Source organism: Cupressus sempervirens, chromosome 11, assembly GCF_028749045.1.
Source record: "Cupressus sempervirens isolate cs-2001-9-10 chromosome 11, ASM2874904v1, whole genome shotgun sequence".
Classification (NCBI taxonomy): Eukaryota; Viridiplantae; Streptophyta; class Pinopsida; order Cupressales; family Cupressaceae; genus Cupressus; species Cupressus sempervirens.
The window spans coordinates 153,819,149-153,891,237 of NC_143128.1; the positions used below are offsets into that span (position 1 = coordinate 153,819,149).

The following is a 72,089-nucleotide window of genomic DNA, read 5'->3' on the forward strand; positions in this document are numbered from 1 at the left end:
TCAGCTTGTTGTAAGTACCGGCTGGAAATCTTTCTTTTCTTAAGTGTACCATGACTAGACCCCGTACTTGGAACTCCTTATGTCTTCTCCTTTGATCAGCCCTAGCTTTATATTGTCCGTTCATCTTGGTAATGTGTGCCTGGACCTCCTCATGTAGACGCTTGATATGTTCAAAAAATTCTTCAGCTTCAGCACTTGTCCTCCACCCTTGCTCTATCTTCCTCAATTCTGGTGCAGTCCTTGGGCTACTTCCATATACAATTTGGAATGGTGATCTACCAGTACCCCTATTTATAGATTTATTGTAAGAAAACTCTGCTTGTGGTAGAATCAAATCCACCCCTTGGGCTTATCCCCAACTAAACATCTCAGTAAATTACCCATACTTCTATTTACCACTTCAGTCTGTCCATCAATCTGCAGGTGATGTGTAGAACTAAACTTCAAGTCTGTTCTCAACTTCTTCCACAATGTTCTCTAGAAATACCCCACAAATTTAGTATCTCTGTCAAAAACTATACTCCCTAGGAGACCATGTAGTCTTACCACCTCTCTGAAAAACAAGTCTACAATATGGACAGCATCATGAGTTTTGTGGCATGGAATGAAATGTGCCATTTTGGAGAACCTATCAACCACCACAAATACTGAGTCATTACCCCTTTGTGTCCTCGGCAATCCAAGAACAAAATCCATACTTATGTCCTCCCATGGATTTGATGGAACAGGCAATGGTTGATATAGTCTAGTATTGTGACTAAATCCCTTGACCACTTGACAAACCTGGCAATTCTGTACAAACTTCTTCACATCCTATGACATTTGAGGCCAAAAATAATGCTCTTTGAGAATGGCAATGGTCTTATCTCAACCAAAATGTCTTGCCATTCCACCATTGTGTTTCTCCTTAATCAGATTTTCCCTCATGGAACTCCTTGGAATGCACAATTGATTGCCCTTGAACAACATACCCTCCTGAATCAAATAGTCTAGCCACTTGGTTCTGTCTATAGCAACAGGCTCTTTACAAGTTTTCCATGCTTCAACAAAATCAGGATCCTTAGGTTACAGATTCTTGAGTTCATCAAACCCAACTACTTCAACCTGCATTACTATAAGGAACAACTGTCTCCTACTTAGTGCATCTACAACCCTGTTAGATTTTCCACTTCTATGTTTCAACACAAATGTATAGCTCTGCAAGAACTCTACCCACTTTATATGCCTTTGATTCAATTTACCTTGGTTATTTAGGTACTGTAATGCCTGATGATCAGTATAAAAAAAAAAATTCCTTTGGCAATAAATAATGCCTCCATTTCTTTAAGGCCTAAACTATTGCATAGAACTCTTGATCATAAACAGAATACTTCTTTTTTGCATCATTCAATTTTTCACTAAAATATGCAATAGGCTTACCTTCTTGGCTTAATACAACCCCAATAGCACTGCCACTAGCATCACAATCCACCTGGAACACCTTTCTAAAATCTGGAAGTGCCAACATAGGTTGTTCTGTCACCTTCTTCTTCAGCAATTCAAAACTTCTCGCAGCTGCCGCAGTCCATTTGAACTCTTTTCTATCCCCTCTTATTGTGTCAGTCAGGGGTGCACATATGCCACTGAAATTCTTAATGAACTTCCTGTAAAAGCTAACTAGACCATGAAATGATCTTACCTCAATAGCAGACCTTAGAGTAGGCCATTCCAAGATGGCTTTTACCTTCTCTGGATCCATTTTCAGACCTTTAGATGATATAACAAACTCCAAGTAGACTAACTCCCTTTTTGCAAAGATACACTTCTTCAAATTAATTAACAGTTTCTCTTCCCTTAACCTTTCAAGAACACTATGAATATGCAATAAATGTTCTTCCAAAGTCTTGCTAAAAATTAAAATATCATCCAAATAGACAATAACAATTTTTCCCAAGAACTTCTTAAGTACATCATTCATCAGCCGCATGAAGGTGCTTGGGGTGTTCGTCAATCCAAAGGGCATGACTAACCACTCATAAAGACCCTCCTTGGTCTTGAAGGTTGTTTTCCACTCATCTCCTTCTTGTATCCATATCTAATGATAGCCACTCTTAAGATCTATCTTTGTGAAGTACTGAGCTCCACTCAAGCAATCCATAAGATCATCCATTCTTGGCAAAGGAAACTGATACTTGATGGTTATCCTATTTATAGCTTGAGAGTTAGAACACATCCTCCACTCTCCATCCTTCTTTGGTGCCAGTACTGTAGGTACTGCACATGGACTTAGGCTCTCCCAAATCAAGCCCTTCCTCAAATAGCTCATGAACCTGTCTATTTATCTCCTCAGTTTCAGTAGGAGTCATCTTGTGAGCAGCCTTGTTAGGCAAGCTAGCTCCTAGAATTAAATCTATCTGATGACTGATTTGCCTTATCGGTGGAAATCCTTCTAGAACATTATCAGAGATGATATCTCCAAACTCACCTAGTAAATCTGAAACTTCAAGTGGTATTTCACTACTACCTTTTTTATCTTTCCTAGGGATCAAAGCATAGCACATACGTTGATGTTTCATGCCATCTAAAAACTTCCTTCCATCAACAAGACAAATCCTAGCAGTGCTACATACCATTTCGCCTTCCTTTTTCATGGGCTTCAATTTGTGACGAACTTCATCCTTTGTTAGAGAGTATGTGTTTGCATGACCATCATGTACTACATGCCTATCAAACTACCATGGTCTTCCCAACAATAGATGGAAAACATCCATTGGAATAACATCACAGAGAACTTCATTATGGTAACTCCCAATTTTGAATTTCACTAAACATTGTTCACTTACTAGGACTTTATGATCATCTTTCACCCAAGCAATTCGATAGGGCTGGGGGTGTTTCTCCCTCTTGAGCTTCAGCTTAGAGACCATCTCCTCTGATACCAAGTTATTAGTGCTACCACCATCAATGATCACATCACAATATTTATCCTCACACTTGCACCTGGTACGAAATAAACTCCTCCTTTGTTTGGGTTCAATCTCACCACTTAGTAGGATCCTTTCATTTACTAAAGTCTCTCATCTTTCTACATCCTCTAAATGTGATGATTGTGCATCCTCATCCACATGAGTAACCCTAGCTTGACTCTTAGCTCTCCTCTCTATCCTTCCTTGTCATTGAGGGCATTCAAAGGCAGGATGACCTTCTTCATTGCAATGGAAATAGGTACCATGGACGCCTCCTCTTCCTTGTCTACATCCTCTACCTCTTCATCTCTAATTTCCAAAGTCTTGATCTTAGGAGCGATTGAAACCCTCATTCCTCTGGTTCCTGCTAGTACCCACATCTTCATTTTTCTTTTGGGTTTCATTTTGACCTCCAGATGACCTACCACTACCCCTTCCTCCTTGACCATGCCCTCTTTGTCTCCCTCCAAACCTCTTATTTAGATTCTCTTCAACTTGTAGGGAAAACTAGAATGCCTCTTCAATGATGGTCATTCTTACTAGACTTAATTCCTCCTGGATGCTAGGTCGCAACCCACTGATATAACGAGCAACCTTCTCCTTATTTGCTTCTGCATGCCCTGCTCTAATCAGAAGTTGATAAAACTCCTCTGTATATTCTTGGATTGATTTTCCTGCTTGCTTTAACCCATGCATCTTCTTAAACAAATCAAGCTCGTAGTCAATAGGAATGAACTGCTTCTTTAGTTTGTCCACCATGCGATCCCACCTTGTGATCTTATCCTTTCCTCTTCTATTCATTTCCAATTGAAACTCTTGCCACCAGATTTTGGCATGCCCTTTAAGTTTGGCCTTTGCAAACTTAACCCTATCTGGGTCCCCGATATCCTCATACTCAAAGTATTCTTCCAGTTCATTGATCCAATTGATCAACTCATCTGGTTTCAAATTTCTTGAAAATACACCCACATCAATTGTAGGTCTTTTCCCAAACTTAGTAATGGACCTAAAAAGCCTTTCCTCTGCTTGATTCAAAACTTCCCCATCAACTTCCCCTTCAGGTCCAATTTCTTCTTCTTCATTATCGTCCTCACTTTCGTCACCTGTAGCAACATTTGTTCCTCTATAGAGCCCGTCCTACAATGCTTGTACTTGCCTTTGGAGGGCTCTAACCTCCTCAAGATTAATAGCTCTGGCCCTTCCACCATGCTCTCTTTGTGGAGGCATCTTCTTAACTCAAACCCACAACCACACAGTCCTGGTGCAAACTGCCTCACAGTCAGCGCTCTATCTACACACTCAAGAAAACCTTGCTCTGATACGACTTGATGGGGACACAACCCAAGCATAGAATGGACACAACAGGAAAGGAAATTTTTTATTAACTTTATAAATAAGCTAATACATTTAGTATAAAGAAAATAGACTTCAAAACATGCCCTATGGGCTTACAATAGTATAAATCTAGAGATAATTTCTCCTTTCAGTACCTCCTCTCAAACTTCACTCTGAACTGCCTTTTACAATGCCAGAAATGTTCTTAAATAGACCTCAGAGGTTTAAGGATTAGGGATATATTCTAGAAAGTGCTAGTTGGCATCCATCGACCAAATAGAAGGCTCTATAAGTCGCATTAGAAGTCAGCACAAAATTAGAAGAATCTAGAAATGGTAACCGAACTTTCAGGAGGCATAACTTTTGAACCATAGCTCCGATTGACGAACCGTTTACATTTTTGGAAAGCTCTCAAAGCACTTTATAGCCCTAGGGATAGCTTTGCTCATCCCCCATTTTTTTCCTTGTTCAAGGTCATTTAATTCCCCTAACCTGACTTTGAAGCATTCTTAGGATGTCTCCAGAAATCGAAAAACTGTGATAACTTTCAAACCATGGGGCCTTTTGACCTAATTCTTTTTTTGGAATGCTGGAAATTACAATGAAAATCATTTGACCAATTTAAACCTTCTATTTCACCAAAATGATGGCTCGATTACATACTCCTATTTTTTTGGCATTTACACGTATCCCAAGGCAATTAAAAACTCTAACCCAGAACACTAATAGTGGAACTATGAGAGTTGGAACCTTTATTTGAACCAAATGGGTATCCAGAAATGAAAACACATGAAACAAAAACTAAGTCTAAGTACATTTTTTGGATGACACAGGATTGCCCTTATACCTCTGGATGCTCCTGCATCATTAGATCAGATTATGTGGTGGTGGTTTAGTTGATGAATTAAAGTATAAGTTTTATTAGTTCCTGATTAACCCCCCCACCCCCCTCTCAGTCACCAAGTCTATACTACATTTCCAATAATTGGTATTAGACCTATGGTTCTTACATTAGAAGTTTAACAACTTGAGAAAAGATTAGAAACAATCGAAGTCTATACACTAGAGAAAGCTATTGAAAATGAAAAGTTGGATCTACAATTAGTCATGGACCAATTCAAGAAAATGAAGGAGCAGCTCTCTGAATCCCTGAAAAGAAGAAAATATCTTGCAACACAGATGAATGACAATCTCTACATTGAAGAAAGAATTGAAGACATTTGTCAAGAAAGAAGTTCCGATGAAGCTAATGCAACAATCATAGATCTACTTGAAAAATATCTTACTCTTCATGAAGAAGTCAAAAATTTGGAAAGAGAACAAGAAATTCAGTTAGTTAGAATGTGTGAAGTAATGGAACAAAAGGACAATGAAATTCATCAACTATTTCTTCAACAAATAGATCTGATTGATCAACTCAATGATGAAAATCAAGAGCTTATTAAGTTGAGACAAAGAATGAAAGATTGCATAATGACCTTTGCATAGAGAAGAAAACCAATGAGGGGATGATGAAATATCATGAAAGCATGAATCAATTGAAAGATCAAACTCAATTTAGACACAAAGGAAAAGTTGCATTAGGATACACAGAAGAAGGGAAATTGTCTCAGCAAGGAGCTCAAACGAAAAAAAAAGGCCTGCTTGTAATCATTGTGGAAAGATAGGACATACATCAAACAAGTGTTGGAGTAATGGTAAATCAAAGTTCAATGGAAAGTGTTATAGTTTCAACAAACCAAGACACAGAGCAAGTGAATGCATAGAGAAACCTAAGTTTGAAGGAAGGTGCCATGATTGCAAAAAACATAGACACAAATCTTCATAATGCAAGACCAAGAAATGGAACCCAACAAAACAAATTTTTAAAGCTATAATTGGTTGGGATTACAAAACATGGTGTAGATATCACTATTGTAGTGAGTTTGGGCACATTGGAAAAAATTTCATAAAAGATCACACAAGGAAGAGATATACTACAAAGAGATATTTTGTATGTATAAAACTTGGGCATCTTGCCAAGAACTATATGAGCCAAGGAAGAGTTGAAGATGAAAAGAAAGCAAAGGCTAACAATATTAGAAGTTAGATGAGGTAGAAATTGATAAGAAAATCTCCTAAGGATGCAAATCAGAGTAATTAAATTTTTGACACCCTAGTCAATGAGTCAAGTAACTCAACCATTTCAACCTAGTTCTTTATGGAGATTACTAGAACTATGATTCTAAGAAGATATCTCACATCAATTCCAATCAGCAAGCAAAAGATCCATATCAACACTCAAGATGCACAAGGATCACCAAGTAGATATGATAGCTAAAAACCTTACCAAGCAAGGTTGGGTCACAAGCCCATAGTGAGGAAGGTTGGGTTGCATAACCTTACCTAGTATTTGATATAGATGCCAAGTTGGTGACTCTACCAAACACTGAGTTCGAACCAAGTGGTGGTAACTTTATCGAGTCGAAATTATCTTTTGAGCAATAAAGAAAACCAAGTGGATGACAACCTATCAATGAGAAAATAATTGGACAATGCATCTATGGGGATTTTAAAGTGAATTTTGTTAAAAGGGAGAATTCAAATGATTTTTTCACTGCAAATTTCCTAAGCATAGAATGAAAGAGCATTCCAAAGCCCCATATGATTTGAAGCAATTTTTGTTGAATTTTACTCTTGTGTTTGAAGCTTTACTAAGCTTAATGGCATCCTTCAACAACAAGGTGAAGAAGGTTTTGGAAATGTTGGTTTGAAGAGTTGATTGTAAAGAAACTACATTTAAACTAGGTCTGGTAGTTGCAGGAACCACTTGATCCTGCTGGAGCACAATCACAAATTCCTCCCAAGGTACTTCTTATACATGATATCTAGTTATTTTATGACTATTCAATTCAAGAGTTGGGAACCCTAGAGATGAACCAAGCATAAAATGAGCTATGTGTGGATGGTGTTTCGAAACCCGAGCACAAGCATTTGGAGACAAAAGGTTTAACACATATCTTACATGTGCTGAGGGATTTCCAAGGGAAATGGATTAGGTTTATCTTAAGCTAAGCCCATGACATGCATTTTTGGTTGGACCATCCCATTCAAATTACAAACAATATGATACATAGAATAATAAGGCTATCAATGCTGAACAAGGCAAATACAAAAAAAACCCTAGGTTAGGTTGAACTGACAAAGAGGACTATTGTTGAGTGGGATGGTAGAGGCATGAAATTGAATGGAGTTACAAACATGGAGATTACATTTGATATCCATGTGATTTCACACAAGATTTACAACTCAAGCCATTTGAATAGCATTCCCTATGAAGATGTTGACCTAGCATACAAGGTGGTGAAGAATAACCTATCCTTTGACCTTTTCGAGCTGCTGTTGAACCAGTTTAGTAAAAATATGGACAATATCTGAGTCTCAAAGAACAATCCATGTAAGTTTGGATCTATGTTGGCTTGTTTATTCTTTTATGTGCAAAATTTTTTCCCTTCCAAAGGAACTATGGTGTGGAAGAAGGATACACTAGTTTTGTATTCGATAAATGAGTTTATAGAAAAATTGGGTGAAAATTTTCATAGTAATATGGATAAATAATTTGAGTCTTTTAAGGAGAAAATGAAAAGTAGATATAGAAGCCCCAAGAAATTCATGGAAGATTATGAACAAGACATCTATTTTCTTGTCGACTTTGATAAGGTCCATATCTAGACAATAAGGCCAAGAGTGGCATGGGTTAAGCCTCTAGGATATGAGATTAACATAGATGAGACAAAGGATATAATTAAAGCGCTCATTAACAAGCTAGTGGACCCCAAAGCACCATATTTTGGCACATATGAGGAAGTGAAGGCTAGAATTGCATTAGAAATCAAACTACCTCAATCCTTTAAAATAGGAAGAAAGAAAGTGGAGAAAATATTTAAGGATAAAAAATCATCCAGTTCTCCTCTTATGTTGACTAAAGGCAAAGGAGATGACCTTGAGAAAGAAGAACTTGAAGAAGAGGAACCTCCTAAGAAGAAAGGAAATGTCATAATCACTGAACCTATAAAGTCTTCCCCTATCGTGTTCACCAAAATAACAACAAAATCAAGGAAGAAATTGAAATTTGGTGATGATGATGATGATGATGATGAAACAAAGAAAACCATATTTCAAAATATTTCCCCTACCTTTGTAGAAAGATTGAAAAGACTAGAAGAAGGAGGAGGTATGGCATCTTTCAAGACTCTTAAGTATGACACTACAAGTACAGAGGAGAAGAAACAAATAGAAGATGCCCTAGTGGAAAAAATGGCAAAGTGGAAATACTCTCTTGATGAACTAACCAAGCAAGTTCTTGACAATATTTCTAAAGGTAGTTACACCTATATGGGGGAATGCACTCAATATTGCAAAAGACATGAGAGAATAGACTTTGAGGCAACTTATGCCTAATCTGTCAGATAAGGAAGTAAAGGAATCATTAAAGAAAAATAAGAAAAAGCTTACACAAAAATTCAATACATTACTAATCTCGTCAAAAGACATAGAATCTGTTGTGAAATCTAACACCATAGCATGGAAGAATATCTATGGGCTGCACAAACCTAGTGAACAAGTTGTGCAAATTGATGATGAAGAAGGTGTTGAGAAAGATGATGAAGAAATAAATGATCATGAAATTGATGAAATTGATAATTTAGAAGGAAATTATACAGAGGATCAAGAGGATCAACAAGTAGTAGGAGGTGATCTTCCTGAAATTTAGAGTATTGAAGACTCAGATCTTGAAAAGATAGTAGCAAAGGTAATGGCCTCCCTCCCTCTCTCTCTCCAAGAAAAGCCTTGGTGCAATCTAGGTCAGAGAAGGTTGCTACCGAGTTAGTTGAGGTAAAAATTGCTTCACCATGCACCCAACTAACCAATGGAGAAATATTACCCAGTGTAATGATGAGTGAAGTTTCCATCACTTCATCTACCAAGAAACAAGCTCAAATCATCTCAACATCAGTGTTACAAATAGCATTAGTTAGTTTTCATGTCATATCTATTGTTGATACTATACTATTGTTACTTCAGCTATTGTTTCTTTACTGAGTACAATGACAATGAGTGCAATGACAATTGAGGTTAAGCCTCAACCAAGCACTGAAGTTTTGAGCAAAGAAAAAGAAATTCTTCCTTTTGCTATTCAAAAGGAAGAGGGTAAAGAGGTAGAAGCCTTTAAGGAAGAGATTGATCTAGGGGAGGACATTAAGATACCAGATTGGGATCTTTCCAATCCAACTCCTAGTCAGATGGATGCCCTTGGTGAGCTATAGAAAAAGAGGGCAAAACAACAAAAATTAAGAGAGGAGAGGAAAAAGAAAAGCCAAGTGCTAAAAGATATCAAAGGCGTATTCATTGATGCACTGAACATTGAGGTTGATGAGAAACAACTAATTTTGGATCAACTTGTTGAAGTAGTTCACAAGTACAGTGAGGAACTAAGAGGTCAAGATAAACTTCTACAGAGGGCAGAAAGAAAAATTGAGAATAAATTTTTGGAGAAGGTGGCTCAAAAGATAGTCAGTGATCAAGTAGAATTGTCTAATTTTCTTGCAAATTTTGAAATTTCTATAAATAATGTTGTTACTTTGTTTGTAAAGTTAATTGACACAACAATTTTCACTAAGGAGATAAAGGATAAATTATCAAAGATAGATGTTGATTTGAAGGAAAGTGCAAATCAATTGTCACTTGATCCTAGCTACAATTTTGTACATTTTGTAAAGATTAGGTTTTTGATTGATCTTTAGGCTGAATTGCTAGTGAAGAAACCAAGATAAGGGCCACACTTGTAGAAATTCAAGGCACGATCCTTCCCAACGTGGATGCAATGCAAAAACATATTGCACATGCAAAAACAATGATCCATGATAACAATTTCTCCATAGACAAGTAGGAGATCAATGAGTGTAAAGTGTTCCATTTATTCTCATGAGAGATGGATTCATGTTGAATCACTACTCATGATACATGAGTCAATGAGTTTGACTCAAAATCACACAGTTAAATTCTGATAGCAATATCACAATTTCCCCATAGTTGATCATATGATGGAACATTTGGTAGAAGTGTAGATAGCCTTACATGCATCAAAAGTTTTGCAAGAGAATTGGGTTACCTTACATATCTGAGAAATTTTTGTAAATAGCCTTACATTTTGGTGTTACCTTGTAAATTTTGCATCTTTGGAATTTATGTCAATAAGGGGGAGTTACATATACATCATATATATGTATGAGGGAGTTGTAATAAGGAAGGAAACCCATGTATAGTATGTAAGAAAGGTGTATATACAAAGCAAAAAATGTCTTTACAAAAGCAATTTTTAAAATTAAAAAAAGTAAGAAGTTAATGAGCTACAACAACAGACATAGTTAAAACTAAATTGAAGACCTAGATTGTTAATAGAGGGAGTTTTGTGATATTGCTATCAGGATTTGACCATGTGATTTTTAGTCAAACTCACTGACCCATGTTTCATGAGTAGTGATTCAACCTGATTCCATCTCTCATGAGTATAAATGGAACACTTACCACTCATTGGATCTAGGTGATGCTCACAGGGGTGAAGCACTGGGACTTCCTGGGAGGTCACCCATCCTAGTACTACTTCAACTTGAGCGTGCTTAACTACGGAGTTTCCTCCATGGTTAACCCAAAGCTTGCAACCCCATTTGAAAAACCTTCACCAAGTTTTATTCCTTATGAACCATTCATTATAAAGCCTCTTAAGCTAATCAATTGAAAAGTAGGAGATAATTTCCACAACAAGTCAAATTGTGATATTGGTATCAAGATTTAATTGTGTGATTTTGAGTCAAACTCATTGACCCATGTTTCATGAGTCGTCATTCAACATGAATCCATCTCTCATGAGTATAAATGGAACACTTAGCTATCATTGGATATAGGTGATGCTCATAGGGGTGAAGCACTTGGACTTCCCAGGAGGTCACCCATCTTAGTACTACTCCAGCCCGAGTGCACTTAATTATGAAGTTTCCTCCATGGTTAAACCCAAAGCTTGCAACCCCATTTGCAAAACCTTCACCAAGTGTTGTGCCTTATGAACCATTCATTAGAAAGCCCCTTAAGCTCATCAATTGATAAGGAAGTCAACCTTATCCAGAGACTCAATCTTTAATTGCAAAGTCCCACACTTTTGAGATTATTTCCATGTTACACAAGGTTTCTTTAGGTAAAACTTTAGGCAAGGTTGCAAACTTTCATGTTAACAATCACCTTATTGCAAAGTGTAAACAAGATCTTACGTTTGAATCTGAAATGATAGATGTAGGTCTTATAATATTTTTTGGGATTATAAGTATGGTAGAAGGAAGACTATATCTTCCTAAACCAAGGGAAGTATACTATGGACATATTAATAAAATTTGGCATGATGGATTTTAAAGCATTGTCCACGCCTATGGAGACAAATCTTCATAAGCTAAAAACTAAAGCATTTGAATCTGAAGCCATAGATCCTACATACTACAGAAAGATAATTGGATATATAATGTACTTGGTGAATACCTGCTCTAATATTTGTTCTACTACAAATGCATTCAATGAATTTATGTCTGAACCTAAGAAGATCCATCTCATGGAAATCGAGCACATTTTGAGATTCTTACGAGACACTATTGGACTTGGTCTAAAATATGATCATGTTGATTTATAGCTTCAAGGGTATTCATATTCTGACTAGACCAATAGTTCTACTAATCAAAAATGCACTACAGGATGTTGTTTTAGTCTTGGGTCTACTATGGTATCTTGGTTTAGCAAGAAGCAATCTACAGTTTCTTAGAGTTCTACTGAAGTAGAATACATAGTAGCATCTATGGGAGCTCAAGAAGCAATGTAGTTATGGAAGTTATTAGTTAGACTATTTGGGAAGCTCCTAAATCCTACAGTTATACATTTGATAATCAAAGCTGCTTTAAACTCTATATAAATCTAGTCTTCCATAACAAGTCCAAGCACATATAAATTCCCTAGCACTACATGGACATAAACGTTATCAAGTTGGTATATATCAATACTAAAGAGATAACTATTGACATATTTACCAAAGCTCTTGTGAAATTGAAAGTGGAATATTTCAGAGGTAAACCTGGTATGATTAAGATGTAAATGTAACTCTTGAGATCAAGTCCCAGCTTATATATATATATATTGAATAAGAATTTTTTATGCAAACTTGAATATAAGATTATTGAGATTGAGAAATTGATCATATCATCCCTTGCATCAATATCTTCATCATCTTCACAAAACACTTCTTGATAAAAACAACTATTTTCTCCCTCTAGAATCAATAACATCTCGATCCTCGTTATTAGAATATTGATATTTCATGATGTGTTAGAGTATGAGAAATTGTTGGTTTCAAAACATGTATTCTTTATAACTTTCACTTCAAAGGGAACCCAAAATACAATGTTTTATAACCTCTATCATAGACAAGTATATTCAACTTACCTATTAAAGTAGTAATGTTGTTGTTTGAAATGCAGGCTTAGATTGGGTATGCTGTAAATTGCAAGTTTTAAATAGTGTGTTTTAAGGATTGTAATTACTCATACTATGCAACATATGTGTTATGAAGTATATTGTATGAAACTCAATGTATACCATTAGATTCTTGTTAAAAAAACACACGTTTCAAACCTCTTCTCTTTAATAAATTTATAAAAACACTTGTTTGTATTTGAAACATTATCAATACTTATGAAATTATGTATAACACATTACAAGTTTCATAAGACACAATATTTTGCCACCAACATTTCATTTGTCCATTTTTTTTTAAATCATTACATAGTTAAGAAACCAATTAAAATAATTTTTGGTTATATTTCACCTCAACCATTAGCTAAATATTACTTATTTACTTTATTCTCCCACTTGGAACACTTGACCACAAACTCCGGCATTTACCTTTAATAAATAAATAAATAATTGGGAACATTGTCATTTCATTTGTCCAATTTTATTTTAAAACCCCAGATAAATAAAAAATCAATAAAAGACAATTGATCTACATTTTTATTCACTCATCATGTAAATAACGAAATCTTTTTTTTTTCTCCCTTCTACAATTTGTCCTTTTACCTTTGAATGGTATAAAACAAATTTTTTTATGACATTTATCCTATGGGATGTATTACTTAACTAATTAGAGACGACATCCTAGATGTTAACCCTAATTGAAAAAAGTTTACTTTTGTATTTTGTGATACATGTGGAAGCATGGAGGTTGACATTACAAGATTATGAGATATTATGGTATAAAAGACAGTTTTGAAAATGCAAAGTTGTGTGATGTGATGTATGCTTATTGCGATATCTATGCTATTATTTTGTGATGTGAACTTTGTGATTAGAGTAGTAAGAAGTGTAGACACCTAAAAACCTTTAGAAAATAAAGTATTTTTATTTTCTGAAAAATTCCTGATGACATCATCATTTATTAATTAATTAATTTATTTATTTATTTTTATGCCATTAAATCCCTTTATCTTAATTAAAAATATTTAATTAAGGAATCCCTCCCAAAAATGTTTAAATCTTATTTAAATATTATTTTCTTATTTATTAATTATTTAATTAATAAATTGACCAAAAAACCCAAAATAAATAAATAAATTATTTTTTGCCCAAAACTTGGCCAATTTTCTTAAGACCACTAACCTCTTCTAAAATTTTCTAATTCTTCTTTAATTTTGATTAAAGGCTAATCCCATCATTTCCTACCCCTAATCCCAACTCAAAATATTTAATTAAGATTAAATATTAATCCTCATATTTATTAAAAAAAATTTAATAAATATCTCCTCAACCAAAACCCTTGAAATAAATAAAACTTTATTTATTTCCTAAAAATCTAATTTATCCTCATCCTAAGAAGTTCTAGACTCTTCTAGAAAGTCTTCATCCTCATCCTAGGAAGTTCTAGACTATTCTAGAAAGTCTCTATCCTCATCCAAAGTCTAGACTCTTCTAGAAGATGTCTTTAAACCTAATCCTAATCCCCTCCTAACCTTGTCACATTCTCTAAACATGGGTTAAGACTTACTAATCCAAGCCAAAGTTAACAAATATCTCCTCCTTCACCCACCCTCATTAAATGCCATCCACTTGCCTATCCCTAAGCTAATCCTAAACCATCCTAATCCATCCTCTAATCATTTGCACAATCCTAAGCAAGCTTAAAACCTTCATAATCAAGCCCAAGCCAAAATTCCTCTCATCTCCTTCAAAATATCCCAACCATAAAACTTTATGAAGCCCACTAGGCCATAAATGACTCTTCCAAGCCATTTTATTGCTCTTACAAGCCATTATGAGGGTCTTTATGAAGATTTTATCCCTTGAGCCTTCTTTGTTAACTCATCCTTCCCCTTTCTTCCATCCTCTCACCTTGTGACATGTGTCACTCTCTGATTGGCTGTAAGGAAGCACAATCCATGTGCTCTCCTCTCATGTAATATGAGCCCTCCATGAGCTTTTTCCCATCTTTGAATATTAGCCCTCAATCCCTCAACCCTCTTGCCTATAAATTGGATCCTTCCCCTTTGCAAAACAACACAATCCATGAAGTAAAGTCATAATGCCATTTTAAGAAGTCATTTTACATCAAAACCATACACTCACACCCAAATTCCAACTCCATTTGAAGCCATTTTTGAAGCATAAGCTTGAGCATACATCCTATCTATTTAGACAAAGCCACTCAACAAGAGAGCTTCTTATTGAGAGAGTCCATTAATGGCTCATATTCTCAATTGAGAGCTCATCTTAGTCTATCTTGAAGTTTATGATTTTTTTTTAGTTTGTAGAAGCTTTATTTAAATTTGGTTTCTATTAGCATACTAACATTGCTCATATACATTTTGGCACGCCTGGTGGGACCCCGCATGGGTCATCTTCATTAGCTTTTTTAGTCAAGTTTTGTATGTCATTTGCTAATTTTGGCTAATTTTTCTTGTTTTTGTGATTGGTAGGATTGTATAAATTGGTTTTTTAGGTCCACATGAGCATGAAGAAGACAAAGGAACTCATAGTCTATCTCATAGTATTTGCAGATTTTTCAAGCTTGTAGGTGGACAGAGCACTTGGAATTCTTCTTCCTCTTCTTGTCTATATTCTTCTTATTCCATCTACTTCTTCTTCTTCCTCTTGTGGAGATCTTGGCCATTTTTTTTTAAGGAAGCAAAATCATACACACTTCTTTTTAGTGCTTAAAATGAACCCCCAAATCATACTTAAATCCATTAAAAAATTTAAAATTTGCAAAAAAGAAAAAAAATTTTAACAAGTGAAACTAAACCAATCCAATCATTTGCATCCTTGCAACATCAAAGTTTTAGATGCATTCATGCAAAGTTAGGAACACTTCATTTTTGGGAATTTAAAAAGAACTTCAAGTTTCCATTTCAAAAGGTTCAAAATCAACACTAAGTGCACACTAAAATATAAATCAAACTCAAAGCATCAATCAAGGATAAAATGAACCTCATTTGCAAATATTTTAAAGTTCTTTTAAAAATCTCATGAAAACTAAGAGTCCTAAATGGTTGCCAAAAATTGTCCTAAAAGCTTTGTTATTTGTTCCAAACAAATGTCTTGTTGCAAAATCTTGAATGTTTCTTAGGTTTTTCATGCATCAAAACAATCTATGAATATCATTTTTGGGCTTAAAATATGCAAACTAGAACACAAAATCTTGAATGAAAACCAAAGTCCAAAGAGTCATTTTCACTTTTGAGTCCAAAACAATCTTGAATGATCTAAGGTTAAAACAAAGCACTTCAAAGTTCTTAAAACAACACACAAAATCTCAATCTTGAATGCTCAAAAGAAAAAACTTGAATGTTTAATCACTTGTCTTTGAATGCATGTTGCTAAACACACTCTTGAATGCCATGGATTAAAATCAAATTTTCCTTGAATGCATGATTAAAACAACAAATCCAATCTTGAATGCCAAGGATCAATTAACCATTGCAATATCAAACACTTCATTTGGAGCTTTTAAAATTGAACAAAACAAATCTCTTTTCCACATGCAATTTAGGCAAAGTTTGATTTTTGGACATTTAAGAAACTTCGTTAAGTTAAATACAAATTTGTAAAAATCAATTTGAGTAGTTCCTTGGACTCACCTCTTTTCTAATCACCCATCAATTCAACCATTGGTTGCAATCTTAGAGCCATATATGGGGATGGGTCTACTTGAAAAAGGTGTTAAATGTTTCACAATCTAACTCACTCACTTGGTCTTTGAACGTTTGCTTTAACTTTATCAAAAATTTTAAATGACCAAAACTCTAGACTAAATCGATCACACTTCAAGTTTGGGCACTAAAATTGAACAACTATTGACGTGGAGGGCCTCCGGGCGCGCGCTTGAAATCGAATCTCACACATCTTTGTTTTGGGCTTAAAAACAAAATCACACCAACTCTTGAATGCCTTAAAGAAAATTAATCAATACTTGACGTGGAGGGCCTCCAGGCACGTGGGTTTACTTTTTTGTTGACCCTAACTCTTCTTCTTGTATTCATTCTTTGCTCAATTTTTCTTTGTTGGCGCATTTCAAAGTTGAAATTGAACATTGTCTCTTAAACATGAGTGCTTGCAAAGTCTAGATCAGCACACATAAGAGTCAGTTGGTAAAAAGAACAAGCGTGTTTTTTAGCCCAAGGTCATCCAAGTCTTCTCTCCCCTTGTCGTCTTTTGAGGCCATCTTGGGTGCATAAGATTAGGATCCAAAACCTTGTTTCTTTTTAGGAGGCCTGCTTGGGGATTTCATCACCCCTTGGATGACCTCAATTCCAATGTTCCGGCGGAGTATAAGAACCGGGAGGTGAATCGAAAGACACCTCTCTTGGGATCAAGATTTTGTCACTCGGGCTAAGCCTCAAGGAACTTTATACCCTTGAGAAGTGAAAGAGGAGAAGTGGGTTACCACTCCTCTCGACTGTGTGACATCTTTTTGGTTTCATCTACGAATTTGGGCCTCATGTACCTTGGGTATATCAAGGACTCCCTAGCTAAACCAACTCTCAGCCTTGTAGACAACCATCTAAGATGTTAATGTGTTTGAAGTGACTGATCAAAACATTTGTAAAACATACACACTCCTTGGCATAAGTATCATATTCTAGGAATCAAAACTTCTATCTAGTTGTTTCTATCTATTGCTTGGTCTTTTACTTATTGAATGCATGTTTGCCAAACTTGGTCAATCCTAGCTTAGGGCACACTTAGCATAGTCACTGCCTATTCCAGAAGTTGAACAAGTTGAAGAAAAACAACCAAGATCTCTCAAAGCCAAGAAGATTTAGGAATTGATGTCAGAGCAACCCAAACCCAAATAGAAGTTTCACAAAGTCAAACTCAAGCCATCTCAGGCATACCAAGAACTTTCAGCCAAGAGAAAGGAACTAACACCAAGCCCTCGAATTGCCAAACTCCACAAAGCAGAGTACAAAGCTACTAACGAAGCCCTTCAAGATGCCTGGTTAGATCGCAACATCCAATTTAACCAACATCCAGGAGTTAACAATGCTTATGCCTTACCAACTAGGCACGATTTCTATGATTAGACCCCCTAGTTTCTCCACATCTTCTTGCATAAGCTTCACTTTTGCATTAGATTCATCTTTGTAGGTAAGCTAGCCATCCTTAGTCATCTCCTTAAAGCATTTTAGCTCATTCATATAATTTAGAACCAAACCATCTAGCCAACAATCAAAACCTCACATCCAAGCCTTCAAAATTGTTGTCACCCTGCCAAAAGTTTGCCATTCCTAAAAACTTCCAAATCCATCAATCTCACCAAGGTTATCCCTTTGACAAAGCTTTGTCTAGGGTAATCTAGCTTTGTCACTTGTCATCCCTCATCACCTTGAGCTAAAGGTTGGGATCTACAAGTGGTCAATCTCGTGTTCTTCCTAAAGGATCATCAGTCTATCCTTAAGTTGACATAATCACCACCAAGCTTGCACATAGGAAAGTAGACCTTTCATAATTTGGCAACATATCTTTGAAGTTAGAATCCTCAACCCAATTATCCTTAGATTTTTTCATATAGCTTTGCCTCAACCTAGGAAATCATTTGCATACAAAAGCCTTCCTCTTTTGCCTCCATCAGCATTGTTGCATCTCATCCCTAGGAAACATTCTGCATTTTCATGCCACCTGTCACTTGCTTAGGCAAGAAGAAGAAGGAAACAATGGAGCCCTATCATTTGGATCCAAAAAAATCGCTCCCCTTGAGCACTCAACTATCCTTCAGCCCAGAGAATGCTATACCATCACCTACTGACATTGAAGCTTTCATGAACCAACTAGGAAATGCAATATTGGTGAATGTCATTATAGACAAAAACAAGGAAACAATCATGGCTAACTTTCGAAGGGACAACATTGGAGCCTTCGACTTTGAAAGACCCCCCCCCCCCCCCTTATCAGATCCATCTCACCCCTTGTTTAAGCAACTTCCACCACCCATAGGCTCTTATGATTTGAATTATCCTCAATATGTGCCAAAAGAAGAGCCTCAACCCACCCCATATGATCCAATAGACCCAAACATACTAGCCTCCACTCAAGTTGAAATCTCCCTTCCACAAGCCAATCCAGCCACCACCACTCCACCATTGGTCCATACCACTTCATCCCAAACCCCCTTCACCCAAAACACCTCATCATTCACTCCTTTCTTTATTGTTGCTGATGCCCCCCAACCCAGCCTTCCAAATCCACCCATCTCCCAAATCAGTGCTAGAATCTTTGGCCAACCGCAACAATATACAACTGGGATGCCACCCATGGGGCCAAGTAATCAACCTTTTATCACCCCTAGCCTATTTACCTCCGCTCAGAATACAATTCCATCATTTCCACTAGGTCCTTGAAGCTCAGTGCCATCAGGCACAAATCCACAAGCTACTACCTTCACTCCACAAAGCTATCACACCCCACAAGCTACTACCAATATTTTTCCAAGCTCTCAAGTAACCCAAGCTCCTACCACCACTTTACCAAGCTTTCAAATCCAGCCACTGAGCTATCAAACCCCATCAGTTCCATTCCCAAGCTTTCAATTCCCACCACCTCCACCACCAACCAATCCATTACCTCCTATTACCAACTATTTTTCTATGCCACTTCTAGGAGGAAATCCACCACCACCAACTACCAATTACTTGGCCTCTTTGGCCATGCAGACACCTTCCCAAATAGGGGCACAACCCACATATATTGGTCAAACTCCTCAAATCCAAAGTTAAGTTCCACAAGCTCCCCAATCCTTTCCCCAAGCTTCACACCCATCTTATACCTTACCTCCACAAAGCAATCCATTTATCCCACAGCCAGCTTATGTTCCTCAATCCCAACCTCAAATCCAATATCAGCAGCAAGCCTCACAACATATGCAGCAATATGTGCCACCTCCACCTCAACAACCCATCATCCACCATTTAGTTGCCCAAGCCATGTACAATCCCTACCAGCCCATACCTCAAAGCCATCCATATTCCATTGCCCCATCTAGCACATACCTACCTCAGGGCACTCCTACATTGGGAGCACCCCAGATGTCACCCACTAATTCAGAATGGGAAGCCATGAAAATAGCTTTGAAGAACATCCAAGAGGGAAATGATCCAAAAACCTTCAAGTTTGAGAATGTGTGTCCTTACCCATTTGACAGAGCCATTACCATGACACCATTTCCCAAGCATTTTGAGACACCCAAATTTGACAAATTCAGAGAAAAAGGAGACCTTGTCACACATATCAAAGAATTTTACATGCACTGCCAAGAAGTGGCATACGATGATGTCTTCCTCTTGTATCTCTTTCCCAAAAGCTTGGCCGGACCAGCTCTGGAATGGTTTTATAGAATCCCCTATGGCACGATTAAAATTTTGCTGAATTGTCTGAGGCATTTGTAGCCCAATATGCCCATCTTATTGAAACAGAGCTATCAGTAGTTCATCTTGTCTACACTAAGCAAAAAGGTGGAGAAAGCCTTCCCGAATATCTACAAAGATGGCAAATCCTTACCACCCGCATATCTTGCACCTTGCCAGAGCGGCATTTGGTGAAAATGTTTATTGATAATGCCCATCCCAGCTTGGCTCACCACATGACTATGAACTATTTGCAGACCTATAAAGACATCAAAGAGAAAGGAATGATCCTTGAGCAAGGACTCATTAAAGATGGTGTGGTCAAGATTTACAAGGAAGCCAACCAAAATCAATCACATTCCAATGACAAGTCTAGGTATTGGAACAAAAACAAGCACGTTGCAACAGATGGTGTCACTGACACTAGACATGTGAATATTGTTGGTCCTTCTCAAAACCAGTCCAACCCACCATATCAACCAAACAATCAACAAGCTATCAACTACTAACAGTAGAACCACCAAAGCTATCAAAAACACAATCCAAGACCCAACTTTCATGGGTCTAGCAATCAAGCTAATGCCATCAATGTAGCTGCAGGACAAAAGTCCAGATTCCAACCTACACCTAGAAACTATACACCCCTTGGTGAGCCATTGGATGTCATTTTTGAAAAATTAGTCAAGGAAAACCTCATCAAATTTCCTCCTACCTAGAAAATCGACCCAAGCCAATCTAAAGCTGCATGGTACAAAGATAATGAGTACTGCAAATTTCATAGGGTAAAAGGTCACACTACCCTCAGATGCAGGAAACTGAAGGATTATGTGCAAGACCTCATTGATCGGAAAGAAATCACCATTGGTGCCCAAACCTCTCCCAATGCAGGCTTACAGATCTATCAAAATGCTTTTCCTTCACACAACAACCAAAATCCTGGAAAAGCACCTATCCAAGCCAACAACAACAACACCAACAACTGCCAGCCAAACCAATAGCATGGGAAGAACAATGACCACACTTCATCCTATATAGACTATGGTAGCCTTATAGGTTGTATATCCGAGAAAGAGCCTTCTGTCAATGTTATCAATATCCAAGGACCAAACAATGAGTGTGCAGTCACCACTTGAAGAGCATGATTTAACATCGCAGGTCCACCAGTTTAACCAACACCATCAGCTCCATCAAAAAGCCAGTACAATATCTTGGAACACCTTGGGAACGTGCTAGCCCAAATCTCCATTTTAGACCTTCTTCGCACTAGTCCTGTGTACAAGAACATCCTTGATAGTGCCCTTATAGAATCTCGTGTCCCTTTAGATATCAATGCTACTAATTTTTGTAATCTTGTTGGACACCTATCCTCCTCATGTGCCCTATCTTTCAAACTCACCGACATACATGTGGTCAAGCTAGATCACACTCTTCTGCTTCGCATAGCCATCATGGTATCCAATTTTTCCATGAAAATAGTAATGATAGATAATGGATTAGTCTTGAATATTTGTACCCTAAAATTCATAAAACAAGCTAGGTATACTGAGGCAGATATCATCAGTGAGGTTATCACCATCAAAGCTTATGACAACTTGGAAAGAACCACAGAAGGAACTATTTTGCTGCCAATCAAGGTTGGGCCAATCATCCAAGAAACACTCTACCATTTATTGATCTAAAGCTACCATTCAACATCCTCCTCGGTCGCCCATGGATTCATGCCATGAAAGCCGTTCCATCCACTTACCATCAGTGCATCAAATTTTCGCATCAAGGCACTGAGGTAACCGTCCATGCCGATCCAGAACCCTTTTCTTACTGCAATGCGGTTGAAGCTTCATATACAAACCATTTCCCTAGAATTGATATCGGCATAGCCATCGCCAGCTCATCCCACACTTGTAATGACCCAGAAACCATCCTTTCCTCCACCCTATCGACCGTAAAGATCAATAACAAAGGCTGTGGAGAGTATAGTCTGTCAGATGCATTTGCTGTCGGGGCACTCCCACTTGATCCACATGCCAATGGATGACTGACATATCACAAAGCTAAGGAGAGTCCACCTCCTCGGTATAAACAGTTTGGCCCAACAACCTTTGTATCCTCGAAAATCCCTCTTCATGAGGAGCTCACTCCAGATATCAACAATTGGTTACATAAGGATGCACCTCAAAGAAATCAAGCACACCTTGATCACTTCAACCAGAAGTATCCCCACGAACATAAGCTCATCACTAACAAATGGAACTATCAAGGTGGTGGTCTAGGACCAAAAGAAAGAGGCATGCAGTGCCCCATCGATGCACACAAGTGGGAATCGAAGTCAGGTCTTGGCTTTGGCATACCCACAACTGGGGGCACCAATACGGATGGTCACACTTTTTCGAACATTCACCGCGACCTTGTCAAAATTGAAGACATTCCTGAGGAAGTTGAAAAGAAAGCCTACGACAATATCCTAGACCAAATCTCCCTCGGAGACTCTGTTCTCCAAGAACTATCCATCCATCTCATTGACCTACCACTCGCCCATCCACAACTCATAGATTGGGACCAACCAAGCATCATACACATTGATGAGTTCACATCAGAGGAAGCGCTTCTGAGATTCATGGGAGCTGAAACACCTCACAAGAAAACAAAGCCAGATTCTGCCTATATCTACAAGCTAGATCCCAAGGGGTATTTTGGAGAAAATCCCCAACCTAGTGCCGATACACCTAAAACTGGAACTAAGGTGAATCTGAGACTAGCTAAGGCAGCGAAGAGAACCCCTCAGCAAGAACATCCAGAGCCACAAGTAGAACATGAAGATTTAGCATTGCCTCCTCAAGATAATCGACCAGAGGTGTCTTCTATTCTAATTGAGGATACTCGAGAAGTCAACATTGGTTCTTCAGAGATCCCCAGACTTGTTCACATTGTTGCATCCCTATCACAAGACCAAGTTGATCTCCTCTTTGAGGTCTTAAGAGAGAACATTGGCCGATTTGCATGCTCATATCAGGACATGCCAGGACTTGATCCAAAGCTTGTAGTTCATCATCTTGCAGTCGATCCAAACATCAAGCCCGTCAGACAAAAGCTTAGAAAAATGCACTCCAAGGTGGCATTATTGGTCAAAGCTAAATTAGAAAGAATGTTAGCTGCTAAGGTTATTCGACCTATCGACTACTCAGAGTGGATCTCCAACATGGTCCTTGTCACTAAACCCTTCGGTGACATCAGAATCTGCACTGATTTCAGAGATCTTAACAAAGCTTGTCCAAAAGATGATTTTCCCTTGCCCAACATAGATATGATTGTAGATCTTACAGCTAGACATGAAATTTTGTCCCTCATAGACGAATTTTCTGGGTATAATCAAATCAAGATTGTAGAAGAGGATCAACATAAGACAACATTCACTACCCCTTGGGGAACCTTTTGCTACAACATGATGTCTTTTGGCCTAAAGAATGCTAGGGCTACCTATCAAAGAGCTATGATAGCCATTTTTCATGATCTCATCCATAGCATTTTGGAGGATTATGTGGATGATATCTTGGTCAAGTCTCATACCTTCATGGATCATCTTGTTGACCTGGAGAAAGTCTTTGATAGGTTAGACAATATCATCTCATGTTGAATCCCGAGAAATGTGTCTTTGGGGTCACATCTGGCAAGCTTCTAGGCTTTATAGTTTCTAAACGAGGTATAGAGATCAACCCCAAGAAGGTCAAAGCTATCTTAGACATGCCTCCTCCCTAGACACTGTGACAGCTTCGTTCTCTTTAGGGAAAGCTTCAATCTGTTCGGCGCTTCATCTCCCAGCTTGCAGATAAGTGTACACCATTTTCACATTTACTGAAGAAAGATGAGAACTTCAAGTGGGATCCTTTATGTCAGTGCAGCTTCGACCATCTCAAGTAGTATCTCATCAATCCCCCTATCTTGGTTCCACCAGTTCCTGGTCATCCCGTGATTCTGTACATATCAGCAACACCTACTACTCTAAGGGCACTTCTAGCACAGCTCGATGACTACAACAGAGAAAGAGCCATCTACTACATCAATAGAACCCTAGTTGGTTATGAACTCAATTACACTCCTATGGAAAAATCTTGTTTGGCAGTTGTTTTCTCAACTCAAAAGCTTTGCCACTACATGCTAAGTCATACCATCCAACTAGTCTCCAAGATTGACCCTCTCAAGTATATGCTCTCTAGAACAACACTTACAGGCCGTTTGGCCTAATGGGTTATGCTCCTTAGCAAATTTGACATCCAGTATGTGGACAAAAAGGCAATCAAAGGGCAAGCTATAGAAAATCACCTAGCTGATGCACCTCTAATAGATGCTTACCCGTTGATCACAGAATTTCCAGATGAGCATATCTGTCTAATTGAAGAACAACCCCCATGAAAACTTTATTTTGATGGCTCATACACATCTCATGGATCAGGGGCAGGAATATTTTTGGTCACACCTCAAGGAGATTACATTCCAAAAGCCTTCAAGCTACAATTCCCTAGCACCAACAATATAGCTGAATATGAGGCCCTCATAGCAGGATTAAAGATAGCTGCAGAATGGAACATTGCTGAGTTACAAATCTTTGGTGATTCTCAGCTCATCATCAAGCAAGCCCTAAATGAATATCAAACCAAAGATGAAAAGCTATTACCCTACAAAGAGCTAGTTGATCAGCTGACCTACCATTTTACAAGGCTTCAGTTTACACAAGTGCCTCGAATACAGAAGAAAGCAGTAGATGCTATGGCTACTATAGGCTCGCTCTTGGAAATTCCCCAAGCAGCTACATAGTATGAGTTTTTAGTCGAGCAGCTCCTCACACCCGCCTATGCGAATGAGGATTCAAACCATGTTTGTATCTTGGTTGGTCCCCAATCCCCTTGGTACCATGAGATTCACACTTACCTTAACGATGGTATCATATACCCTCACCTCACACGTACCCAATGCCATAACCTCATCCGAAAATCCTCCCGCTATGTTATCATAGCCAATACCCTATATCGTCGGGGTTATCACGATACTCTCTCTCGATGTTTAGACCAAAACGAGGCCACGATGGTGTTAAAAGAAGTACACTCTGGACTTTGCGGTGCCCACACGAGTGGTATTGTCCTAGCGCGAAAAATCCTTAGAGCAGGCTACTATTGGCATACGATTGAAGAAGACTCCTGTGACTTTGTCAGAAAGTGTCTCCCATGTCAGCAGCATGCAAATCTTGTGCACGCTCCAGCACAGGATCTACAGCCTATTGCACCACCTTGGCCTTTCACATATTGGGGCCTTGATCTAGTTGGAACTATCACACCCCTCTCATCTGATGGACATAAATGGATAATAACAGCTACAAACTATTTCACTAAGTGGGTGGAAGCAGTCCCCCTCGTCTCAGCTACAGGAGTTCAGGTCTCCAAGTTCATCTTATACCACATTGTTTGCTGCTTCGGCATCCCATCCACCATCTTCACCGACCACGGAGGTAACTTTGAAAATCTCAACATGGAAGAATTATGCACTTCCCTTCGCATCCATCATTGCTTCTCTAGATCATATTTCCCACAAGGCAACGGCCAGGCAGAGGCAACTAACAAAACCCTCCTCAAAATCCTAAAGAAAGTTGTCAATGATTTCGGTCGCAATTGGCATCTACAGATAAATCCAATCCTATGGACCTATCGAACTTCCTTTCGTACATCCACAGGCACAACTCCATACTCCCTAGTCTATGATGCCAAAGCGGTACTACCTATAGAGGTTGAACTTCCCTCCTTGCGCATATCTTTGCAAGGGCATATATCAGATGAAGAATACAGAGTAGCTCAGCTCACCCAGGTAGATCTCTTAGATGAGAAGCGACAACAAGCCTATGATAATCTCACCATCTATCAAACTCGTCTCAAAAGGAATTTCAACAAGAAGGTGCTTCCACGACACTTTTGGCCAGGTGACATGGTCCTCAAAGAAAACATGAAAGTCCATGCAGATCGAGAAAAGAAAGGCAAGTTTGAACCTACATGGCTTGGTCCTTATGTTGTCACTGCATCCTTTGGCTCTGCAGCCTATTAGCTATCTACACCAGAAGGAGAACTCTTGAATGATCCTACTAACATCATTCATCTCAAGAAGTTCTATGCTTAAAGATCCTTGGTATACCCAGCTTTTGAAAAATACAAAAAAAATAGTAAAGAGAAATAAGCGTCCAATGGTGAAAACTTGGCAATTCAAGCACCTTGGATAGGTACCTTGGTGAAAACCTGATAATTTAGGTGCCTTGTGTACTAAGACTAATCCATTATCTATCACTATCCTATCCCTCATCCATTCACCCACCATCCCATAAAACACCTTCTTGTTCCCTTGGTGTTCCAACCAAATATCCAAAATCTAATGGAGCTTGTAAATACCTCCTGTACAGCTTGTAAATCTTGTACCTCAGCTTATAAATCTTGTACCCCAGTTTGTAAATTTTGTATCATAGCTTGTATATCCAAATTTTGTCCAAAGCTTGTACCATATTCCAACTTGTAAATAATCTTGTATCCTAGCTTGTATCCTATCACATGCACACAAAGAATCCCATTTTCCTTAAGCTTTTTGCAAACCATCTACCTATCCGCCTATCAACTATTGTAGACATCCCACCCTTCACAAACATTTCCATCTCACAAAACCCAAACATGAACAACCTTGTACATTTGTAACATATCTTGGTCCATCAGCTTGTACATCCTCTTTAGCTTAGTACCATTGTATCTATCCAGTTTTCGTGTCAGATCGTCCTTGCTCAACATCTTGCACACATCGCACAACCCTTGGTTAGCTATCCCAATGCATCCTTCAGCTAGATCTCCTGTCACCAAAGTGTTATCCTTCTTAGTTCAGCTTGCCAGACGCATCACTCATCCAGATCCACCAGCTTAGGTGCTCTCCAATAGATCCTTGTAGGATATAGCTTTCCTCATGTCTGATCTTGGTCCGTTAGTACCTCGTCCTACCCATCTCGTTGGTAAATGTTTCTCTTTTGGATTTTCACTTTCTTTTGATTTGGAATCTTCCCTTTTGGGTCTTGAAGTATCTTTTCCAAACAATCTTTTTGTTCCCTCCTCAAAGTTGCCACGATCTTCCATATCATGGTATACTGCGAATGGGGCAATTTGGGCATAAGGTCTTGATCAAGTCTTTTGTTTGTTTTTCTTTTATGCTTGTGGGTTACCTAGTGTCGGTTCCACTCTGATTCTTTTCGGATTCATGTGTGATGCTGGGGCAATCCTTGTGTGTTTGTTTTGAGTCAGTCCGTCAGTCCTCTAGACAGTTGGTGAAAAGGCCTTGATGTTCTTGGTAAGCTTGGAAATTAACCAACAATCCTATAGCAAATCTAGTGCTCAACTACATGGTGGTACTTCTCTTTGAAGTATCCCCCCGCTCAAAAAGATTCAATGGTTTTCCTTCATCTCCATTATCCCCCATCCATATCCAACATCCGTCTCTCCTACCCCAGCTTATGCATCAGTATCTCTTTGAATCACTCCTCACCTTTAGCTTTAGGGATCCACAATCCTAGTCTTAGGGATCCACCAATCCAAATCAATCCACCAAGCCTCATCTTTCGAGATCCACAATCCTAGTCCTAGGGATCTCCGAAACCCATCTTCTGCCAATCTGACTCTTTGAAATCCTGTTGCATCATCTTTTTAATCCCCTCATCCATCTCCCCATCCTAGATTCCTTTTATAGCGCTCCGCTCCTTCATCCTCTGCAATCCCTGAGATCTTAAGCTTGCTTCCTCTTGTGCCTCTGATTCTCCCTTTATCATTCTCCCATAGTGAGAGTTTGAGCTAACTAAACCTCTTCTCTTAAGCCAATCTGAGTCTTCTTGCTCATCTCAGATTCTTGTACTTTTCAAGAAGTCATCAAGCCTCGCTTTCTCTTCCTGCCGCCTTCTTGAGGGGGCATCTTGCAGTCCATTCTCTCCTCTTCTGCTCTAGCCTTGGGCATCTTATTTTCTTATCTTTGATGACATGCCACTTGCGGCATCACATCAAAGAGGGGCAAAATGTAGACACCTAAAAACCTTTAGAAAATAAAGTATTTTTATTTTCTGAAAATTCCTAATGACATCATCATTTATTAATTAATTAATTATTTATTTAATTAATTTATTTTTATGCCATTAAATCCCTTTATTTTAATTAAAAATATTTAATTAATGAATCCCTCCCAAAAATGTTTAAATCTTATTTAAACATTATTTCTTTATTTATTAATTATTTAATTAATAAATTGACCAAAAAACCTAAAATAAATAAAAAAATTATTTTTTGCCCAAAACTTGGCCAATTTCCTTAAGACCACTAACCTCTTCCAAAATCTTCTAATCCTTCTTTAATTTTGATTAAAGGCTAATCCCATCATTTCCTATCCCTAATCCCAACTCAAAATATTTAATTAAGATTAAATATTAATCCTCATGTTTATTAAAAAGTTTTAATAAATATCTCCTCAACCCAAACCCTTGAAATAAATAAAACTTTATTTATTTCCTAAAAATCTAATTTATCCTCATCCTAAGAAGTTCTAGACTCTTCTAGAAAGTCTTCATCCTCATCCTAGGAAGTTCTAGACTATTCTAGAAAGTCTTTATCTTCATCCAAAGTCTAGACTCTTCTAGAAGATGTCTTTAAACCTAATCCTAATCCCCTCCTAACCTTGTCATATTCTCTAAACATGGGTTAAGACTTACTAACCCAAGCCAAAGTTAACAAATATCTCCTCTTTCACCCACCCTCATTAAATGCCATCCACTTGCCTATCCCTAAGCTAATCCTAAACCATCCTAATCCATCCTCTAATCATTTGCACAATCCTAAGCAAGCTTAAAACCTTCCTAATCAAGCCCAAGTCGAAATTCCTCTCATCTCCTTCAAAATATCCCAACCATAAAACTTTATGAAGCCCACTAGGCCATAAATGACTCTTCCAAGCCCTTTTATTGCTCTTACAAGCCATTATGAGGGTCTTTATGAAGATTTTATCCCTCGAGCCTCCTTTGTTGACTCATCCTTCCCCTTTCCTCCATCCTCTCACCCTGTGACATGTGTCACTCCTTGATTGGCTATAAGGAAGCACAATCCATGTGCTCTCCTCTCATGCAATCTGAGCCCTCCATGATCTTTTTCCCATCCTTGCATCTTAGCCCTCAATCCCTCAAGCCTCTTGCCTATAAATTGGATCCTTCCCCTTTGCAAAACAACACAATCCATGAAGTAAAGACATAATGCCATTTTAAGAAGCCATTTTACATCAAAACCATACACTCACACCCAAATTTCAACTCCATTTGAAGCCATTTTTGAAGCATAAGCTTGAGCATACATCCTATCTATTTAGACAAAGCCACTCAACAAGAGAGCTTCTTATTGAGAGAGTCCATTAATGGCTCATATTCTCAATTGAGAGCTCATCTTAGTCTATCTTGAAGTTTATGAATTTTGTTTAGTTTTTAGAAGCTTTATTTAAATTTGGTTTCTATTAGCATACTAACATTGGGGTAAAAGCACAAACCCGTGTCACCTTTTATAAAGAAATGTGATATCAGAATGTGACAGTTCAACATTAAAGACAAAAAAAATGGTATTTGTGTTTAAAATTTGAAGATGATGTAAACTGATGAAATGTGTAGAATTGTATGAATTTTATGCCTATAATTTTTATAATTTTTTTGACCAAGAATTTATTCATTTTATTTTATTTTGAAGTCCCGTTTTTAACTGTAAAAAATATAGGATGTAGTTCCCGTCAAACAAGTATGTGCAAATCATCTTTTTTGTTCTGATTTGAAAATATTTTATAGATGACATGTATAGCTAGTGAACAAAAAAAGAAATAATTATTTTTGATGTATATTTTCTTTGTTATAAGTACTCAAGTTTGACCTTGTCAGAATCCAATAGTTTTTTCCTCCCGTCAAAACTTCCCTATCAAATCTATACCTTCTTGAAAAAAATTACATATTCATGAAGAGGATTCTCTCCTCTAGTGATAGATATAATTTTTTATTTTTTTGATATGATTTACTATTTTTTTTTCATTTTTTCAGACAGCATCTTCTGAAATGTTAAAATATCGACTTATAATATTTTGAGATTATAACATATTATAACCAATCAAAACACTCAAAAATTTATATAATGATGATATTGAATCTGAGATCTATAAAAGGGTATTTTTAGTTTTTTTTAAAAATTGAGTTTGGTTAGAGAAATAAGATTTGACCAAAACAAGTTTTTGTATCACAAACGGTGACACAGATCTGTGCTTTTACCCATTGCTCATATACAAGAAGTAGTATATGCGAAGATGTTACGACAAGCTAAAAAGATCATATCGAATATTAAATATATCAACAGTTGTAAAGAGGTTTTTATATATGTACTTTTGTACACTGAATATTTGTGTTGTGCAACTTATTTTTCATTTTAGAAAATTATTTTAAAACCCTCAACAAATGAGGAACCAAAAATAAAAATAGAAATTGTTCATTCACATTTCCACTAACTTGTCACATAAGAAATCTTTTTTAAATTTTAAAGCCTCCCACTTTCAACATCTTCACATGATCTTCCAACCTTCAAGAAGAAAGAAAAATTTCAAAACATTGCACATTCCCAAGTTGTATTTCATTAGAATTGGTACAAATTTTCACTCATTCATCACATGAATATTATTTCTCTACTTTATCTCACATTTTCACTCATTTGTTATGTCAAATTTTTATCTTTTCTTTATATCCTACTTGAAGGAAGACACACAAATGTCTTGTTCTTGTAAGCTCCACACTTTACCTATTATCACCAATGAATCAATGAAGATTTTTAATGATGTTCATGAGATTGATCAAACTAAGAGACTATGAAGTCATAACCTTACACTAACTGCATATTCTTTTCCATATCTAATCTCTTTCTATTAAACTTAACAATCAAACTAACAATTTGTTTGATATTATTCTCTTCAAATAGATTACACATATTGTTAGTCTTCAATATGATTTTATACTGAGATCATATGTCTTCACATGTTCTGCACTCAATGAGAAAGTGTCATTAAGTCTCAATCACACTTGTCTCTTAGAACTTGCAAGTCTTCTCTTCCCAATCCTCTTGGAGCCTTTTCTTACATATGAGATATTGCAAAGTTGTTCTCAATTGAGCCGCTAACAACATATATTACCCTTTAATACTTGCCCCTAGGTAAGCTTTATCACCATGTTCTCGGTTTGGCTTGAACATATTGATATAATGAGTATTTTTTCACCCATGTGATTAGTCCACATGGTATCTAAGATTTTTCTATGAAAAGATTCTCTATTTCCACATTAGTACTAGGTCACTTTTATAACTTGATGTTACACATGATCAATCATTTAATGTTTTGATTCATTCAAGTTTTCTTCTTGCTAACCAAACCCGCTTTCATCATAATTTTGGTTCATTGTTAGTTACCCATGTTTCCAAATTTATTTAAATAGCTTATTAATTGAGTTACCATTGTTGTTTCAACAAATGAGAAAATCATCATCCGCTAATATATTTAATATGGCACAGAGGTCTTGGCTTTGACACTTCTTGTGATTAAGTTATTTTTTTAATCCTCTCTAACTATGTCAACTCACATTTTTTCATGTTGCCTACCTAAACTTTATAGCCATAAAGAAAGCCTAGTGTGACCAACAAACCAAAAATAATCTTCCTTATTTTTCAATCCCAAAGCTCAACATTTTTGTATCTATCTTGAAACAAATAGGATGCTTTTCGTCCCCCCTATATCCTTTTCTCTCTACAAGTCTTCCAATTGAGTCTAAAATGGAAGTCAATCCCTTTTTTTCACAATTTCTTCAAAAAATAAAGGATGTATGATTTTCCTTCCCCTTCAAAGAAAAATCAAGATTTTTGTTTTGGTGAAGATAGATGTACACATTTGAAATATCTAATTATTCCATTCCATTCCATAGCTTGTCTCTAGGCATCATGTCAAATGTTTTTCTTTAAGTCCCCAAAAAATCAATATGCTTCACCCCTTGATTGTCCCATATTATGTCTATAAAATGCGAAAGGGTGACACAATGATCAATAGTTGAAATGTCTAGATTTGAAACATGTTTTCCCTTTTTCTCTAATACCTTCACATTCTACCCAATTGTTGATTATGCATTCCACTAGTGCTCCCAAAAGGTGTGTTGAAAAGAGGGTTGACCATAATAGTGTGATAATTAGATGAGTTGTTGTTGTCCCTACTTCTAAAGAGACAAATAACTACATTAGTTGTCTAGTCCATCAAGAAAAACCACTTTGACTTTCATCGTTAAAGATTATTTTTATGTGAATAGCAAGGAGATTAACTCCCCACTTTAAAAAATTCAGCTCAAAGCTTGTCAATGTCATTTGCCTTACCAAAACCACTTGCTAACTTATTCATTCCTAATTTGATATTGTCCATCGTGAAGAGTTCATCAAAGTATTCACTATGGGAGGAGAGTTCTTCTCATGAGTCCAATCATAAAGCACCTTTGGATATTCTAGCCATTGAGCATTAGTTTAATACTACTTTTAGTTTTTTTTCCTCTAATTAGTTCTTTTCGTAAGTCCTTCAATTTGTGTTTGTGTAGAGATATTAACTCCCTTTGTCTTGCATTCACATACTCTCTCTCTCTCTCTCTCTTTTCCTTGCATTGATTTTGCACATTTCTTCTTCACTTGAATCTTTTCCCTTTTATAGATCTCTTGAAAGCCTTGTATTCTTCATTGTATCACAAATTGGTCGGGAAGGCAATGGCAACCCTCTCTCTACTACAATATTTTTTATACGTTTTTAATGTCTTGTATATAATAGGAATCAACAAGATGTTTTGCACATGCTCAAACTCTTTATTGACCCTTTCACAAGTCAAGATATTCTCTATCTTAAGAAGTCATTGTTTAAGAACAACATTGAATATGCCCCTATTTTCTTGACTTATGAGGATGCTTCCTTTGTTAATAGTTTCCTTTTTCCCTATCGAGGTCTTGTTTATTATGCAAATTACTTAGAACAAAGTCCAACCTAATACAGAGAGGCATTTGATTTTATCTAAGCATAACATTGGCAACAAACATGGTCACAATACAATATGTTGAAAAAATAATAATTAGTGATACTAATAGTCTATTCACTAGAATGCTTTGGCAAATATATTTGGGGTTAAGAAAGGATGTCCCCTCTCACCTACCTTAATTGGCATGTAAATGATAGACTAAAAGAATGTCAAAACAAAATCTCAAGGGAGGGGTGTCTAACTTATTGGGCATGAGGTGAAGTAGTTTCTTTATCAAAAGATCTCATTCTAATTGCATAAATTTTCCATGATTTGAGAGAACATTTGAAAGATCTAGAAAAAAAAAAATTGTTAAGAGCTTGGAATGTAGGTGAACACTATCAAGACTAAGATCAAAAATTTCTTTATAACAAGGAAGGGCCGACAAGTAGCTTCATCATTAAAGGAAGTCCACTAGAGATTGTGGACGAATGAATACAAGTACTTAGGAATTGATTATCATAATAGGCTCAATTGGGAGGTACAACTAAGTAGATATAAGGTGATTGGAGAACTTCTTTCTTGTTACAAAAGGTGTAGGAAAGCAATATGGGATCGAAAAACCAAGAAAAATCTTTTGTTCTCTATGATTGTGAGATTTGGTATATCAACCTTTCAAATCACAAGTAGAAACAAATTGAAAAAATACAAAAGTACCTTATCAATAATAGCCTTAAAGACAATAAGTGGTTCCATACGAGATTCTCTTGGCTAAAACAGGTTTGTTCCCAGTGGAAGCTTTGACAATTATCCATTGGCTAAGCTATCTAAATGAAATTAAAAGTATGGATGAATATAGTTCGCCCAAGCTGGTTGTTAGGGAGAGGGTCATCTGTAGAAAGATGTGGATGTAACAAAACCAAGGAGTGGCTAAGCAAATGGGACATATACTTGCAAAAATGTCCCAATACTAATGAAGAGATAAAAGGCTTGTGGTAGAAATTTTAGAGTTTCCACATGGACAAAGCAAATGGAGCAAAATAAAGCCCATTATGTGAACGAGTTCAATCTCACTTGTGATCATGATGAGAAAGATTACTTGCTAGCGACAATTAAGTGTAAGGCTAGATTGTTAGTGGCACAACTATGAATCGTGACTAATTATCAAAGATGTGAGATAGGTAGATGGATGATTTCCAGGTAGGTTTAGGGAGAAGAGCATGTACATCCTGCAACCAAACAATGTTTATAACTGAACAACGTACTATCTTTAAGTGTGTTGCTTACCAAGATATTTGTGGTTAGTATGAAAACACAAAAGGGAATGTCTAAACTAATTTTTCAAAAAAAACAAGATGTCACAAAGCTGAGAGTTTCTTAATAGAGATGCACAACAAAGGAGTTGACATCAAGAAGAACATGAAAATGGCACGAGATTTGATTTGTTGTCCCTTAAGGCCCGTTTGGCAAGGGGAATATGGCTGGAATAAGCATCTGCCTATTATTGAAATCTTTGAATTCTATGTTTGGGTGCAGTAACTAGGAATTGGGAATAGGCATACAATAAGAATATGTATTCCATTTATGCCCAAAAAAATGAGTATCTCAATTCCACCTAAATAGGTGGAATTGGAATACTTATTCCTATTCCACTTTTTTACTTTGTTAAAAAACAAAAAATTTTAGGTCCGTGAAAAATTGTGTCACTCATTTTTGGCGTTCAAGCTTTTGCTCATTTTCTTCAAACTCAAGCTTTCGTGGGTTCAACTTCTAAGCAAGTGAGAGTAATAAGTGCATGACACAGATGAACAAGTTTTAAATAAGGTATATTGCTACTTGTTATATATGTTTGTTTAATAATTTTTATGACAAATTTATACCAAGTCTACATATTGAACAAAACAAACAATCATAAGAAATAAGAAATGGGCTTCAAATTCGTAATCCACATTTCTGATTGTATTTTTTGGGGGCAATGACATTATATTTAAAAAAATTGCCCTGAGAGTGGTTGAATAGTTTTAGAATTGACAGATGAAATTTGGATTGAGAGAAGGTCAGCATCTAACCATCCCTCATTCTAGCTAGATTGAGAGGAGGTTGGATTCAAGAATCTCTCTTGTTCCAGCGGAAAGCTCCACCTCCATCCCTTCCACTTAATATATTTGGAACTCGAACAATTTTGTGATTTGGAAATGAAAATTTGAGAATGAAATTTAAAGGGATTGAGATCAGATCGTCGAAGTGTATTACTCTAACTTATACAGGGTCCTCCAATATTAAAGCAACATTACTTGCAACTATTGGGTATATGTTCAATAAGAAAATTTCACGGTTATTGTGGTTGAAGAATACTGAAGTTCACATCTATGTCCTATGATTTTCAAGAATGTGATGATGAGTTTTTTTTTGCTTAGATGAATTTTTCTATGAATCAGATGTTGAAAATAATCTTATTCCTATTCCAGTTTTACACAACCAAACATGGAATAAACATATTCCCCATCAAAATCCCGGTGAACTAAACAGAGAATAAGAATATGTATTCTCAGATTAACAAATCTAAAATGCGTCATATTCCTCTAGCCAAACGAGCCCTTAGATTGCTAGTCTCACACAAGATTGGTTCCTTCCTTTATTCATTCCTTCATTCGTCGCCTATAAGCAAATGAGAGAAAAGGCCATTGTTATAACGCCCATCGTCCTCATTTTGCATACTCTTCTATGTTTTGCCTATTGTTATTATGAGTTGTTTTGTAGAGAGAATGCCCCATGTGCGAGAGAGGTGAGCATCAGACTTTAAGACTTGAAACGTGTAAATCAATATTCAATTAAGCTTGACCAACTCCCGCTGTACTTCCTTGACTTAAATGAGACGCGGAGTGGAAGTCATCGTTATGCATTTTTCCAACAACTCCACGACCATGTCATGGACCGAATACTTCAGCGGTCCATTTCGAAGCACTTTCAATCAAATCAAACCGCCTGTTACTTTCTTACCCACAATAATTGGCCGCCTTGTGTATATCCTCTTGTTTGCACTTGGGAAGCACTTGGTAGGAAACTGCAAAAGGGAACAGTCAAATACGGAGAACACTGGACAGAGTTCATCAATAATAAAAAGACCAAGACCGAGGAATCAAAAGTATCGCGTGAAAAGTATTGCGTGTAGGACCACATGATTCATGTGAGTACAAGATGAAGTGCTATAAAAACCTTTGATGAGTAGTTGAATCCCAACTCCATTTCCTGACTTCAGTTTTCGATGTCAGAAAAACTGGCAGTTCCTAGAGTGGGGGTTTCTCAATGGCTGGAACAGATAAAGCAGACGCAAAAGCATGGAGAAGAACGGGGCATTGTATCCAATGTGCATCCGTACATCTTCACCATACCTGATTCCCTGCGCATAGAAAGACCAGAAGCTTATGTGCCACAGGTAGTTTCTCTTGGACCTTACCATCATCTTAAACTTGAACTCTTTGAGTCTGAAAGATATAAATCTAAGCTTACTGTTCAAGTTGAAAGAAAGGCAAAGCGAGGGCCTTTTGAGGATTTGGTTAAATATCTGATTAGTATTGGAGGGGAGATAAGGAATAGCTATAATAATCAAATTGAGTGTGATGATGAAGTATTAGGGTGGATGATGGCCCGAGATGCTGTGTTCATTTTGGAATTTATTGGCTGTTACGACCAATATGAAAGCCCTAGAATTCAACAGTCAAACCCTTATTTTCAGAACATGGAAGCTGTTTTTCATCCACAAAGGAAAAGCCCTCTGTTCTTCCCACTTCAGGCTGATATTTTTAAGCTGGAGAATCAAATCCCACTTTTCATTTTGAAAAAAGTTTTGGAATGGCAAACTGGTTCAGAAAGCGAAGCTTTGAACAGGCTTAATATGACAATTTCAAGTGCCTGTAAAAAGTTCTCCCCTTTCAAGCATGTTGGAGAATCTGCTCTTTCTTCTACACGAGAATACTACGAGGATTTGCTTGATGAAAGGCATATACTTGAATGCCTTTATAATTTCATTGTGCCAAAGACAAATCCTGATCAGATTAGTATCCGCATTGGAGATGATCATATAAGCATTGTACTAAGGAGTGCCGCTTCTCAGTTAATTCATCAGATCACATCAAGATTTAGGGGTCTTTTGGCTCCGAAATCCCGTAAAGCTGACATAAATCTCCCAGCAGCGGCAGAATTACACAGGAAAGGGGTGAAATTCTCTCCTTTCACATGGGCATCCGAAGAGATAAGGTTTGATAGAGCCAGCTCTACACTGTTCCTCCCCTGTATAGAGATGGACTACAAAACAGATGTTTTCTTGAGAAATATGGTGGCACTGGAAGCATTCATGAAGTGCAAAACTAGAGTGTTCACTTGCTATGTGGACCTGATGGACAGATTGGTCGACACTCCTTATGATGTTGCAGTACTGAAGAAATATGGTATCATTCATAGTAGTCTGGGAAGTGATAAAGAGATTAGCATCCTGTGGAATGGCATCCGCAGATCAATATGGAGGAGCCCATATGAGCCTATCGACAATACGATCAAGTCTGTAAATGAATATTACAGAAGTAGGTATGGAGTTTTATTTGGTGAACTGTTACAGGAACATTTCTCAAAGCCATGGCGAGCAGCATCAGTGATGGGAGCATGCACTCTGCTCATTTTGACTTTCGCTCAGACAGTATTCTCATATTTTCAGCTTCACCAAAAATGTGAACACCAGTGCACATAAATTCCCTTTGCAGTATTTCAGTGCTTGTGGCATCAATTCCTACTATTTATAATATTTGTCCTTTGTCACTTGTGAGGTGAAGATATATTCAGTCCAGTTTAATCTAGGTGATTAACACCATTAATAATCATATATATATAATAATTAATTAAAATTTCTGTGTGAAGCTTGTGAATTCAAAATCCAATAACATTTGTTTAAAGCTGAGGAGTGAAAACCTATCTGTTTTTCTACCTGTCCCAATTAATCTCCTTAACAACATCCCTCGCAGGGGTTGGGGGCACTTTTTTGTTTTGCAAAACGTGGAAAGAAAAAGATTTCAAATCCATTCAGAAAACACCAAGCTCTATCAAATGGTTCTCATATCAACAATTGAAGCTTCAAAAGCAACTACTATAATGGAGAATTTACAAAGGAAAGCAAAAGGCTCATTCCAAATTTGAAGGCTTAACTCTATATTACAAGCCCTCTGTTAAGAAACTAAAGCTAACATCGACAACAAATTTTCCCAACAAATGCCCTAGCAGAGCGCTAGGAAGCTCAGAGAGTAAACTGCAAATGGCTGGACACAGATTAAAAAAAGAAAAAAACTCGCTCATATCCTTGACTACAATACCAAAAGCTCCTGAATGGTCACAGCCTGTCGTTGTCTGAATAAAAGATACTCAATGCAAGCTGATACAGCAATAAAACCTAGTGGTGATTCTTGTCGATTTTTCTTTGGATTTTCTTAAATTGAAAATCAAAATCTTGTTACATATAAAATAATTAGATATCACTACTGTTGATGTAAAACAGTTTTTAATATATTAGATTTCATTATTTAAAAAGTACCCTAGGGAGGATGCCCGCCGCAAAAGGTCAGGTGATACGACTATCGTGCAATAAGCATCCAAAATGAACATTATCTAGAAAATAAAACCAGATGTTCAAAAGTTTGTTTTATTGTAAAAGAAATTTTTCTTTTCATTCCTATATGTCCATCACATACAATGTTGATTGGTCAAAATATTCAAATTCAAACTTCATTTTTAATGTTCCCTGTGAAGTGACGGGCTTCATATTTAGGGTTTATACATTACAATCTTAGGAATTTGGACTACTTTCCCAACAAAACGACCACCTAGCCTAAAAATGAGATGGTGGTGTGTGTATATATGCCACATGAAAATCAGTCTAAATTCTTAGCTAAACTGGTTATTCTTGTAGAGGTGACAAGACAATAACCCTGCAGAGAAGAGAAAGTCAGGCTGAAATCTAAAATCCTCAATTCATTACTTTAAGTAACCTATTAGCATACTTCAGAGCGAGAAATAATTAATCTTTTCTATTGACCATCTTAACATTTTGATCATATATAATATTGAAATATATTTTGTAAAACTAAATCCTTGATCTGAACTTGATTACAATAACAGTAGAGATTTCTCGGTCAGGCACACAGATAAGGTATCAAACAATACAATTCATTCTTCTGAATAGAGTTTACTAAATTCATAAACGATTAAAATTATTCGAATTTTTATTTTGTATATTAATGTTGAAATTTTTTAGTTTTAAGAAGGAAACCGGGCTTTGAAAAATTGTATGTTGCTTGATGAGAAAGGTGATGCATTGCTTAAACTTGCCATCTCCGTGTGTATAAAGTATTTGCACTCAAGGATTGAATAGTTTGGCCTTCTAATAATAAAAGTTATTCTGTGTATATCCTATAACAATTGTGTTTAACAGTTCTTCGAAGGAGATGGAAGGTGGTCTTGCTGATGATTTTCTGACATCTCATTGTTTCAAGAAATTTAGCCTTGGGGAGAACCCTAGATCTGAGGTAAAGGCAAAGCTTCTTGGAACATTTTTACAAGTCACCTTGACTTTGGTGGTTCTTCCCTGTCTTTGGACTAGGCTCTGCAAGTATTGTTTTGCCTTACTTCTTGTTGTGTAGTTGTTGATTTCTTGCTGTGGTTTGAGAATTCACTGGGCTAATGTTTCATCATTTCTTTGTGAAAGGGATCAGAACTCTTTCAAAATCCTTGCTTATCTAATAGAAAACAATTGTGTTTCAAGAAATTATCTTCAAATTTCTATAGATATTAATACAAGGTAAATAACGTGTCTTTTGTGATTTGTGATTTGTGATTCTTGTCTTTATTGTTTGAGATTAAGATTAATATTTCTGACTGGAATTATTAACACGAAACAGGATTTGCAAGAAAATCAAATCTTTTACAACAAAATTAACATCAAGGAACATGGATCACTGTCCAGCAAAGGAACGCCCCATAAAACAAAGATCAACCTACAGAGATATTGAAATTAAAGAGAAGCATCAGAAAACAAATGGTCAAAGTGGTTTGAAACCTCACCTAAAAGGCTCTGAAAAGGAGGAGAGCCAAAATGGATTGTCTTGCCCTTTTCCGAAGAAGCTCCAGTTTTAACCAAAAGGCTTTCAATTGCTATGTCAGATTATATTTTTTTCGTGTTAAAATTCTCTTCTCTCACCAGTATGGCCCCACTCTACGGTTTCCAGCACCTTCCCTCTATATGGAAACAGAACACATCTCAACTGGTGTCTTTTCCTCACAGAATGATGTTAAATAACAAGAGGATTTTGGATTTTGTCCATTTTTCTGTATTTGCTGAATTGACTATGTTGATGCTATTAAATGTATATCACATAAATGCCCTCCTTTAACAGCAGAGATACAAAAGTTTTGCAGGTGCTTATGAGGGTTTTGATGGGCTGGAGCTAGCGCAATCTACTAGGCAACTGTTGCTTGTTATCTAAGTGGAGTCGTGATTTACTAATAACTACAGGAATCTAATTGGGGTTATTTTGTAATTGCAGGGTAGGATTCTTCAAATAAGCTTCAAGACTGATTTTAGCAGTTGAAACATTCCGATTTCTTTTCAAGTAGACAATCTTGATTCTACTTAATTTTGAAACATCTCTATCCACTCCACAGAATATTAGCTTGATTTAATTATGAGAAACTGTGTAATGTTCTGTATTTATCCCCAGCAGGTGAGGATTTCCTAAATTGTCATAGAGTTTCTTGGCTTACTTTAGATAATGTCCCTCATTCAAAATTAAAACAAAATTCAAACCCCATCATTCATAATGCAGCATACATATATCCAGCACAAAAAATGATATCTGTTGGAATCACTGTTTCCATTACACCAAAAGTTCGAGCTATCAATGAATGTCACAACAGCCAGAGACAAGGATCCACGGGAGGTGGTTAAGCACATGTCACAAATCCATTGGTCTATGCTGAACAGTACCTTCACCTGGAGGGGATGGAGGCACCAACCTCCCAACAATCTCCCCTCAGCATTACCTGAGGGATTTGAATCCGTAACCCAACGCTTCGATACCACTTGTTGGAATCATTGTTGCCGTTACACCAAAAGCTTGAGTTATCAATGACCGTCACAACAACCAGAGACAAGGATCCACAAGAGGCGGTTAAGCACATGTCACAAAACCATTGGTATATGCTGAACAGTACCTTCACCTAGAGGGGACGGAGGCACCAACCTCCCAACAATATCTTGAATACAAGGAAAAAGTGATTTTCAGCACTAAAGAAGAGTTAAAATCTAAGGTATCTGATAAGAAACGACTATTTTAGGAAAAGAGAGATTTAATAGGGAGGAGAGATTGAGCAATTATTTTAGTTCATTTAAGTAAAGAATTTTGGTCAATTAATCTCAGAATTAAACCCTGTACATCTGAGATTGAAAGGTAAAACCCCCAATTCGTTTTAAGTGCTTTCACTCAAAGATCATCAATGTACAAATTCATTTCATTGTCAAATTGTAACCAAAGAATATCCTTTCAAATCAATGATTCATAATTTGATCCTGGCACTGAATCATTATAAACTTGCCATTATTGAGTGTCAGGACTACCGACCTTGGTACCCCGCCAGTGAGAAGGATTTGCTACATAATTCATTGTTTGGAGGTAATTTCATCCTTGGCCTTGGAGAAACCACTGTACAGCATTCCACTACAGAGATTTTAATATGCTGGGAAGATTTTTGAGAAAGTGCATCCATTCAATATGGAGACTAAATGCAGTCTGGATGAGGTCTATTGCATCATTACCAGTAACAATTATAAGAGATATCACTGCCAGTTATACACACTAATAGAGGCAACTTGGTCCAAGAGGTGGATGCACATCGACCCAGAAAGACTTCAATGCTAAACCCAAGCATGCAACAACAATAATGAAAGAACAAAAATTCACTAACCGCAAATAGCAAATTCCAAAGAAGCAATCAATCTTCACAGTCACAATACACATTCAATCTTATACAGAAATTTCAAATATTTGCAAGCCAAACCTGAATAGTTTTATTGAGTTTTACAAACACTTGTAAAAAATGAAAAATATATTTCCTTCAATGCTTATCTCCTCAGTTATCTTCTATATTCCTTCCAATACTAGTGCAGGCTTCCCAATGTCCTTGGGCAACACTTTTTCATTGTAAGATTTTGTCTTGAAATCTTATTAGCTGCGCTCAACCATTCCCCTATGCAGTTACTGCTCTTTCCTATTTTCTTTTATTTCCCCAGTCTTCATCTCCCCCAGTTCCTTCCCTCTATTTATTTTCTTTCGATGTGTTTCCCCTTTTATCCTAGGAACCATCCCAATCACTTCTTACAGTCTGGTGCCCACTCCCACTTTTAGGCTAATGAATTTCTATTCTCCCCTCTCATGGCTGCAGTTGTTTCCCATGTGGCCAACTCCTTATTTCTCTTGACATTGCATTATTCAATGTCTTCCCTTGCAAAAAATGCTGACACCCGTTTCTAGACAGAATTATATAACTGTTAATCATCTTCTGCTGGTTATAGTTATTTGATGTTACATTGGTTATTGAAAAATTGTCTATACTCTTTTTCAATGCACCCAATCTGTCACAGATAGGATGATATGATTCTCTTGCACCCGGTAGAATGATTGTGAGCATTGTTAGTGTGGGCTCACAAAAGTGGATTTGAGTGACAAAATCACCTTTTGAGATTGCAATTAGTCTGCTGTGAACTCCATCACTGTGACAATTGCACATAAAACTATTTCTGTTGTCCTCTTCTTCCAAAATCTCATTGGAACAAGTGTCACGCTCCTTCCACAGCTCTTCTTATCACTCTTCACTCTAACCTTGGATTGGCATCCACCATGTCTTATCCTCCACCAATGGCTCTCTCCTCTCTTCTTCTCCTCTATGGATTTCAATCCACCACGAACTGACCAATGCCACCATGTTTCACCTGCACAACCTTTCACAAGTTCCACATACAAATATGCAATACCTATTTTCCACCTTGTTACAATGTCATCCTCTTTCTCACTCACTTCAATATACAAAACCATGTCAAATTCAACATCACACAATTTATTAAAATTTACCTCTTCTACTGCAATGACTAATTCATCACCTCTCTCTGTGACTGCAACTTCCTTATCTCATTGTCTTCAATTGTAGCAATCTCTTCTCCTAGCAATGGGTCTTCTTCATCAGGTCCTACAACTTCATTCTCTTTTCTCATGCCTTCAATAAGACATATAAAGCACTTCTTTGACTTGCAATATCTTGTTTCTCAATTTCACCTTCCACAAAGCCATTGATTCATCTAATCTACTCTTTCAAGATGACATCCTCGTCTTCAATTTTCTAATTGAATAAGGGACCCTCAAAGTGCATCATCTTAGCTTCCGCATCTTGAGAGTCTTCTTGGCTTGTCATAAAAACACTCATGCCTTCTATGCATTTTCTTTCTGCAAGAATTTCTTCTATCGCACCTACATCATCAAACTTATGACAGAAACTAGTGTTCTTATTACTCTTTGCTGCACTGCTGAAATCAGGAACACTCGATGTTGTAAACCTCTTCAAGATAATTCTTCACTTTCCTTTTCAGATCTCTTAAACCAATCTCTGAAACTCTAATCTTATTTCTAATTATCAAACCAATCTCTGAAACTCTAATCTTATTTCTAATTATCTCGGTCAATATGGCTACTTTGTTCATGAGATCCTTCATCCAATTTTACACCATTTTTTTCATATCTGAAATCTTACTCTTTTCAGAAATCTTCTTCTCCTTTTTCCCAATATGTTACATCCCATTTTTTGCTCATTTAAAATAGCCTTATAGCTGTTATATACTTCATGTGAATGACAATTGGTTAGTTAAAACAATTGGATGTTATGATCTTGTGAAATGGAAATTATGGTTAACTGTTTTGATTCATGTGAAAATGACTTGTTAGTTGTTCATTACAATTTAACTGAAAATGAATAATTACATTTTAACAAATTATAAAATTAGTTCTTAGTGGTAATGGTGGTTAGCAATTGTGACAATTATGAATTACTTTTGATTAAACTTATTTTGATTTGAAATTGAGAAATATGTTATTATCTTGGAAATATCCTTTCTCGATGCAGGAGAAGACGAAAAGGGGCAAAAGCATTGCTAAATGGGATTTAAGGAATGGGGCACCAAAAAAGTCCATTGACAAGCCATCAGGTATGGGTTCTAACCATCTTGGTTAAGGATTTAATGGCTAGGCAACATAGAGTATACCTTGAACAACCATGAGCTACCTAGTTGGTTATTAGTAGGAAAAACTTTAAACATATAAAATAAACATAAATTTGGTTACCTTTTTATATTTAAGATCTTTGAATCATCACCGAAATGTATGTCTATATATATTGACACTATGTTATCTTAGCCCCTGTACTTGCACCTACACACACACACACACACACCCACACACAAGTAGAGATGGAATAAATAGCATGATGCCAATATAATAAAATATAATAGAAATCATGAGAAGTATGATCTTTATGTCTTTAGTATTGGCTCCATTTTGATGAGTGACTGCCAACTTAGTAGAGATGAAATGAATAGCATGATGCCAATATAATAAAATATAATAGAAATCATGAGAAGTATGATCTTTATGTCTTTAATATTGGCTCCATTTTAATGAGCGACTACCAACTTAATATCAGCTTATATTCCTTTTAAAAATTTAAAAATTGGTGAAATTACTTGTCACCAATGGCTGGCCATGCACTACCACTCTCTTCTTGTAACTGGCAAAGCATGCGGATGATCTATTTATTCCTTCGCCCATTGCTTGAGAAATGTTCTTTTTTCCCTCCTCATATTTGGCTCTGAGTTTTATTTCTAGCAAGAACTTGTTCACGGCTTCAAGCCGACTGCAACTTCCATTGGAAGTATTTCATTAATCCATGTTCCATATCGTGATCATCCAAACTGCAAATTAATCAACGCTATTGCTCTCAGTTCTAGACTTCATTCATCCCAGTGGAGCTTGTTGATCCCGAGCTGTGATAGACAAAGCATAAAACCATTCACAAGTCATGCACCATTTGTTCATATTTTATTACCTTATGTTCTTTGTTTCTTGTTGATTCAAATATGGAAATCAATGATGTACTTGAATTGTTGTAGTATCATTGTTCGTCCTCGATCATGAATGAAGCAACAATGGCCGTAAATAAAGGTTATAGAATGTTGAATTAGAAAGTAATAGAAATTTCAATCTCTCTCTTATTACCATGTTGATCAGGTTCTGACAAGCATACAGACCCGTAACTGTAATTAAATAGATTTTCATCACTATGAATGGTCAGCAAGCACATTGCTAATGACATGCTTGTGCATGAATATAAGAAGCAAGCACTGATGTATTACATGAGACATCGATCTAACTTATACAGTGGTATTGACCAAATACCATTGAGCTAAGATCGATTGGATGAAGTAAATCTGAATTGTTAAATTTATATTTGCATTATACAAGGCTCTCAATCTCCCAAGATACACCCAAGACCGGGAAGGTCAAGCATTGATGGGTGGGGAGGAGAAGTATCCCTGCAAGTACAATTAAATGTTAGTAAACGAGAGTAAATGAATAATTAAACTGCATATATTGAGTCAACTCATAGTTGTCCAAATTATATTCTTGTTGTTAAGTCGAGTGGTGGGTGATCGGGCTACAAGGTAGTTTAGTGGCATGCTTGTCACAATTGATCACTAGAGGTCAGAGTGCTAGCTGACAGAGGGGAGGTTAATGGAGGATATCCACTGCCTTGTCTGCTACTTAGTCGACACTCAAAACACTGGGATGTTTAAGTGGTAGGACCATGGTACCCCAAGCCTAATTCCGGGGAGGGCCTTTCCTTGAATGAGATTGTGTGGGGATAAGTTAAGGTTTGCGGCTGGGAGGTTAGGCCCATGCCAATGCTTCTCCTCTTCACCAGATGTTGAGGTTTGCACAACACAGTGACAATTATTTGATACATGTATGACATTTGTTCCTTTCGTATGTTCTTTATCTTAATTTAATGTTTCCTTGAGATATATATTTATTTTTATGATGTTCCTAACAAATGTATTGGTAGGAGTTAGTTATGGAAATTAAAATGGTTTTCTTTCATGTGAAGTAGAAAAGGGTCATTATTTTATTTCTGTTTAATCATTCTTGTACAATGAAATCAGTTGATAGCTTTTCATTATAAGTGGAGTAAGTGGATACTTTTATGTCATTCTGTTTTGAAATCCAGTTTTACCTTAGAATATATTTCTACTTTTAGCTTAGGAAAAATGGTATGTTACACAGTAGCATTGTGCCTTTGATCAAAATTCCAAAAATTGGTTCCATCGTTTCTTATATCTTATTAACCACACACTATTTTTGTAAAGTCTACAAATATTGATTCTTTCTTCTAAGTTCAAAATTTGGACTCTTAGGCAAGGGTCTCACGGTATGGTCTTTGGCTGTATTTTTGTGGATCGGGTGGCCCCATGATAATTTTTTTAAGGGGGACTATAGGTTTATTTGGATTATACTCCTATACAATAGGAGCTCTGACTTTTTAGCCCTGTCAATTTGAGTGGGTGAAAATGGGGTGGGGCTGGAAATAGCCCCACCAGCTGAGGGAAGAAATCTGCCACTTGTCAAAACCCACTATTCATTTTCCCACCAAAATGATATAATCCCACCAAAGAAATTTATGAAGAAATTAAATTTTTATTTTTAAAATTTATAACACCACAAGCTTCCTTGAATTTAAGAGTTGATTTTTTCCAACCTTAGTCTCACGTCTATTCCCTTCATTATTTAACAAAAAATTCTTACTTTACTTTGATCTTCTCATTTCACACACCTCCTGTGTAAGTTTTTCTCTGTGCAAAGTTGCCTCAAATCGGTGATTCTACTTCCACTTCCAAATTCATTATCTTAATTACAAACTGTCCCTCTAGTTAGCAATCCGCTTGTACACAAACGATAAACTTCCTTCAATCCATTTCAAGAAATTTTGTGCAAGCTGCCTCACATTCACCAATCAGTTTGTTTACACACTTATGGACTTCTCACAAATCCAGTTTCAAGTCCTGGTGCCAAGCGGCCTCCCTCCAGCGAACCTGCCTGCACACTCAAAATCTTCTAGCTCTTATACCACTGATGCAGAGAGTTATTACCCCCTTTGAACCTACCTCAATCACCACTCGAAATACACATACAATCTGAAGTATACAAATCAATAATAGATGAAAACAGACAGGAAACTGATTCAAAAAACATCAAAAAGTCTTATTAGAACCCAAAACAAACTTTCATTACAAAATAGTGAGCCTACAGCTTCGCAACATTTCCATCTGATTGGGTCTCTTGCAGACCTACATTCTCAATATAAATCTGGTTATTGATCTGCTCTCAGACGTACAAACTAGTGTATTTTCATCGAGAGATGATTTCCCAGAAAAACCACTTCCAATTCTCTTAAAGATTCCTAAAAAAGAACACACCCCCTATAATCAATGCACCTCTCACATACCTGCACTCAACACGAAATCAAATTCCCCAATCATACCCAGTCACACTTTATATCTTGCAATTTATTCTTTCACTCATATGCTATGTGACTGTCTGCACTCCCTCGCTTGTATCCCGCAAAATTCGACACTGAATCTTCCTTAAAAATAGTTGACCAAATAAGTGCAAGGCTGAATTAAATTCTACGTTTAATTTGATTCTCGGCATTCTCTAAGCTGCCATGCCATTTCAATTTCACCAAGATGCTGGCAGAGGTTGTGGAATTCGCATTACATCTATTGCACAATAAATGTCCACTCTCTATTTCAATGCTCCCAGTCTAGCACAGTCAGAGAAGATGCTCCTGCATCACATATCAATCATCGTCGCATTTGGAAGTTTTAATTAATAATGTGTGAATGGAAAATTGGACTGTTGCCCAATCTACAATGCTACATAATCTGCGGTCATAGAAGAACTGGGCAACAGGCTACAATCATTTTCTGATCAGGGTTTAACAGGAGATGGCTGCATCAATCACTGAAGGAACAGGGCGTTTAAACTTTGGAATAAAAGTGAAATGTCATGAAGGAAATGTTATTTGAGGTGCTCTGTTTAGTTCTTCAAAGTGCAACAGTAAACTATTTGATCTGATTCAGCTTATGAACTTTCCGAACACATTTTGTATTTATAAATGTAACTTGTATAAGACTAACGATGGATGAATACATAAACTGTAAATAAAGGATCTACTGGAATATTTCATAAAGAATTTATTGGAATATCTGATATAAATTTATTTACAGGAAGGATTAAATACAGTCAATCGTGCTATGTCTCAGCTAATTTCCATTAATTAACTGGAAAGAATAAAAAATATGGGATGTCAATTAGCTGAAGCTTATTAAAGAGATCTAATGGAATGTCACATTGATGCAAAATGGTAGGTCATCGGTGTTTCTTGCCAGAGGGTTATTAAATTATACCTATCCATTTTGAAACGGCATTCATGTATAGGTGCCAGTGAAAATGATTTGCTTTGAAGACACACGGAGTCCTAATCTGCTTCTATAACATCCTTAATGTCCATGGCATGCGCATTGACCCTTGGGTGTCAGTGCTATTTAGTAGATTAGCTTCAATATTAAGAAAAGAAAAATTGTCAATGTCACGAGTAAGGATATCCTGCCTCAAAAGGCCAGTAATTACTACTATTATGTAACAAAGCACCCAAAAATAACATTAGCTAGAAAATAAAATCTGGATGCGTTAGGGGGATCACCTTGTGGTGTAGTGGTGGTGTAGTTGCACTGTTAATGTTGCAACCAAGGTTCAATCCCTACTTGGCCCAAAACAATTTGAATACTGATAGGCCCCCCCTAGGTCAGAGATTGAGATCACGGTGTTCATGCTGAATGACGTTCAAGCCGATGGAGATGGTGATGGAGATGGCGTTCAAGCCAACGGAGATGAAGATAACAGTGGTACTTAGACCATCACTGGGCTAGATGTGCTCGTGGACCCTATGTCGGACCCACGTTGGAGTGTGATGGTTGCATCCCTCGGGCTAGGTGTCCCAATTTGGCTTCTGTGCTTGCAAGTCTTGGGTGTTGTATTTGGGGATGAGATCCTCCAAATTTGTGGTCTCATTGGTCCATAGCTCCAGTCAAATAAGCTGTCGACAAGCTATTTTAGGGTTTGACTTTCATAATTATGTTGTGGTTGACTCGATGAGGCATACTATTTTACTTCATATATTGAAAAGTCATTGTTTGACAATTTTTTCAAAGCAGGTGAAGAAGCACAAATGTTTAAGTCGTACTCTGACATCATATTTCAAATTGTTTATTCATGCTCCCAATTGCAAGGTGTGCCCAAGGAACAAGTGAAAACTGGTAGGTTGTTGGATGTCATCAAATACCCAGTTTGTCAGCTTCATGAGAAAGACACCATGTGCTCCAGGTTTGGAGCAGTTGTTAAAGTTCAAAGCTTAATGCTTTTGTTCAAGCTTTTTGTTCATGATTGAGAAGATTATTATGTGACGTCATTTTTGCATCATTGAATCATTTATGTGCTTCAGTTTCGTTTTGTAAGGGCAGCATTTTGTTGTTTTCTAGTATTGAACTGGTGGATTGCTTTTCTTTCTTCCCTGACAGCCTATTTGCTCAATGAGTTTGGGTCAAGAACCACACAGTTAAATCCTGATAGCAATATCACTGCCTATTTGCTGCTCTCCTATTTGCAATTCATTTAGCTTTTTTCAATATAAAAGAAAAAAAAGCGGAATATTACCAACAAAAAAAAAATTGAATGCTTTAAAATATGTAACTGCTACAACAATCTTTTAAACTTTCATTTTCATATGTTCATTTTAAGCAAATGCACATATTCATATGTTTGTATGTGTAGACACCTAAAATTGTCCAAAACCCATTTCTTGACCAATTAAATAAATATTTATTATTAATTTAATTCCCCTATCTTTAATTAAATAAATTTACATTTATTTAATTATGTTCACCTTTCCTTGATTTAAATAAACTAAGGTTTATCTAAAACCTAGCCTTTCTTTGATTTAAATAAGCTAAGGTTTATTTAAATCCTAACCCATTCACTTTAATTAAGTACTTCATTTACTTAATTAATCCTTTCCTAATCCCACTTGGAATTAAATATTGAATTTAATCCTATTTGAGCATATGGCTCCTACCTTTAACTTTCACTTAACCTCACTACTCTAACCTAACCCATCTTGCTAAACCTACCCACTTCCTTAATCATGCTTTCTTTTTCTAATCATCCTTGCCAATCTCCTTTTAATCCTAAGCGTGTGCTCACACGTGTGAGGAATCCTCACACGTGTGAGAGATGTTCACACTTTCCTCATCACTCATGTCTTCCATGCCTCTTGCACACTTGTCCTCTTGCATGAGAGTCAAGGTGTCTCAAACATGTGTGAGAAGCCATGCTTCTCACACCTCTTGCACACTTGTCCTTTTGCATGAAAGTCAAATTGTCTCACATGTGCTTCTCACAACTCATTGATCATGTCACCATCAAAGGTTGCTCACACGTGTGAGCATATTGCCTCCTTTGAATGGTCAAAACCCTAATCCATCTGGAGTCTACTTGGCCTCCACCTCATGGACGCCTCATCGATCCTGAGAGATCTTAGCCCTTCATCTTGCATTTAATGTTAGAAGTTTGTTGCATCCATTTTCTTATAAAAGGAGAGCTCTCTCCTCATTTCCACAAGCACTATCTACCTCATTGTTATGCTGCTGGATTTGTGAGCAACCACATCCCACAACAATGAAATCATCTACACTTGATGATTTCATGAGGTTTGCATATGTGTTATTTTGAATAGTTTATACTCTTTTGATTTCATGTCATGCTTAGTTACATGTTTATCTTTCATATTTTGAGGTTTGCATAATCATGTAGGAATATGCATTAGTTGCTTAGTGTTATTTCCTTGATTATATTTTTATGCAATACAGTATGTTTATTTTATGGGCCAATGAGTTTGACTCAAAAACTACATAGTTATATACTGATAGCAATATCACAGCCTATTTGCTGCTCTCTTATTTGTAATTCATTTAGCTTTTTCAATATTAAAAAAATAGCAAAATATTACCGATAAAAAAATTCTGAATGATTTAAAATATGTAACTGCTAAAGCAATCTTTTAAAGTTGTTTATAATTGGACTATTCACAAATTGAGAAAATTTTCAATTTTATTTTAAAATAATAATAATAAATTTTTCTTTTTTTTCAAAAAAGTCGAGAAAATAAATTTTTTTTTTGCTCGACGTGTCTATAATCGTCAATTTTAACCTTGCAGGTTGCTGACATCATTATTGCATCAGCAATCCACATGCCCTTCTAAGCCATAAAGAGCAACCTTTGGTTTTTTGCTCATAACTTGAGCATACAAGCTCCATTTTTGCAAAATGAAATATTGCCGAAAAGTTGATTTTGAGCCTGTCGTCATGGTGCTGGTTTCTTAAGATTTTGATGTTGTTTATGTCTCTGTTTTTTCTTTCAAAGTCTGAACCTTGTGTTACCACTTTCCTTGCAGGGTTTTCGATGCGCTAACTTGTGTTTTTGCAGGGATATTTTGTCATTGGCCATATTGCTTGCAGATTTTTTTTTAAATTTGTTTTGGGAATGAACTTGTATGCTTAAACACTCGTCTTTGAATGCATGGTTAAATGTTAACACAATCAAATTCAATCTTGAATGCCTTAAGGGAATTGACATGCATGTGTAGGATAGCAAACATTTGGAATTGGTGCTTAAAACGAACTCACACAATCTTGAATGACTTAAGAGAAATTGATTTCATTTTCAGCAATCTTGCTTATGCACACACTCGATTTACTTTCTTGTTGAGTTGACGATGGTTTCAAGATTGGAAAGAACATTGTATGGTTTAATCACGTGTGTCTTCAACATAGATTAGAAAACCTAAAATTTCATTGGGAAAGAATGCGTGTCTTTTGAACCCCAAGGCCATTTACGTATTCTCTCCACTCACGCCTTCGGGTGATCTTGGGTGCACAAGAAATAAGTGGTTTTTCTTTTTTTAGGAGGCCTGCTTGGGAATTTCATCACCCCTTAGGATGACCTCAACTCCTGTGTTCTGGCGGAGTATAAAAATTGGGAGGTGAATCGAAAGACACCTCTCTTGGAAGCAAAATATTGTCACTCTTGGCTAAGCCCCAAAGAACTTTATACCTTTGGGAAGTGAAGGAGGAGATTTGGGTTACCGTCTCCCCTCGGCTGTGTGGCAATATTTTTTTTCATCTACAAATTTGGGCCTCACGTACTTTGCGTATATCGAGGACGCCCTCTAATTGATCCTTGTACAGCTTAGTTGAAACCTTATAAGATTGTTGTGTATTTGACGTTCTTGAGTGTTTGAAACACACTTGCCTTGTACATATTTCCTTGTTTGATTTAGCATCTTAAAACCAAAAAATCCAAAAACATCATAAAACATAAAAATCTAAAAAAATCATAAAAGTTCAAAAATTCAAAAAAATTTCAAAAACAACAAAACAAGTCTCAGTTTAGGTTCCCCTAGTCAAGTTGTCCACATCAATTCCACATCACATCTTCTCTCCATCAAATTCATCACCCTCATACATCTCTCGTCTTCTTCATTCAAACCATTGCTTGACTTCCCAATCATCTCTACTTGTCCAAATCATTTCCTCGTCATTTAGTCTAATTCATAATCTTCATCCTAGTCATGATTCCTCATCATCTAGATTCAGTTTCCTTCGTCAATCCCATCATGCATTCTTAATTCAATCCTCCACATCATCATCCTTCTAATCCAATCCCTTGTCAAATCCAATCATTTATAATCAAAATTCTTAATTCGATCCATTTACATCTTCCTCCATAATCAATCTTTATAATTTCATTCATATCTTCTTCTAATTCAACTTTGCATCAAATCTTCTACTTTGAACATAGGAGCATTATCATCAACATTGGACTTTCATTCAAATCTCACATTCACTTGTTTGGAATATCATAGGGTTTTTATCACATCAAATCAAACCCTAATCCAATCAATACCAAATCAAATCAAATCAAATCAAAATCAAATCCAACCAATTTCAAGTCGAATCCAAATCAAATCAAGTCAAAGTCCAAAGCTCCTAGTCCTAAGTTCATCATCAAATCTTTCGTCACTTTTTCTCTAACATCTATGGATCTGAATTTGCTTAATCAAATGGTTGATAATCTTCAAAGACAATATGGAGTTCTACCGCCCGTTCAACCAGCATATCAAATCCATCCTCAACATTTCATACCCAACTCTAATCCATTTCATGTTCATTATTCTTCTACTTTTGACAAGGGAAATCCACCTCATTATCCTTCACCTACATACGCTTCTATTCATAGCCCACACACTTCCTCAAACAAAAATGCCCTTGCCATGGAAATGGAACAATTAAAGAATTATCTCTTAGCAAGCCAACAAAAAGAGGCTGCCTTCCATGCCATGTGTCCTCTTCCCCCATGTTTCGAAGACCATAGTCCTCATGTCCCATCCAACCCCAACCCTCCATGCAATTCCCCATCCTTCGACCTTCATGCCAAAAACCACAATCCTAATCCTCCAAAACATCATCCCCACCTCGTACAAGGTATTTTTCATCATTCTTGGCTAAGTGTAAAATACAAAATGAAGAAAGCCAATCACCCCAAGTCATACCCCCAATTCCATCTCAAGATCTTCCTCTAAAGCACAACATTATAGATTCCTCTTCTCCTCTAGATTCGAGCATTTCTCCATCCCATCCTTCCCCTATCCCTCAAGATCCATTTATCCCTCCTATTCCATCTCAGGATTCCCTTCCTAATCAAGATCAAGGCATTCCATGTGTCATACACCTTACCACTTCCATTCCATCTCAAGAGTTAGCCTCCATAGATCCTCCACTTCATGAAGAACTTCCTTCCATGCCATCCATTAATATTCCTCCATGTCAAGATCAAATAGCTGCATCTCATAATTCCATTCCATCTCATGATCCACTCATTCTGTTACATGATCCTCTTGTAAGTCAAGATCAAAGCACCCCTTCATTTGCCTTTCATGATACCACTCCATCCCAAGATCCTATCATCCCTCATAATCCCCCTTGTGATCCTCATCCTCCACATGATCCTACCACTCATGAACCCCATCTACTTGGACTCGCATCTTGTGTTGAAAATGCTAAGTATCCCATTGAAGAAATAACATCTCAAGATGTTGGTACACCTTCCACTTCTTCCAAATCCAAAATTCCTCCTTCCAAACTTAAAGCTTCCCATCATTCATCTTCCAAGTCCATTCTAGGTCCTTATATTCGATCCATTCTAGGTCCTTATATTCCACTGCCAGATCCTTCATCCCTTCCTTCCATTTTGGGTCCCTACATACATCCATCCACCATATCCATGTCTTCCACTTCATCCGCTCATAGTCCTAATAAAGATCAACAAAGGCACGCATCCTTGAATTCCTTCCAACGTTCACCATCTATCCACTCTCCATCCCGCTTACCTTCATGCACCCCTACCATGGCCAATGGAAGCAAATTGGATGTTGAAGAAAAAGCAAATAAAGCCAAAAATCCACAAAAATCCAAGGATCAACATGTCCCCTGTAAAAGACATGTCCAAGAAAAAAAAATCTGATCCAAAACAAAATCAAAAGGGCACAAAGGCTGAAAATAAAAAATGCAAAAATTTTGTGGATCTCAAAGGTACTTAATGTAGCAATGAATCTCAAAGAAAGATTCCAAATAACATCCAATTTTGCTAATCCAAAGGCTTCCCTCATTTCTAAACCATCTGAGCTTCCATTTTCAAAATCCATTTTGGGTAGTTATGCCCCAAAATCCACCATCCCAAATCCATTGTTGCCTTCTTCCATTTTGGGTCCTTATATCCCAAAATCCAAACCTACATATCCTCCACAATTTCCTCCTTTTCATCACCCTTCAAGGTGTGTGCCAATGACGATCTTTCCGCCTCCTTCATCCACTTATTCACAAGTCTTCCAACCTAGCCTCCATCAACCATGTCTTCTTACCACCCACTCCACCCCCTTAATCCAAACCTTTTCATAAGTCATTGTCCTCCATTCCTCAATCCCCTTCATCCTTCTTTTCATTACCCTACCAACATCTATGAGCAAATAGTAAAAATTCCTTGAAAATAACAAAAAAATAAAGAAAAAATCAAGGGATACCATCCATGAAAAATAGATGCTTGAGTCCTCCCTTCATTTTCCTATCATGCATTCATTGCCTCCTCCATTCGTTTTCCAATTCCGCTTATCCATCCATTCACTTTTCCTCTTCCACTTGCACTCTATACTGGGGGCAAGCTCCATCCATACTACTCTGCCTTACATTATCTTCCATACTTCCATCTACCTTTCATTATCCTTTTCCATCTTTGATCTTGACTTTCCTTTCATATGCGCTTTCCATATCCCTTTCTCCTTCTCCATACATTATCCTATATACATCCATAATTCTTCCATACATTTGATCTTGACATACTATCCATCTCTTGCATTCCATACTCCTTGTCATGTTCATTTCATCCATTTTCCATCCATACTGCTACATATTTCCATCCCTCTTTCATATGTCCTTGATCTTGGTTATCCCATCCATCCCATCCACTTTATATCCCACACTCTATCCATATCATTATCCCTTTTTCATACCCTCCCTCCCATATCCCTTATTCATTCCCCTTTCATACCCATGTTCATGATCACTATTAGAGGCACAATAACACAATGTTCATACATGCTTTGGAAGAGCACATCCTATCTTTTCCTCCATACACTAGCCTTCGTTCCATCTTGCCATTTTCATGCATCCTTTCCGACCATATTTTCTTCCATTTTCCTACCCTTGGTATGGGGTATTTGGACTCTTTTGAAACATGGTCCTTGGCTCTGCATTTTTCGCTACCATATCATTTGGCCCCTCATATGCTTTCACCATTCTCCACCAACTCACATTGCTTTTCCTCCATTTACCATGCCTTGGTTCTCCCTTGTCATTGGTCCCAATCCATTCTATCCATTCTATCTCACATTCATTCAATCTAATTCTTCCAACTCACTTCAATCAAATTCACTCATCTTCTAATTCAATCAATCTTCCCTTCTTCTAATCCTTTCACATCAAATTAATTCTACTCTCATCATTCTTCATTCTCCACCAACTCACGTTGCTTTTCCTCCATTTACCATGCCTTGGTTCTCCCTTGTCATTGGTCCCAATCCATTCTATCCATTCTATCTCACATTCATTCAATCTAATTCTTCCAACTCACTTCAATCAAATTCACTCATCTTCTAATTCAATCAATCTTCCCTTCTTCTAATCCTTTCACATCAAATTAATTCTACTCTCGTCATTCTTCATCTTATCAACATTATTCTTCCAATCTCACCCACATTCATTCTTCTATCTGCCATAAAATTAAAAAATCAAAAAAATCACTTGTACAATCAATATTAATCCAATCAATCTAATCTTGCCATCTTGTACATCAATCCTTAATCAATTCATCAATTTGACCCAATTAGCTAATAATCCATTAACCATATTTGAACATTATCATGGGATAAATCCTTCCCAATTCTTGGATGTACATTACGCTTATCATTAGCTTTGCCATCCTCAATCAATCATCATCAATCAGTCCATTCATGGGTTTTCAGCTTGACTAGGGGCAAAGTGTTGGTTTGCTTTTGGTTCATTGTGCATGATTACTTGTTACTTGTCTGCATTAGTATTTTTTGCATTTATCATTGTCTTTGCATCCTATTGTCCCAGGAATCATGGTCTTCCATATCATGGTTTCATATGGCATATGGTTGTATTAGACCCCTATTTTTACGTACTTGACACATTGTTATCTTGGTTCCTCATACATTGGTGCATAGTGTTAAGTACAATATCAAACTTAGGTTGTTCACGCCATTGCAACATAACTCCCTTCCATCTTCCCATCCATTTCGAGAGAACATCCGTGTTCTCCTAACCTGCATGTCCTCTCAAGGGGGCATACCCTTCCATCCTCGTCATCTTTGCTCATCCTTCCATGACTGGGGCATCATGCTACTAGTCTTATCCTCCCAGCCACTATATTTTATTCTTTTTTGATATAACATTACTAATGCTATATCAAAGAGGGGCAAAATGTAGACACCTAAAATTGTCCAAAACCCATTTCCTGAGCAATTAAATAAGTATTTATTATTTATTTAATTCCCCTATCTTTAATTGAATAAATTTACATTTATTTAATTATGTTCACCTTTCCTTGATTTAAATAAACTAAGGTTTATCTAAAACCTAGCCTTTCCTTGATTTAAATAAACTAAGGTTTATTTAAATCCTAACCCATTCACTTTAATTAAGTACTTTGTTTACTTCATTAATCCTTTCCTAATCCCACTTGAAATTAAATATTGAATTTAATCCTATTTGAGCACATGGCTCCTACCTTTAACCCTCACCTAACCTCACTACTCTAACCTAACCCATCTTGCTAAACCTACCCACTTCCTTAATCATGCTTTCTTTTCCTAATCATCCTTGCCAATCTCCTTTTAATCCTAAGCGTGTGCTCACAAGTGTGAGGAATCCTCACACATGTGTGAGGGATGTTCACACTTTCCTCATCACTCATGTCTTCCATGCCTCTTGTACACTTGTCTTCTTGCATGAGAGTCAAGGTGTCTCACACATGTCTGAGAAGCCATGAAAGTCGTCATCTTGCACACTTCTCACACCTCTTGCACACTTATCCTCTTGCATGAAAGTCGTCTCATACATGTGTGAGAAGCCATGCTTCTCACACTTCATTGATCATGTCACCATCAAAGGTTACTCACACATGTGTGAGCATATTGCCCCCTTTGAATGGTCAAAACCCTAATCCATGTGGAGTCTACTTGGCCTCCACCACATGGGCACCTCATCGATCCTGAGAGATCCTAGCCCTTCATCTTGCATTTAATCTTAGCCGTTCGTTGCATCCATTTTCCTATAAAAGGAGAGCTCTCTCCTCATTTCCACAAGCACTATCTACCTCATTGTTATGCTGCTGGATTTGTGAGCAACCACATCGCACAACAATGAAATCATCTACACTTGATGATTTCATGAGGTTTGCATATGTGCTATTTTGAATAGTTTATACTCTTTTGATTTCATGTCATGCTTAGTTACATGTTTATCTTTCATATTTTGAGGTTTGCATAATCATGTAAGAATATGCGTTAGTTGCTTAGTGTTATTTCCTTGATTACATTTTTATGCAATACAGTATGTTTATTTTATGGGCCAATGAGTTTGACTAAAAAACTACATAGTTATATACTAATAGCAATATCACAGCCTATTTGCTGCCCTCTTATTTGTAATTCATTTAGCTTTTTTCAATAAAAAAAAATAGCAAAATATTACCGATAAAAAAATTCTAAATGATTTAAAATATGTAACTGCTAAAGAAATCTTTTAAACTTTCATTTTCATATGTTCATTTTATACAACTGCTGAGCAGTCAGAAATTTCGAATTCAAACAATATATTTCAAGTTTGTGGCAAAGTAATTGGCATCCTTTTTAGAGTTTATGTTTTGCACTCCAAGAATTCTGCACTGATTTCTAACAAAGTTGTAATTAAAACTAGTTTAAAATATTTAACTGGACTAGTTTTTGCTGTAGAATCAAGGTTTAATGTAGATGTAAAAAAATTCAAGGCTACAAAGGAATAACTCTACAGAGAAGAGAAACTGAGGCTACAAAACAAAACTGATTAGAAATGATTTTCTGCAATTTGCATTCTACATTAGTCCCTAAACAAATAAGCATTATTCAAGGATCGGTATTTCATCTGATCAAAATATAAACGATGAATATTTTCAGGGCTAATGAATGTTCAAAGAAAGTTAAAATGTATCATTCTAAATAAAGCCTTCATTCACTGAAACACTCCATAACATTAAAAAAATCATCTAACTTTTTCGTTTTGGGAAAATTCACTTTTAATTGGGAATCGATTCTGTTCAGTCATGTATGTATCTGCACCAAGTTATTCCTGTCAAAAGATTGATTTTGTGTTTTCGACAGCTAATCATCATTTTGATCCTTCCTGTCTAAAAATATATAAATATTATAGATATCTAAAACTAATGGGAAACCTGTTTTCTTTCCTGTTGCCTGGCACCGAGATGAACTACCTTGACCCCTTATTCTGCGAGCAACCAAGGTTCAAAACTCCAGACAATGAATTCCCTCTCAATTTGGAATCACATAAGCAGTAGTAATGTCAACAATATGGTGCCCTGTCATCAAAATGCTTTTAACAAATTCCCCATAACCACACTTGCCAAGGTTGGAAAGTAGGATTTGGGTTGGTGAAATGATCTGAAAAGCTATAATTCAGAGAAACTATCCAAAGTTCGTTTCAGATTACATCATATAAGTAAACGCAAGTAAACTTTTAATTGCTGGGCTAAGCAGAGAAATTAGGTGGGAAATGGATTTTCTTAACAAATAGAGAAAACAATGAAATACCCCATTAGTTTTTGCTTGATTCAATGCATCTGGGAAACACAATATGAGCAAATGCGTGGAGGATTTGATAAATGACTTGCAGTTTTTCAGTCTGCCGTACCTCCATGCAGTCTGCTGAATAGAAAAAAAACATGTTCAAGAATTTCTTTACTCGAAATTGCTTCGTTTATCAACGCCTGGTCCATGGAATGTTGTGACGAAGTCCAAAATATTGTAGTAGCTGGAGCCTGTGCCTTTCGGTTAATAAAAAAAAAAAAACCATAAACGATTAAGCATACACTTTGTTTATTTCAATGAACTGTGTCTCACGCGATAATAACATGAGAGAGGAGAGAGGGACGAGTAGTTACTTGAGTGGGTATCACCGCTCTTGTGAATATATTATTAGTTCCTTGTCAAGCTAGGAATACTTATGCATTCATATCAATGCAAATATGACATTACCACTAACCAATCAAATCAAAAAATTTAAAAGATTATATGAAATTTCAAATGTTTATATCTTTTTCTAATTTTTCATTATTTTATAAATCACATTTTCATCCATTTTATTGGTCAACACTATCAAAAAAATATAAATATAATTCTAACAACTTCATCTTGCATTAATGAATGTATTAATTATAACTTTATCTTTTCCACATTTGTGACAAGTTGATAAGATTTTATTTTGTCAATCATTTTATCTTCCTTCTCACACATGTCTAATCAATATTAATTATCACAATCTATTAAATATTTTTAATTTCTTATTTCAAATATATTTATTATTAGTTTTACATTGATGTTTATTTTTTGACTATTTGATATAACTTGCTCCTAAAACTTCATGTAATGCTAAAGTTCAAATTATACTTCTATATATATCTAACTAATAAATATGTCTTTTCTAATATATTTTTTTCAATATGTTATATCTTTGTATTCGAATTTCTATTTTAATTTTAATTTTTAATTTTTTTTTTAATAATAAAAGTAGTTAAATTATTACTATTAATTTACTTTTATAAAAATAAAGTAAACAATATTATTTTTTAATTATATTTTATAATAGTGTTTGTACTATGTATAATTACTAAGTGTTACAATTTATAAATTATATCATTTATTATTAATAATATTTTTTATTTAAACAATTTATCATTTAGTTTAAATACACTTAAAGATATATTTTATGTAGTGCCTACGGTTAAGTTACATTTTTGCTATCATTGTTGAACTCTTTTAGTCCGATTTTATGTTGATGATGATTAGTGAAATTATTTTGAGATTGTCAGATATTGTTTCAAATTCAGTTGATATATGATGAGATTACTTGTTACTTTATATTTCATGTTTGCATGATGATTATTCAATGTTTTCAAATATTGATGATGAATAGTTAGATGGTTTATTATCACAAGTGTTTTCTTATGAATACTTACCCCATACTGCATGTGTATGATGTGCGTGTTTATTTTCTTTATGTATGACATTTCTGATGTGATTAAGGAAGGGAGTCGTAGTCACCTGTTAGTCGGGATCTACACGATGCACCACTTCTTGTGGGATCTACATGATGCACCACTTCTTGCCATTACCTATTTAGCTTAGTATATATCGTGTATGTAGATGCATAGATTTTATACAACTTGCAGGTATCGAGTATCGACTTCCCTAAATTGCCAAGATGAGTGTACCCTATCATATTATCTCAATGGTAAGAGAGGGGAGATAAGTTCTTAAGTCCAAATTCTAAACCCTTTAAGCCATTTGACCTAAATGAAAATTAGGACAAGTATCTGAGTCGAGTACCCTCCGAATGCATCAGATGATGTAATTCGTGATATTAACATCTTAGTTTGTTTTTGTATGTGTTTTTCTATAATGGGTTTTCGTATTTTACTTTGGAGGTCTTTGGTGGATTTTCTATTAATTAAGTCTAATTAAAAAGATTTAATTTAATGAAAAATTATTATGATATTTTAATATTTAATCTTATTTAATTAATTAAAAAATTAATTAAATAAAAAGAATTAAATTTGAAGATAAAAGTTATAAGTTTAAATTTGGAATGTGATAATATTAATTTAATTTAATAATAATATATTTAGAGTTCATTTTTAAATAAATGCTAAATAATAATATTATTTAAGTTAATAAATATTTTTATTAATTAAGGTTCAAAAATAAATTTAAAAGTGGAAAAGAAATTAATTTATTAAAAATTTCATAATCGCATGATAAGTGCATGTGATTTAAAATTAATAAATTAATTTAAAAGGAGTCAAGTGAATATTAAATAAATTAATATGCATTATTTTAATACTTATTCACATAGGAGTATGTGAACTCTTATGAGTTGTCATGTTGACAACACAGGAGTTTGCACTCTAATTATGCACATGTTGTCTACACTTAGGAGTTAGCGCATTATTTGAGCAAATGATGTCTACAACATTTTAGATAACTCATGTTTATCTTCTTATTGTGGAAGTATTGTACTTAGTTGTCATGTTTATCTTCTAGTTCTTTCTAGACACATTCTAGATGCATCTTAGAGGCCTTTATATGCAAGCTTTCCTAGTGTGTTTCAACAAACTCATATGCTTTGACATGCTTCTACATGCTTTGGATAATAATGAGCATTCATTTTGATCATACTTTTTGGCCTACTGTGTACTTGTGCCGTAGATATTGGAGAAGGAAAGAAATTTCGGAAAGGAGGTTCTAAGAGGAGGAATTTTCTCTACAAATTTTTGGGGCGTAGTGATTAGCATCAGTGTCTAGGTCGATGCTTGTGATATTTCACATATTTTATTACGCTTTCTCTCTTTTAGTCTTCATCGTGTCTGCTAAATGATTGTTTGGATAATTCTTGTGATGAATGCTTTATATTGTGAAAATGTGGGTATGCATGTTGATTCTTTCTTTGAGCGAAGAAATCAAAGAAAAAAAAAACTCAATTAGAAAACCCTCGTTCCATTGATGAAAGAAATTAGTTTTTAAATCAGGTTTGGGTTTGAATTAAAATAGAATTGAGAATTAAATTCGGGAAAGATTTGAAATTATAAACGAAAGTTTTAAGTTGAAAACTTGAGAGGTTGGTTGTAATTTTTCCATCAGATTAATGTTGGAATCAATTATATATATATATATATATATATATATATATATATATATATATATATATATATAGGGAGGGTGGGGGTTTTCACCCCACCCCACCCCTTCTCACCTCATGCTGGCGGCGGACTGCTAACACAATCGTACCTATGATTGCAGTCGCAGGGCCGATTGCGATAGCAGCCATAAGTACACGACCACTTAAAAAGCCATATGGCTTCAACGATTTTAAATTGCATAAAAACTTTAAATGCCCCTATCTGTTAATATATGGTAAAGTGTTAGTATTATTAAAGTTTAATAATAGGTTTTAATTAATGATGTATATATATTTATTAATATTAATATATGTTAAATATTATTTGTTATTTAATATATATTAATGTTATTATTATTATTAACAATGTTACAAATAAATTATTAATTAATAATAATTTGTTAGTTAATATTAAATGAAAATAAATATTAATATGAATGTGTAATTGATATTCATTAATTGGTTGATTAAATTAATGATGAATCTGGTTCAATTTTTAATAATTTTAATCATTATCATTAATTATTAAGATTATTAATGAGTTTATTATTTATTAATAATTGTTACAGTTTAACAAATTATTAATGGATGATTGTATAAATAGTTTTTTTATAATCATTAATTAATTCAATTTAATTTAATTTAATTAAGATTAATTAATAATGGAAGAATTGTAACGAGTTATAAATCAGTTCAAATAAATGGATTTTAATTAATAATTAAGTTATGCAATGGAGTTTTAATTGATATGATTGCAAACCAATTATTTGAAAGTTGATAAGTCTTATTCTAATAATTTGAATAATGGGAGGTGTTTTTTGGAATTATTAGTAACATTGATTTTAGTAAAATAATGTGAATGATTTTATTAAAAGTCAATGGGAACTAGTTCAATGATTTAAATAAGAAAATAATTATCTTCTAATTATTTTAGAAAATTGTTTAAATTAATGGAGGGATAATTCTATGCTTTACTCGAAGAGATGAATGGATTGACTAGGAGACTAAATGAAGATTCTTATACACTTGAAATATAATTGAAACGAAAACTGAAACCTCTTATTTGGCTTAACCATGTGATTGCAAAAGCAAACCAAAACATGTGTTTGTATCTTGTTTCTCTATTCTATCTGTATTTTACGATTTTGGGGTTGACTAGATTGTTGACCAGTTATAGGATGTCTACCAGAGGCTTGAGGGTTATGAGTTGTGATGTCATGCTGATGTTATTTGATCTCGATCTTTTTAAATCCCAACCATGGTAATGGGATGGCATGCTATATGATGTGCGTGTGGTTTATTGGTTGTTATTGCTTTCCACTCTTCCTGTGTGAAGCTAAGATGTATGTATATGAGATACTTGACAATTTAACCATTTTGAGTCTCGATAAGTTATACTTGGGTTACTTTCCAGTTTTCCTTGATGGGACTAAAGTGTTTGCTTTGATCTTGATAATGTCATGTGTGACATGTTTGACTTGACCATTTTGGGGTTTTCGATCAATGTTAATAATTTGGGATACTTTTCGGTTGCTCGTTGAGAACTAATGGGTACTGTGATTTACTTTGAGATATTTTTCGGTTGCTTGTTGAGAATCGATGGATATTGTGATCTATCATTTGATGCTTTTTAGTTGCTCATAGAGAACTGATGTGATTATTTTGATTATCTTATGATGCTTTCTAGTTGCTTGTATAGGGCTGAGATGATTTTGTGATTTGTGATTTCATGAGCTTAGGGTAGCTAATCTATATGTAGTGTCAGCAAGTGACTTGCAATGGGGGTTGGGGCCCTAAGAGGTTGCCAGGGTAACTCATTGTAAGTTGCATTAATAATTGAAAATATTACACTAAATAGAGATTAAAATGAACCTAATAACATAATTGTATGTTCTCACCCATGCCTCGAGTGTTAGCACAGACTAGGATGGGAGTAGAGAGAATGCTTAGTTGCGACCTTGCATTCCATAGTATGCCTTGTCAGTATGAGAGGATACTAGTGGCTATATAGGGATCATTAGGGGGCCATGGTCTATTGAGAGACTACCAGGGTAACTCTAGCATGATTCATGCGATGACACTTTACCACTTACATAGTAGATTCCTATGTGTCTTGTGTGCCTCTGGGTCTAGATGTCAATTTATGTTGGAACCTTTGAGTTAGTATACTTTTAGGATTCTTGGACTTAGAGAGTATTTGTGATATGTGATTTGTTATCCTATTTGTGACTTGAGACTATCTCCTCAGTACGGTGGGAGTGGGCCATTTAGGTCCCACGTGGTTGGGTGGTAGTGTTTTTTCACTCTTATCATTTGAGATCTGTCTGTGGACACCATGGCTAGAGCATTCTTTGTTGGCATTTACCTTCATTCTGTTCATGGATCTTATGATGGATGTTATTTACTGGTATGTTTCTTTATATTGATGATTAGCATGTGATAGATGATGTTATCTACTTTGTAGGATCATCTTATGCTTTATTCTTGCATGTTAGATTTCTTTATGCATATGTTATAGCATATTTTAGGAGTGACATCCCTATTATGATAGTACTGATGATGTCTTTGGTGACTTGGGATGTTACGTGTAGGGGATGGCTAGGGCCTACAATGGTCTAATGATGCTATTGATAGTTGGGAGGAACCGCACACTTAGTTGTGTTTTGCGATTGATGGATATTTTTTATGATGGTTGTTATACCTTTATTGATGGATGGATGTATCATGTATGTTATTGATTTCATTTACTTTATTGCACTTGTAACATGGTCAATCTTTATTTTTACATATATTTAATTTTTTATGCCTTTCATACCTTGTGACATGTATAGTGGATGATTGAAAATTTCAAATTTCATTTGCCAAGAGGCATTCAAAACAAATGTATATTATAGATTGTAGACCTTTAATTATTCTTTCATGTAGATGTGGTAGTTGTTAGACTTAGTATTAATTAGATTAAATGTGACTCAACGTCTTGGGATCCTTAAGGAATGTAACCTATTATGTATGCTCTAAATGATTACATGTTAATTGCTTCTACTACTATGTGTTTGAAATGAATGGTTTATCTTTCATGATTAAAAATAAAATTTGTTTGGTAAACTTAATAAAGCTTTAGATTAATTCTTTTGGATCGCTTGGCGGGGTGTTACATCTGGTATCAGAGCATGAGTTTCTACATTGGGAGCTCTAGGTATATTAGAATGCCACTAATGTTAACTAGTTGAACAAAAATGAAAACTTTGAACTATCATGTGTATCTCTTTCAAACTGAAACTTGAAACTAGGTGAACTGAAATAGAACTTAAACTATTACTTGCATATTTTTCATACTTCAACACTTAGGTTTCAAACTTGAAATTATACTGAAACCTAAACATGGGAAAAACTAAAAATTGAAACTTATTTTGATTGCAAAACATGTATCTTTCATCTATGCTTTAAGGTAGTATGTCTTTGATCATCTTTGCAAGCATTATGTTGATCCTTTGTTTGGAGTGTTTAGGGGATCTAATTCAGTATTTGTTAAAAGAATGAATGTTGGATCAATGTGATTTTTGATTTACTATGAAACTAGAATCATATTGCTCTAAGTGTGTTGTAGTGTTCTCAATGGAGTCATAGCCTCCTACAGGGGGAAAGGGTCCAATGGGACCCACACAGTGAGTTCTTTGGTTTTACCATTCTTGTAGGCTTCCATGAGTAAGGCTAATTCTATGGGGGCGGATGTAGTGCCTACCCCTAAGTTACATTTTTGCTATCATTGCTGAACTCTTTAAGGCCAATTTTATGTTGATGATGATTAGTGAAATTATTTTGAGGTTTTCAGATATTGTTTTAGATTCAGTTGATATATGATGAGATTACTTGGTACTTTATATTTCATGTTTGCATAATGATTATTCAATATTTTTAAATATTTATGATGAATAGTTAAATGGTTTATTATCACGTGTGTTTTCTTATGGATACTTACCCTATATTTCATGTGTATGGTGTGCGTGTTTTTTTCTTTATGTATGGCATTTCTGATGTGGTTAAGGAAGAGAGTCATAGTCACCTGCTAGTCAGGATCTACATGATGCTTCTTGCCATTGCCTATTTAGCTTAGTATATATTATGTATGTACATGTATGGATTTTATATAGCTTGCAAGTATTGGGTATCGACTTTCCTAAATTGCTAGGATGAGCATACCCTACTGCATTATCTCAATGGTAAGAGAGGGGAGATAAGTTCTTAAGTCCAAATCCTAAATTCTTTAAGCCATATGTCTTAATTGAAAATCAGGACAAGTATCTGAGTTGAGTACCCTCCAAATGTGTCGGATGACATAATTCGTGATATTAACCCCTTAGTTTGATTTTGTATGCGTTTTTCTATGATGGGTTTCCGTATTTTACTTTGAAGGTCTTTGGTGAATTTTCTATTAATTAAGTCTAATTAAAAAGATTTAATTAATGATTTAATTTAATGAAAAATTATTATGATATTTTAATATTTAATTTTATTTAATTAATTAAGAAATTAATTAAATAAAAAGAATTAAATTTGAAGATAAAAGTTATAAGTTTAAATTTGGAACATGATAATATTAATTTAATTTAATAATAATATATTTAGAGTTCATTTTTAAATAAATGCTAAATAATAATATTACTTAAGTTAATAAATATATTTATTAATTAAGTTTAAAAAATAAATTTAAAAGTAGAAAAGAAATTAATCTATTAAAAATTTCATAATCGCATGATAAGTGTATGAGATTTAAAATTAATAAATTAATTTAAAATGAGTCAAGTGAATATTAAATAAATTAATGTGCATTATTTTAATACTTATTCACATAGGAGTATGCAAACTCTTGTGAGTTGTCATGTTGACAACACAAGACTTTGCACTCTAATTATGCACATGTTGTCTACACTTAAGAGTTAGTGCATTATTTGAGCACATGGTGTCTACAACATTCTAGACACCTCATCATGTTTATCTTCTTATCGTGGATGTTATGTGCTTAGTTGTCATGCTTATCTTCTAGTTCTTTCTAGACACATTCTAGATGCATCTTAGAAGCCTTTATATATAGGCTCTCCTAGTGTGTTTCGACAAGCTCATATGCTTCGACATGCTTCTACATGCTTTTACATGCTTTGGATAATAGTGAGCATTCATTTTGATAATACTTTTTGGCTTATTGTGTACTTGTGCCATAGATTTTGGAGAAGGAAGAAATTTTCAGAAAGGAGGAGGTTTTGAGAGGAGGAATTTTCTCTACAATTTTCTGGAGTGTAGCGATTAGCATCAGTGTCTAGGTAGATGCTTGTGATATTTCACATATTCTATTACACTCTCTCTCTTCTTATCTTCATTGTGTTTGCTAAATGATTGTTTGAATAATTCTTGTGATGAATGTTTTATATTGTGAAAATGTGGGTATGCATGTTGATTCTTTCTTTGTGCAAAGAAATCAAGGAAAAAAAAAAAACCCAATTAGAAAACCCTCATTCCATTGATGAAAGAAATTAGTTTCTAAATCGGGTTCAGGTTTGAATTAAAATAGAATTGAGAATTAAATTCGGGAAAGGTTTGAAATTATAAATGAAAGTTCTAAGTTGAAAATTTGAGAGGTTGGTTGTAATTTTTCCATCAGATTAATGTTGGAATCAATTATTACACAAATTATAAATAAATAAATATATAATGAACAATAATATTGGAGGGGAAAAGTTTGTTTTAAATAAACAAAAACATATTTTAAAAGTTATGGAATGAGGCGGTTTCTCATAAATTAAATATTTTAAAAAAAATATTGGGAGGGTAGGAGTTTTCACCCCACCCAACCCCTTCTCACCTCACGCCGACAGTGAATTGTTGACGCAGTCGTACCTGCAACTGTGACAACAACCGTCAATGCACGACCACTTAAAAAGCTGTATGGCTTTAGCAATTTTAAATTGCATAAAAACTTTAAATGCCCCTATCTATTAATATATGGTAAAGTGTTAGTATTATTAAAGTTTAATAATAGGTCTTAATTAATGATGTATATATTAATATTAATATATGCTAAATATTATTTGTTATTTAATATATATTAATGTTATTATTATTATTAATAATGTTAGAAATAAATTATTAATTAATAATAAGTTGTTAATTAATATTAAATGAAAAGAGATATTAATATGAATGTGTAATTGATGTTCATTAATTGGTTGATTAAATTAATAATGAATCTGGTTTGATTATTAATAATTTTAATCATTATCATTAATTATTAAGATTATCAATAATTGATTAAATTAATAATGAATCTGGTTTGATTATTAATAATTTTAATCATTATCATTAATTATTAAGATTATCAATAAGTTTATTATTTATCAATAATTGTTAAAGTTTAACAAATTATTAATGGATGATAGTATAAACAGTTTTTATATAATCATTAATTAACTCAATTAAATTTAATATAATTGAGATAAATTAATAATGGAAGTATTGTAATGAGTTATAAATTAGTTCAAATAAATGGAATTTAATTGATAATTGAGTTATGCAATGGAGTTTTAATTGATATGATTGCAAACCATTTATTTGAAAGTTGATAAGTCTTATTCTAATAATTTGAATAATGGGAGACACTTCTTGGAATTATTAGTAACATTGATTTTAGGCGAATGATTTTATTAAAAGTCAATGGGAACTAGTTCAATGATTTAAATAAGAAATAATTATCTTCTGATTATTTTAGAAAATTGTTTAAATTAATGGAGGGATAATTCTATGCTTTACTCGAAGAGATGAATGGATTGACTAGGAGACTAAATGAAGATTCTTGTACACTTGAAATATACTTGAAACAAAAATTGAAACCTCTTATTTGGCTTAACCACGCAATTGAAAAAGCAAACCAAAATATGTGTTTGTATCTTGTTTCTCTATGCTAACTGTATTTTGAGGTTTTGGGGTTGACTAGATTGTTGACCAGTTATAGGATGTCTACTAGAGGCTTAGGGGTTATGAGTTGTTATGTCATGCTGATGTTATTTGATCTCAATTTTTTTAAAATCCCAACCATGGTAATGTGATGGCATGCTCTATGATGTGTGTGTGGTTTATTAATTGTTATTGCTTTCCAGTCTTCCTGTGTGAAGCTGAGATGTATGTATATGAGATACTTGACTTAACCATTTTGAGTCTCGATCAGTTATACTTGGGTTACTTTCCAGTTCGCCTTAATGGGACTAAAGTGTTTGCTTTGATCTTGATGATGTCATGTGTGAGATGTTTGACTTGACCATTTTGGGGTCTTTGATCAATGTTAATATTTTGGGATACTTTTCAGTTGCTCGTTGAGAACCGATGGGTACTGTGATTTACTTTGAGATATATTTCGGTTGCTCGTTGAGAACCGATGGATATTGTGATCTATCATTTGATGCATTTCAGTTGCTCATAGAGAATTGATGTGATTATTTTGATTATCTTTATGATGCTTTCTAGTCGCTTGTATAGGGCTGAGGTGATTTTATGATTTGTGATTTCATGAGCTTAGGGTAGGTTATCTATATGTAGTGTTGGGAATTAGCTTGTAATGGGGGCCGAGGCCCTAAGAGGCTGTTAGGGTAACTCATTGTAAGTTGCATTAATAAGTGAAAAAATTATACTAAATGGGGATTAAAATGAACCTAATAAGATAATTATATGTTCTTGCCCATGCCTCGAGTGCTAGTACAGACTAGGATGGGAGTAGAGAGAATGCTTGGTCGCGACCTTGCATTCCATAGTATTCCTTGTCAGTACGAGAGGATATTAGTGGCCACATAGGGGTCACTAGGGGGCTGGGGTCTATTGAGAGACTACTAGAGTAACTCTAGCATGATTCATGCGATGACACTTTCCCGCTTACATAGTAGATTCCTACGTGTCTTGTGTGCCTCTGGGTCTAGATGTCGATTTATGTTGGAACCCTTGAGTTAGTATACTTTTAGGATTCCTAGACTTAGAGAGTATTTGTGTTATGTGATTTGTTATCCTGTTTGTGACATGAGACTATCTCCTTAGTGTGGTGAGAGTGGGCCACTTAGGTTCAACGCGATCGGGTGGTAGTGCTTTTTCACTCTTACCATTTGAGATCTGTCCGTAGACATCATGGCTGGAGCATTCTTTGTTGGCATTTACCTTCATTCTATTCATGAATCTTATGATGGATGTTATTTACTGGTACATTTCTTTATATTGATGATTAGCATGTGATAGATGATGTTATCTACTTTGTTGGATCATCTTATGCTTTATTCCTGCATGTTAGATTTCTTTATGCATATGTTGTAGCATGTTTTAGGAGTGACATCCCTATTGTGATAGTACCGATGATCTCTTCAGTGACTTGGGATGTTATGTGTGGGGGATGGCTAGTGCCCACAATGGTCTAATGGTGCTACTGATGGTTGGGAGGAATTGCGCACTTAGTTAGTTGTGGTTTGTGATGGATGGATATCTTTTAGGATGGTTGTTATACCTTTATTGATGGATGGATGTATCATGTATGTTATTGGTTTCATTTACTTTATTGCACTTGTATCATGGTCGATGGGGATGATGTATCTTTATTTTTACATATGTTTAATCTTTTAAGCCTTTCATACCCTATGACATGTACAGTGGATGATTGAACATTTCAAATTTCATTTGCCAAGAGGCATTTAGAACAAATGTATATTATGGACTATGGACCTTTAATTATTCTTTCATGTGGATGCGGTAGTTGTTAGACTTAGTATTAATTAGATCAAATTTGACTCAATGTTTTGGGATCTTTAAGGAATGTAACCTGTTATATATGCTTTAAATG

General features: G+C 35.7%; 1 protein-coding gene and 1 long non-coding RNA gene across 4 annotated transcripts; both read left to right on the plus strand.

Moving 5' to 3' along the window:
* The first annotated feature begins 36,392 nt into the window (after nt 1–36,392).
* LOC149528666 (putative UPF0481 protein At3g02645) lies at nt 36,393–38,144 on the plus strand. Its single transcript, XM_089808678.1, has one exon. It carries the CDS (start codon nt 36,598–36,600, stop codon nt 38,074–38,076), a length of 1,479 nt encoding a protein of 492 aa, XP_089664804.1. The 5' UTR covers nt 36,393–36,597; the 3' UTR covers nt 38,077–38,144.
* A 143-nt stretch (nt 38,145–38,287) lies between these two features.
* On the plus strand, nt 38,288–52,073 carry LOC149528667 (uncharacterized). Of its 3 annotated transcripts, XR_016358450.1 has the most exons (3): nt 38,288–39,901; nt 44,541–44,622; nt 51,802–52,073. It is a non-coding gene; the product is annotated as an uncharacterized LOC149528667 (long non-coding RNA). The 3 variants fall into 3 exon arrangements; XR_016358449.1 differs by lacking the exon at nt 51,802–52,073 and having other exon boundaries at nt 44,541–50,183; XR_016358448.1 differs by lacking the exons at nt 44,541–44,622; nt 51,802–52,073 and adding an exon at nt 40,274–40,705.
* Nucleotides 52,074–72,089: the final 20,016 nt, after the last annotated feature.

Excerpts from the sequence above, each read along its gene's own strand:
- LOC149528666 (XM_089808678.1), top strand. The coding sequence starts at position 36,598 with ATGTCAGAAAAACTGGCAGTTCCTAGAGTGGGGGTTTCTCAATGGCTG.